The sequence below is a fragment of the Epinephelus moara genome, chromosome 18 (genome assembly GCF_006386435.1).
Source record: "Epinephelus moara isolate mb chromosome 18, YSFRI_EMoa_1.0, whole genome shotgun sequence".
In the NCBI taxonomy this organism is placed as follows: Eukaryota; Metazoa; Chordata; class Actinopteri; order Perciformes; family Serranidae; genus Epinephelus; species Epinephelus moara.
This window is the reverse complement of record NC_065523.1, coordinates 27,627,703-27,699,791: the sequence shown is the minus strand read 5'-3', so window position 1 is coordinate 27,699,791 and position 72,089 is coordinate 27,627,703. Positions and strand designations below refer to the sequence as shown.

Sequence of the window (72,089 nt, the reverse complement as noted above, 5' to 3'; positions counted from 1 at the left end):
GAGGGGGTGCATTTGGTAGAGGGATGGAAAAAACGAAATAAAGGGATGAAGATGGGGGAGATAGAAATAACAAAGGCAGGAGAGAGCTCTATCTGCTCCCACCTGTAAAACATGAACCAGTGTCACCCAGATTGATAGCCACGGCATCTCACAAACACACTATCATTTTATCCTGTGTGTTCCCGAGCAAGACTGTGCACGTGTGAGTGTTCTGATGCCCCGACGTTACACATACACACTCACTGTGTGGGTGTATGGAGCTCTACGGCACACTGATCTAAATTGACAGCAGGCATATCATTTGAGCAGAGCAGAGACCGGCCACATACACATGCACAAGCACACACACACATGCATGTGTATGTGTATGCGTGCACTGATAGGATGGTGACCACAGCACAGCCGGTGTGGGAGCAAGAGCCAGACAAGATATGAAAACCCATATCTGAATGAGAAACCTGGGGAATGTGTGTTATATGGTATAGAGATTGGATTTGTTTGTGTGTGTGTGAGATGTTTAACCCAAGCAGTTCTTGACCAGAGATGTGGTCACACCTGACTCACCCTGCCTGAGGGATGAATGTGAGTAAACCTGAAGAAAAAAGAGAGAGATTATAAGGGACATTTCTTCAGAGACGCCGGTAGATGGAGGGTGAGGGGAGAGAGAAAGGTGACGGCGTGAAGCAACAGAGCGGATAAAGGAAGAGATGAGTTCGGAGAGGGGTGTGAAGGAGTCGAGGTGACGGGAGGGCGTGGAGGAGGGAGACGTACAATCAGGGACATACAAAAATATGACACAGAAAATTCATCACTGCCACCTGGATTTAAAATAAGTATCAGGTTTGTATGTTTATTCTGTCAGAAATAAAACGCAAAGACAGCTCCTGACCAAATATAGGCTCAGTGACCACAAACGACTGAAAGAGAAAGATATAAAAAAGCACATGGCGACCAGAGAGAGGACTGAACATGTGATCTGAGTATGAAGAATACACTGATTCGTTTAGATTATCATGCTTTAAACTAGGAACCAAGAATGTCAACTGTTAAGGCCAAAACACACTGGTGGCGTCATATGACGGCGGCGTCATATGACGCGAGTCAAGTGCCGCCCCCAACACACACAAAAAGCGTCGCGCTGCGGGGCGTCAACCGGATTTCTATTGCACACTCCAGTCCGCAGGAGCTGGGAAGTACAAAATAGCGCTTTTTCAAGGGCGGCGACGCTGGAAAAATAGGACAATAGTGTAAAGTGCCGCGGCGGGGCACATCGACGCGCGTCGAGCCGCCACCGGTGTGGGTTTGTAAATAGAAAATAATGGGGGCGGCTGTTTTGATGCGCGTCGTACGGCACCGGTGTGTTTTGGCCTTAAGCCGTTAATCGATTAACCACAGAGAATATTTTTGACAGTTTACACATGTCGGTCTAAAGGTTAAGGCCCTGATCACTCAGAAAGTGTTTTGCAGGTTGCAAAACGCGAGGTGCGCCACACTGACTTTTTTTTTTAACTGAATGCCACTAGTGAAAAAAAAAACGCTTGCTGCACATTTTTATTGTTGCCAGGCAACTGCTACGACCAGTTTCTCCTCCATCGTTTACCAACTGTAAACTTGTTGTCATGACCACCACAGAAGGCCCGCCTCTCAAATTATCTGATTGGACAATGGGAAAAAGGAGATGACGTGGGCATTTTTCTACGCTGAGTTGAAATTTTTTCAACTCGAGGAGTTCAGAGTGCTCCAGCAAAAACGTAAGGTGCCTGGAGTGCAGAAACGCGAGGTGTGTCGCAACGCAAAAACAGTGAGCAAAAAGCTTCATTCTCATTAAAAACAATTACAAAAAGCCACCTCAAGCTGCTAAAATGCTTTCTGTGTGAGCGGGGCCTAAAGCCCAAAACACATCGGTGGTGTCACATGACGGCGGCGTCATTGACGCGAGTCAAGTGCCGCCCCCAACACACTCCGAAAGCATTGCGCTGCGGGGCATCAACCGGAATTCTACTGCACGCTCTACTCTGCTAGGTGGCGGTAATGTGACTAGCTGGTTGCCAACCGCCAATTAGAACAAAAGACGAGGAAGAAGTTTCAGGAAGAGAAAGAAAACACACAACGCAGGACGACCACGACAACCAGACAACGACGGTACCAATGTGAGTTGCTTATTATAGTTGTCTATATGTTAATTATTAACGACTAATAATTAAATAATGACTAACAAACCATAGATGGCGCCTAAGTTCTTCTTCTCTGCTCTTCAACAGAGCTGCTACTACGGGAGCTGGGAAGTACAAAATAGGCTTTTCTCTGAAAAAGAAGTGCTTTTTCAAGGGTGGTGACACTGGAAAATAGGACAATAGCGAGAAGTGCTGCAGCGCATCACGTCGACACACCGCTGGTGTGGGTTTGTAAATAAAGAATAATGGGGGCGTCTGTTTTGACGCGCGTCATACAGTGCCGGTGTGTTTTGGCCTTTAGTCTGCTACTCTCCAGTTCACTGTACTGAGCACCAACCAGGTCTGGTGGGCTACTCATTCTTAAAAATTACCCGGTTAGTTAGAGGTTTATGGGTGTCAGGCTATCAAAAGCAAGTTAACTGAAACTGACGTCCCTAAGTAAAACCTCAATTTCCTAAAGAAAAGTCTCACCACAGGAGACTGTCACACACATGCATGCATACACTTAACCCATTTAATCCTACCAGTAACAATAGTGACCACAAAAAAAGCTCTCAGATATAAGGCTCTAAAAATGTTACCAAATGATGTATCAATGCATTTCCAGCAAGTACTGAAATAATAAAGGGTCTCAATAATATGTGCAGTGTCACATGTTTAGTGTAAATTGTCACATGACCAGAGCTGTTTACTTCCTGGTGATAGAGCATTCTAGTGGCAATGCTCTGCCTGTGACAGAGTTTAAATGTTTTATATGTAAGTATTTTGATGACTGCATAGGAGATTATGTTAATTTGGTCAATAAATGGTAGATACAACACATTATCCCACAGTTGTAACCAACCATGAAACACACATTTTTCACCTACTTTTCCATGAAAACTTTTAAAGGGTTATCAGTGACAGATGATTTGGATAGTTTTACATCTGGGAAAAATTTAGGATTAAACAGGTTAAACACCCAAATGCTTTTGAATGTAGCTCACTGTAATACAAGAGGATGGAAGAGACTTTAAATGAAAGCAACTGGGAGACAATAAGGAAGACATGTGCATGCAAGCTGCCAGACAAAGCAAGCCAACATTGGACTAAACAGACAGATGGGGAAGAGGATGTCAGAGAACATTCAGTTTGAAACTCTCTCGCTGTGTTTGCAGTCGACAACAAGCAAACTAACGAGGGTGCGATCTGGATTAACACCACCGCGCAGCTTAGGGTTCCTTATGCTTTATTTTATCACTGACGCACACCCACAATCACAATGTGTTTCTTTGTCAGCTCCGTCAGTGTAGTTTTGTCATTTTGAACAATGTTTGGTTTGACAGCTCTGCTCTCACAACGTCTCAAGACAACAACAAAAAGTTTATGAGGCATCTTCTTTTATCCCTGAACTGTTAGAATGAGGAGAACCTGGACGAGGAGTATATTGTTTGTCCTTACAGACGCATCTCAAATATGAATCATCCAACTCCCACAATTTTAGCCCACAGTTTATTTAATGCTAAGAGTACATCAAAATTCCCCAGAATATTTGGTGACTGTGAGTACTAGCCTTAAATAAGCACTTAGGAAATGTAATTTTCTGTTCAGCATCAATAGTTGCCTGATGGACCATATAATAGATCAGTAGTTTAATTCACTGGAATCAAGAGGTGGTCACATAGAAAATATTGCAGCATCGTGACTGGGCTGTCCAGGTTTATGGGGACATTAAATGCAAATTCTCTTTTAGGGTGGACTTGGCATTTATATTACCAAGACATGGCCCGTGTGACTCATTACATGCTTAGCAGAGGTAAATTTATGATCCCATTGGATTGCACATGAATGTAGATCAATGCATTGTAATGGAAGCTTGACTTACAAAACCATTATTTCTGTTCTGCGGTCTCTGGCCCAAATTCAATTTAGAATTTAGGGATTTAGCGGACGCATTTCTCCAAAGTGACTTTGTAAAATGAATGAATGCGCCTCAGGCATAAACAGGGGACACTGGCTGATAACTCTAAGTGCTGTGAGAAACTGGTACACTTACAGAGAAGAGTTAATCATCAGTGGTGAGAGAACAAATGATAAATGTTCAGTGTTGCATACGAGTCTGTAGCTGCATTTACAATATACGCCTGCAGTGATTTGGCTGAGCGGCCAAGTCAGAGCTTCTTGCACACACAGCCTGAGGGTGAGGAGCAAGAGCAAACATTCACCTTCACCTACAATGTCAGGCGAGAATGAAACTTTAGAATTCAAGATCAGGTCTTACGGATTGGTTTTCAGACACTGATATTAAAGGTCAATCTCAGTTTATCCTGCAGCATTATAGCTGTGGCCTTGATGTTTGTGTGCTTTAGATTGGGATTTACTGTAAAAGTCTCTGAAATCACACCGGCCAGAATGTCACTCCACGTCTGTTAGCGTTACTACGGTGATGAGCTTTTCCAACCCAGGAGACAACTCAAGTAAATAAGGTGAGTGACTTTGGTGCAACGTGTGTGAGGTGCATTACAAATCTGGTTGGAGATTATAGGGGATTGATCCTGCATCATAGGAGTATAGTCTCTCTCTCTCAGTCTGTCACACACACACACACACACACACACACACACACACAGTGTACAGTATATATACACTCACTGGCCACTTTAGGTACACCTGTAATCCTACTGGGATTTTCACACACAACCATCTCTAGGGTTTACAGAGGATGGTCCCACATAGAGAAAATATCCAGTGAGCTGCAGGTCTCTGGGTTAAAAAGGCCTTGTTGATGCCAGAGGTCAGAGAATGGCCAGACTGGTTCAAGATGATAGAAAGGCAACAGTAACTCAAATAACCACTGGTTACAACCAAGGTCTGCAGAAGACCATCTCTGAACCAACAACACGTCCAACCTTGAAGCAGATGGGCTACAGCAGCAGAAGACCACACCAGGTGCCACTCCTGTCAGCTAACAACAGGAAACTGAGGCTACAGTTCACACAGGCTCACCAAAACTGGACAATAGAAGATTGGAAAAACGTTGCCTGGTCTGATGAGTCTGGATTTCTGCTGCCACATTCAGATGGTAGGGTCAGAATTTGGTGTAAACAACATGAAAGCATGGATCCATCCTGCCTTGTATCAACGGTTCAGGCTGCTGGTGGTGGTGTAATGGTGTGGGGGAGATTTTCTTGGCACACTTTGGGCCCCTTAGTACCAACTGAGCATGGTTTAAACACCACAGCCTACCTGAGTATTGTTGCTGACCGTGTCCATCCCTTTATGACCACAGTGTACCCATCACCTGATGGCTACTTCGAGCAGGGTAACGCACCATGTCACAAAGCTCAAATCATCTCAACCTGACAATGAGTTCACTGTTCTCCAGTGGCCTCCACAGTCACCTGATCTCAGTCCAATAGAGCACCTTTGGGATGTGGTGGAAAGGGAGATTCACATCACAGATGTGTTGCAGACAAATCTGCAACTGTGTGATGTCATCATGTCAATATGGACCAAAGTCTCTGAGGAATGTTTCCAGCACCTTGTTGAATCTATGACACAAAGCCAAAAGGGGGTTCAACCCGGTACTAGCACGGTGTACCTAATAAAGTGGCTACTGAATGTATGTTTTTAGGAATGCAGGCAGAGATTGCACTTTTTTTTCTTTAATAAAATGAGATACATATATCATGCTGTCTCTGCTTCACCTATTTCACTCAGCTGCTTCTGCAGGCAGTAACAGCCGCTTTGATACCATTAGCTTTCAAATATAACCCAGATATGTGCAGTGCGGCTGAGAAGTGATACTAGATGTTTGAAAGGGCTTGCTCTGTGTAAAAGGTCACCTGTGCTGCTGTGCATACACATCTACACCTACACACACACACACACACACACACACACAGACACGCACTGTCACTCCAGGGCAGGTCAATGACAGCGTACTCTCCAAGCTGTCAGAGCTGTTCTGTGGTTTGCCCGGGACAAAATGGAAAGTTCCCTCGGGTTTCCACCTCTGCGGATCGACTGGTACATTGCATTCCTAAAAAATACAGTAGCCAATCAGACACAAACAAGCTTTTCTTTTTCTTTTCTGGACGTTCACATTTGCCCAAAACCAAAGGAGCATCATTTTAAGGTAAAACGCAGCAGCAATCCAGTGCTGGATCCCAGTGAAGCCCTTTAATGTCACCAAATGGAGATAAGTGTACAATGGCACTCTCTCCGTCTGACAGATATTTATAGATAGACATTTTATATGGTACTTGTCTGAGAATCAAGCTGTGTGTCCGGGTCACAGCTCAGCTCAGGTTTTATCAGCCACAGTGCACAAGCAAAGAATATCAATGTCAGTCATACCAGTTTGAATATCAAGTTGCAGGTGGAGAACTACAAAATTGCTGAACAGAAAACGCTTTATCACACACACTAATATTCATACACAGGACATATTCTAATCATGATAGCAAGCACATAACATCTGCAGCTTGTGCATACAAATGATCAGCTTTAAATAAACAGCCAGTTCTCTCAACCAGAGTAAAGGACAAAACTCAGAAAATCAAACCACAGTGTCCAACAATAAACACAGAGCTTTGGACAGCAGGGTGAATGCACTGTTAATTAAACACCCTGCCACTTTCTCAGCAGCAAACACAAAGATGTAACATCAAAGACAACATCAAGTCGACAGCAGCCGCAGCTCACAGACTCACACATTAAAGTGTAAAGACAGAAACACACACAACGCCATGACCACTGGATATGCAGCTCTGCACAGTGAGTTAGTTATTAGGAAGCTGTTTTACTCACCTGGATGAACGTCATTCTGTGGATATGGAGCACCATCATCATCATCATCATCATCATCATCTGCTCCAGGTTCAACTTTAGCTCATTGCTTCTCGCACCATAGTGTAACCAGTCCACTCAGCCTCTCTGCGTCCCTCAAACATTTTGAGCTGAGTGAGATTTTTGTCACACACAGCAGAAGGTCCTCGAACACCTCACAGCAGGTAAAAGCTCCTCAGTGAACGCAGCAGACGTCACCTGAATCCACCACCATGAGCTTTGAAGCATTTAATAGCCTGTTTTAACTAATCCCAGCATGCATCTTCATGGGTGTGTTTGATTTGGGTCACCTAGCCTGCTGGCCGGGTGGAGCAAATATCAGTGATCAACCTAGATGCGCATTTAAAAAAAAGTGAATGTGTGCTGCGTTCAGGTGCTCCTCGGATAGCCTTATTTCCCCACTTTGGAAGTGGCACTACTGACTTTGTAGTGTTTAGTGCTTTAGAATACATAATCAGCCAAATACATGATATTACTTTAACAACAACTACACACACACACACACACGCACTGCAACAATGACCTCCTCCTCATCATTCCTCATTGGGTCACTCTGACATTGCTCAAGGGTTTTGGCAGACAGTGTGTAAAGGTTGGAATCTGATACTTGAGTGTGTACTGTGATGCTTGATTCGACCACCGAATGTTTCCTTATTAGGAAACAATGTCCCAACTGAAGACAGTAGGTAGGAGATCGAATTGGCAAATAAGAGACACAGGCGGAAACTGGTCGAGTCTTCTCCTCATCTACTCATCTAACTCTATTGTTTGAACCTGCAAGTATATGTACTTTGTTCCAACTATTGTAATATCATTGAATACATAATAAATATACTATTGAACCGTATTGATTGGTCTGTCATCATTATTTGCCACCACAGTGTGCATGAGTGTTTAAGGAGAACTAAACTCATTTATTCTTATGGTCCAAAAAACAGTCCAGAAAATATGAATAAATTAATAAACATGAGCAAATCTCTCCCAAATCCAAAAACTAGAGTGCTAAAACTCAAATTTGTGATGGTGGTGGATCATGGTCCAAAAGTGGGTCGCGGGTCCATTCTTAATGGACCGCAAGTGACAAGCACATATGTCAAGTTTGTCAAAAAACACATTTAATTTTTAAGTACAGTGAATTTTCGGCACAGAGCTTTTAGTTTGGAGTGCTGTTTTCTGTTGTAGAGTGAGTGACTACTGGACAGCTGCTTGGCGACAACGTCAACCACAAGTGTGACACTGAATTAAACTGTGTGGACCTTGACCCAGTGAAATCTGGACCCCGTGACTGGACCAGTTGGGGACCACTGTTATAGACAACACTGTGAGCACCCAGAGAACGTTCTGAGTATGAAGGTACATTTCATATTTCCGAACTGAGAACAGTACAATGGAATAAAGCTCATTTGGGTCCACAAAATCAGGTGACCATTTATTGTCTATGGAGCAGCTCAGACCCAATGACATCACAAAGGTGAGACTTTTTTCTTTTGTTTATGGTTTGGAGAGAGTAGCCCATGTTAACAAATACTGATTGGACTTTCCGAGGCTATGGAAATAACATATTGGAAATTTCAATCTAGGTGGTGTTCCCCTTTAAATTGTAATGTAGAAACACCACTGACGCCACAGAGAAATATGTTGTATTTCATTGTTCAGAGCATTTAAACAACAGTGTGGATCTTTATATTACAACTTGATTTTGTCCAAGACTTTCATTTCATTTCATTTATTAGGCTACTAAAATATTGCTTTATTTGACTAATGCTAATAGATTACTTTTCTAACTAATGTAAGTCACTCTACATGGACAGCAACTAACCATGACAACATAATACCATATTACAGATGACATGAGAGCAGAGCGTTGATGACAAAAAAAATGACAGGCAACATGTGAATTAAGAAAAAGTTTATTACCCACAACTGAACATTTACTTTTGTCTGCCATGTGTCTGCGTGTAGCCAGCCTGTTCGCCTGACACGGAAATGAGAAAATGCAAATGGCCCTATCTAAAGCCAGTGTTTGGTTTGTCCGTTCTGGGCTACTGTAGAAACATGGCGGTGCAACATGGTGGGCTACATGGACGAGGACATGCTTCCAATGTAGATATAAATGGCTCACTCATTTGCAGATGATTACACACTGAAGCAAAAAATACTTCCATTTCTGCCAAAATCTCCCCCTGAGTCCTGCACACTGGACCTTTAATTAATGATGAGTCAACTCTATGCATCGGTATATTAACAGATGGAAAGATGTCCTTGACAGACTGCACAAGCTTTCAACTGATTTGTAGAGAATGACAAAACTGATTTAGATAATCCAAAAAATGTCTGTTTGTTCTGTTTCTCTGGTGTCTGCATTTAAAATCTTTTTTTGTTGCATAATATAATCATCAACCACACTCCTTATTCTAATCTCCATAAACCAACATCTCTGCAGACAAGTGTCTGAGGATGTTTCGTGTCCTTATCATACACATCTTACCCTCAGTTGCCTTCCCTCCACACACAGGGAACTCACATTTATTTGTCTTTTGTTGTTTTTTATTGTTTTTTTGCTGCTTGCCTCTCTGTGTGGGACTTGATTTTCACCGCTCTTCGGGGACAGCTCTTACAAGCCCACCCGTGTTTCTGTCTTCTTCTGCACAGCTGCTGTGTTTTCTTTCTTTGTTTTCATTTGAAGCTTTCTGTACAAATAAATAATCTCCAATCTTTATCCAAACTCCCGAAGGTAACACCAACACGATGCTGTAACCCAACAGGTTCTCTTGAGTTTATGTATTACCATGTTGCCGAGATGAAGAAAAAACCAGAGCCTGAGGTGAGGCAGGCACGCAGAACATGAAGCCAGGACCGCAGTCAGCTCAGGGCGGGCCCACGCACATCTCAATGTGTGGCTGATAGCTTCTGGTGCAGAATTCTGGAGTCATGCTGGCGCTAAATATAGACAAAGGTTTTATGTAAGCTGAGGTGAATCATTCCATTCCACAACATTTCAGTGCATTTATTCACACACACTGAATAAGTGACATGGCACAGGTGAAGGAAACAAGGGATGTGTTAAACATCCGCAGTGCTCATCGCATGAGATAGATTCAGAGTGCTGACAGCATGGCATATGCCTGCTGTCTGCCTGCTGAAATCACACACATTTATACGAATCAGTTTGTGTGTGTGTTTTCCTCCAGGGCCTACTATAAACAAGGTGATTTGAATGTGTTAATCAAAGCCCTAACGTGATTGATTGGATGCGTGTGGAAGGGCTGGAGGGTTGTCCTTCACACACAGTGTCTAAACAGCACACACTCACCTGTCTCTTGACATATACTGGTCAATCAGGTACACACACACACACACAGACCTTCTTATTTGTTATCAGTATGCGTAACATTGAACAAAAGGAGTCAGGGGTAGAGGTGAGTCTCGAGTCTTGCTCAAATTATCTAAGTGGATGCAGAACAAACACAAACACACCGGTACACTAACAACACAGCCCCGGGTATCGATCTCAGCTGCCACAAAATAATGAAGGGGGGAAGTGTTAAAATGAGTTATTTCCAATTAAGAGTGCGGGAAGAGGGATGGGTTACAGCTGAGGGATGAGTGAGAGAGACGAGGATGGGAGAGAAAAGGGAAAGATGTGGGTAAAAAGGGAGATTCAAAGAGAGAGAAGAAGGTGAAAAGAACATGAGCGAGATGGAAAGAGATGTGGGGATGGAAATAGAAGAGAGGGACTGAATTGTGGTCATCATGGCAACTGAATCTCCCCCTCCAGAGAGCACCTTTGACACCGCCAGGTAGCTTCAGAGTACTGATTACCTCATACTTACACTCCTTCACACAAACACGCACTTGTACACTCGGCATCAAAGCCGCAGACACTCTCACGTTGTGCTGCCGTTAATGAGTCCTGACAAACGAGAGAAAGGAAAGGTCATCCCGCATGATACCATCAGTCTTTGTCTTGAAGGATCAGAGCAGTGGGAACCTGTTCTCACACACAAACTCTGTTCTTCACCTTCTCTTCGCTATCCATCACTCCCAAAATCAGCCTCGCACACATTGCCTTCTGTTACATCAGATTAGATTATAATAATACTCACGAGTCTCTCAAACACACACACACACACACACACACACACACATATATGAAAATGGTGTCTGGTTAAAACCTCTGCAGAGATTTATGCCTTGTTCGGATTTTCCATTCCATCACTGTGTCATCACATCCACGTTGAACGCATTATGCTGGTCAGCAGGAGATCAATAGAGCTGTCAGATTATAGGATTTTTCTCTGAGATATCACTTCACTATCTTCTTCACGGCCGTGTGTCGAACCATCTTCTGCACAATTACAGGAAGTCTTTAGGTTCTCCTAATTGTTGTACATCTATATCATTTCACGACTGTCAAGAAATGGATGAAATATGTTTAATCAATACAGAATCATACGTTCTGACACAATGGCGGAAAAAAAGGTCAGACAGTTTCTGCACACACAAACAGTTCCACAGGCTGGATTTCACAGAGAACACTGACATAGGTTCAAGAGTCACTTAGATGTTGTAACCAGTGTGTGCTCTGGAACATTTACCCCACAGTCCTTAAGTTAATTGCATTACTTTAGCAATGGTGACATCTACTGGCTGAAATTGTTAACTGATTTTTATTTATTTTTTGACTTGAGGTACATGAGCAGAAACTATTTACAGAACAAGAAAGGGGACTAAAATTAAGCCCTGTTGATTCATCAAGGTTTTTCAAGCCAAACTGTCTTGAAATTAGGTTCGTCGCATGAGGATTCATGTCTTGTTCACTGAGAACACCTGCTGGTCAAATGAATTCATAGCAGGGAAATAAGAGCTCAGCTTTAGTTGTTGCAGTTAGGTAGGATGTAAGGTAATATAGTAAATAGTGGTGCATGTTTCACTACAGTGATCTTAAAGGGACAGTTCACCCCAAAATCAAAAATACATATTTCTACTCTTACCCGTAGTGCTGTTTAACAATCTAGATTGTTTCGGTGTGAGCTGTTGAGTGTTGGAGATACCGGCCACAGAGATGTCTGCCTTCTCTCGAATATAATGGAACTAGATGGCACTCGACTTGTGGTGCTAAAAGAATCAAAAACATACATTTGAAAAACCCAACAGCAATGTCTCCTTGCAGAAATTACAACCTAGTTACTCAAGATAATCCACAGACCTTGTTGTCAGCAGTTTCATGTAGGAACTATTTTCTGTCTACTGAGCTACACTTACAATGTCACCACGCAGACAGGCATGTGCATCTACTGCTAGCTCACCTAGCACCACAAAGCTAGCTAACATTACAGTTCAGCTGAGGAGGACGCTATTAATGTTTACATCTTGCACTATCACAAGTGTCTCGTCTATGAGTCGATGCATGCTTCCTTCTGCGCAGTGACACACTTGGCGGGTGTAGTTCGGTAGAAGAAAAAATAGTTCCTACATGAAACTGCTCACAATAAGGTCTGTGGATTATCTTGAGTAACTGCATCATGATTTCAGGAAAGAGACATTGCTGTTGAGTCTTTTAATGTATTTTTTGGCACTTTAAGCACCACAAACCAAGTGCCATCTAGTTCCATTATATTTGAGAGAAGGCAGACATCTCTACAGCTGATATCTCTAATACTTGGCAACTCACGCCAAAACAATCTACATCAATAGATAGCACTAAAGGTATGAGAAAAAATACGTATTTTTGATTCTGTGGTGAACTGTCCCTTTAAATTATAGAGCACCAATGTCTGTGTTGCACAAATAGAGTGTCTTTGCTGAGCAGGGAAGAGGCTTTTTGATAGATACTATGCTTGTTTAACAAGTGTAATAAGTCACCAAAGACCATGTTTATCAAGGACTTGCTTTAATACTGTAAAGGCAAGCATTGTATTCAGTCATACATCTGGAATGTCTGGGAGGGAAAACATGAGAGCATGCAGCATTTCAAGGCACCTTAAAGAACAATGGATCACATTTTATCTGGTACTTTTCACCTAAAAGCTGCAAACTGCAGAGCAAATAACAGTCAGATAACACGGGCTTTGGACTACTTCATGTTTGGTTTGCTTGTCAGTCGGTAGGTCTGTCAAGTGTGCAGGGAGGACGTGCAGCTATAATATACTGTATGTGTTTCTTGTGTAAATCTGACTGTTATGACTTTGCATATGCTTATCTTCTTTATCCATGTTGTGTCAACTACATTCTTGCATAACAGTAAACATGTAAGGCACTACTGCTACGTGGCGTTCAGGAACCTAAAAGCTGGGGCTATATGCGATCTGATGCTAGACAAAGTGAAAAAGAAAAACTGAATTTGCCGGAAGGGTGGAGGTTTATTTGATCTCAAGGCTTATGATGCGAACTTCCCCATCGAAGCTGATGTGAGAATACTTCTCGGCACCCATGCGGTTGGGGAAGGTGATCGTAGAGCCATCCGACAAAATCACCAGGAACTCTGAAGGGGTGAATTCAATGACGATCTAGACGGTAGAAAGAATAAAGAATTCAAAGATGCAGCTCTTACAGATCTCTGTAGTGACATCAAATGGTGCTGAGATGATTGTTATCAAAGGTACAGTGACACACATTTTCCAACAGAGGTCACTAACAGACAGAACGAGGCATGGGACATAACTGCAGACACACACACACACAACCTCTCACCTTGAACTCCTCTCCCTGGTGGAAAGGAAAGACTGTCTCACGCTGCTCCTCACACCAGTTGCCTCCCTGGTAAGAGTTGCAGACCACCGTATTCTCATCTCCGTGGGCGTTAAAACGAGGGTTGATATGCATAGTAATCTCCTGCTCATCGGGCCCAATGTTCACCGCAAAACTGCGACACAAAGAAACAAAAAGATATCATTACATTTTAATGTAGGTGCTTACATTTGAAACAGGCGAGAGGACACAAAGTGCACAAACTATTGAGACAACCACAGCGGTTGTGTGGTTGCTCTTTTCACCTGGTAACCATCAGCTTCATCACCCCCACATTACTGAGGGGAAGTTAATAGGTGGTCACTGACTGTAACCGATATACAGATTCCACCTCCATCTCTGTGTTTATAAAGAGTGGCCTACGTGATGAGTTCAGTCATGGTGTTCCACATGGGGAAATTGAATGAGTGCAGAAAGTAGTAGAGGAGTAGTGCAGATTTTGGGGGGATTTTCGCCTCAACATTTAGAGTGTGTGTTTGTCGTTGCTTGATTTTGATGAAATTCAATTTACAACATTTATTTATGCAGAAAATGCAAAAACTGATGCATCAAAACTTCACCAGAATGCAGGAAATTAAAAGTTGGACGCTGCAAGAACTTTGTGGGGGAGGACGCCTAAATCCCCAGTTTCAATTGTGCCCCCCAAATGTTGAAACCAAGCAAACGCTCTTACAGACCACCATGTTTTATTAGCCTCAGCCACCCTCTCTTACTTCTCTGATTACTACTTACTTTGTAGCGTCAGGCTTGGGGACTCCAACTATGGTCATTTTCTGTCCGACCTTGAAGGACATATTCTTGACGATCATACCCTGTAAAGAGAAAGAGGGGTGGGATGGTGATACAGTGCGTTATTGTGTGGATGTGTGGAAACAGCATGGGATTTTACTAGATCTAACTATTATTGCAGCTCCGGGCAAAAAGCAGCACCAGCAGCAGCCTCAGTGAACTCCCCAATCCTCACTTTATCCTTTGAAATTACCCAACATGTGTTTTCAATTACACTCCCATCGGCCAACTGGTCAGAGATTCCAGCGCTTTCCTGTCTCACCGTTGCCACGACCCTTTTTTTCTCTGCGCAGATTTTGGCAGAGGCTAAAAATGTTGTAAAATGATGAGGGACGAATGTTCAACTGAGTAATATTTTCCTAAGTGCAATGCTGGATGTCAAGTACATGGTGGAGAAAGAAAAAAAAAAGGCTGAGCGCGGCAGAAATCCTCGGCTCGGTTGTTACTGTACATGTGGCAGGGGAATACTGAGCTGTGCCACGATTAGGAAATTATACTTGAGCAATCTATTATAGGGTTGTGAAACACAGATCACCTCTGTTTTAACATCCTGTCACTTTGTCAAATGATGTATCTGGGGAACTGCGACTGTCACCAAGGCAACGAGTACAAATATAGCAGCCCTGTGAGGGTTTACATTTTTTCACCATATAGTTAAACATGTGAGGAAGTAGAGGGTTATGAGACACTGAAAAAACTCGGTTCTAAGACGTCTAAAATACGAGATACAAGCATGTGACAAGGGAACAGGAAATGATTTGACGCAAATACAGCTTTCTGTGATTTGTCTTTCTGTAAGTGTTTTATCATTTGCACCTACCTTTGAGGAAAATATGACAAACAACACCTGGGATTTTTACTTGCCTTTCAGAGGTTGATTTTAGCTAACGTGTCAGGGGACAGTAGCAAGAATTTTAATGACCTGTGTGAGTTTTATGCACTGCAGCTGTTGGAGAGAGTCCTCGCTAATCTCAATGTTAGATACAGTCAGTGGCAGTGTAGTGAGGGAAAAGTGGGTCTCAAGGGGGGCCCTCGAGAAACCTGGTAATTTCCAAGTAATCAGTGCCATAACCAAATTAAAATTGGCGGAATAAATCAGCTGAAAAAGTGAACTTTGTATTAAAAAAATAATGGAAGTTCTCTGAGGCCCCTCTCACCCCTTAAAAAGCAGAAAATGGTTTAGTCCACCCCTGCACTATAGGATCCGTCTCTAAACACAGCTAAAGCAGAGTGAGTGACTGCTTATGCTGCTGCAGCACCAGTGTAAACTGTCATGTCATGTTTTGCCCCAAGAAAGGGAAGTTGCAGTTCCAAATTGGCTTTGTGAAAAAAAATAATTCAAAAGGTGCGTGAGAGAGACACAGATCAACGGAGGAAGGGCGGGGGGGGACTGCTAATGCATAGGGCTCAGAATGCGATGCTACGGCCCGGTGGTACAGTGGTTGGCATTGTCGCATCACAGCAAGAGGGTCGCTAATTCAAAGCCCGGGATGGAGGGTTTGAAGCCCAGGGTGGGAGAGCCCTTCTGTGTGGAGTTCTCCCCGTGGCAGTGTGGGTTTTCTCCAGGTACTCCAGCTTCCTCCGTGGCAGTGTGGGTTTTCTCCAGGTACTCCAGCTTCCTCCCACAGTCCAAAGACATGCAGGTTAACTGGAGACTCTAAATTGCCTGTAGGTGTGAATGTGAGTGTGAATGGTTGTTTGTCTCTATGTGTCAGCCCTGTGATAGTCTGGCGACCTGTCCAGGGTGTACCCCGCCTCTCCTCAAATGTCAGCTGGGATAGGCTCCAGCCCCCCCGCGACCCCCAACAGAATAATCGGTTACAGAAAATGAATGATTTAAAAAAAAGAGTGGAAGAGAAACATGGATTAAACGAGGAAGGGCGGGGGGCCCACAGAGACTGCTTATTCATATGGCCCAGAATTTGCTGCTACGGCCCTGGACAGTCAACAAGAGGGCAAACTTCCGCACCAAAAATAACTAAAGGGAGTTTATTTAGCTGATAAAGTTCAGGGTCAGAATGATTAACATGGCCAGGCAGCACACTTGCACAGGAATTGGAGTAGAATGGAGATTCCCAGTGACTTAAAGTAATATTGTTCATCTGAACACCTCTATAAATAGTCCTCAGGCGGATATAGTGCCATGTTGATGATGGTTAGTTGATTCTGGCACAACCTGAGATGATACATCTGGAGTAAAACCCACCCAAGAAAAATTGTATTTGAATCTTCAACCAGACAAGAAAGGCATGCTAAAGGGATAGAATGACAAGGGTACGAAATTCTTTCCATGTTAGAGTCCAACTGTAAATTGCCCGGATAACACATGGCACTGGGGCTTGAGCTGTGCGGGGCTGGGCTGAGGGCAAAGCTGGCAGTCACCCTGCATCTCTCCCATACACCGCTGTCTAAAGGAATCTGCCTACTGTACTGTGGAAGGGATGCCACTTCACCACACCTCTCACTGACTGAGGGACAGAATCTGGCATCCAGCTAACTACAAATACTTAAAGGTATGAGTTATTTAATCTAAAATAAATGTCATCTTGCTGGAATATCTGAGTGATATCAACACAAAATTGAGCGTTTACAGTGTTAGAGACATTCCCTGATAGAATTACATGTGCCACTGCTGACTTCTTCACTCCAAGAGGAAAACTTGGGACTTACAGCAGAGCCAGCATCTATCCCAGCCTCCACATGATGCCTTTATTTCATTTTAGCTTTAAATGTGATTTAAACCCGCTGCCCCGACCTGGCTGTGCCCTTTCTGAACACGTGTTACCCCTGTAGCCAACAAAAAGCCAGAATGATACAGGGCCTTTATTGTAATCTACTCAGTTTATGAGTCCAAAGAGACCAGAATGCATTTCTGCCAGCGTTTGGCTCTGAATATCGAGACTGAGAATGAATGAAATAGACAAATGTTAACAAGCATTTCTGTTCCAGTGTAATACAATTACTGCTGGAAGAATGTAATAACCTAAGCAGCTGAGTAATCTTTTGTGCATTTGCAGCTCTTGAAAAAAACGTGTATTAGGTGACTGATGAGCATGTACGTCTGCTCTGTGGTGAATACTTTGACCATAAAAGGCAATCTAGGAAGGCAAGACCTCTTAAAAGCAAAATACAGTTAAACTTAAAAGCTGGTTTAGGTAAAGCAGAGTTCAGCTGTTCAGGTTCATCAGCATGGCAGAGTGAGCTGACACTCAACCAGCTGTTAGTGCCACTTTTAAATATATGACCTGACACTGCTCGTCCATCTGAGGCACAAAATACAGACAGTAAAAGCAACACAAGCACAATATTGTTGTAAAAAACGCACTTACTTTCATCATCTTTGCAGATGTAGTCAGTCAGGTCCAGCTGAGGAGAAGTGAGAGTGCTGCAGGGCCTCGCCTCACTGCACCCTGCCAGATATATGCAGTGTGGGAGGGTCCTGCAGCCTGAGTGACACTGTAAGCAGCAAATGCAATCAGGCCACCAGAGAGCAGCGACCAATGAAGTCAAAGTGTTGTTACAGACTGTAAATAACTAATTTAGTGCTTAACAAGTGTTTGCAGACCTTAGTGAAGTGAGGATAATTAGTGATTTGTTGACATGAGGCTGTTACATTGTAACCTGTTGCTGTGGAGTCTGTCTGCGAGAGGGGACACAGGCCAGAGGGCCGGACAGAAATAGCAATGTTTTTGTTGCCAGGGAGACAACTAAATATTTGGCACAGCCAATAGCCTTAATGCGCACTTACTGTATATAGCTTACAGTAGGATCAAGTGGCAGCATTTGAGAGCAGACTGTCTGCCTCAGTTAGGGGAGAAAGAGGCTAAAGTGAAATGTTGAAACTGAGTCAAATCCTCAAAATGATCTGAATGTCTGACTCCCAGCCAGCAACAGCAACTTTCATCTGCTGACATACAGCTGACAGCTGCTGTGACTCAATGAGGGGATGAGCCACACACTTACTGTGTAACACAGTCTAATGTAATTTAGATTAGAATCACGAGGAGCAACTGTCAAGGATATGTGTTCTTTCTTTTTCTACACTATTTTCCAATTTGTGTGGTTGGATTTGATAGAGATCTGATTGGGTTACATCTCTCTTGGGATGTGTGCAATAAAATCTGTCTTGCAATCATTCTGTGTTAATAATAGCCTTTATATGTTAATGGTGCCTGCGAGCAAATGTTTGCATACGTGGCTCGTTTTTTGAAAGTAACTGAAACCATTCACTTTTGAGTAAAAAAAACAACCCATAATATCCTCCTGAGACCTAAGCCTCTGTCTGGTATGTCTCCTAGCTATTTGGGAGCAGTAGGACTTGATAAGTATAAAAAACTGAACAGTGTCTTTGAACAAGACAAAAGATGTCCTCATATGGGGATGATGGGTTTATCTTAATAGTCACAAATGTGTGAGCAAGTATAAAACTGATCACCTGAACATTGTTCTGCAAAAATTGAATTAAAAATATTGTAACAAATCTAAAAATCGTGTGATTCATTCATTTAGAAATTCTGCATGAATTTTCCTTGACCCCTACTCCAAGCTAGGAATATCCATTTATCTGTAGGAACAGTCTGTCACACCTTATTGGTCCCAACATCCTCAGATAAGACGATACGAAGTCCCAATATCCTCAAACGAGATGATTATAAAAGCTTGTTACTGTTGCTAAAATTGGTCAAATTTGTTGGCATATCAAACTACAAACATTATTAATCATGAATACACGTATCAGCCATAAAGTGTGATCAGGTTTTAGACCTATTCCACTTTTGTGTCCGGATTGGCTGCAGACTAGTCTCGCTCACCAGACCTTTCTCAAGAAAAGAAAGGTCTGGCTGGGCCGACTCTCACTTTAAGATTGGAGAAAAAAAACACCCCAGCTGCTTGTATTTCTTTCAACCAATCACAATCGTTCTGGGTGGTGCCACAGCAACGGTGCGCTTGCAAAAATATTGCCGGGGGGGAACAGGTTTTGGTGTAACATGCCCACAAAAATATCGCCTACAGGACGCGAACCATGGCAGAAACATGGCTACATCCCCGCAAGATCAAACACCGCAAAAGTTAGTAAAGGACGTTTGTCGATTATGACAATCGGAGGTGGTAGGGCGGGACTTCAGCGGGTGGCTCGTTCCGCCCAATGAAAGGCTGATCTATGCAGCGAACTTCCGCCCACTCAGACTAGCTGCAGACTGACTTGGCAGAGAGGCCACCATCTTGTTTTTACATGGATTAGTGTATTGTGCTCTTACTACTAGGGTCTCAGGAGGATATGCTCACTGTAGATGTTTGACTGGAGCTAAAAGGAAAACCTGGGGTGGTTTGACAGAGAAAGGCCATCTGCAAGTCTACATACTGGCAGCATAAAATATGTTTGCATACCTACAGTATGTTTAGTCCTCAAGGTGTGGTTCTTGTGGGTGGATCTTAGATGGGGATCTTACAGCGTTATGAAGGGTAAGGTTTGGGGGACACAAGCACTATCTTGTTAAACTTAACAAGCTAGGACAGGGGTGTCACACTCATTTTAGTTCATGGGCCACATACAGCCCAGTTTGATCTCAGTTGGGCCGGACCAGTAAAACCACTGCATAATAACCTATAAATAATTTTTTACCCTTTTGTTAGTTAGTACATTCTGAAAACATTAATCCATTGAAGAAGCAAATGATGAACAGCCCACGATATCCTAAGAAAATATGTGTGAATCCAAGAGTATGTCTCAGTTTTTCCACTTCACACTACTACTCACTTTCATTGCATGTGCATTTTTTTCAGAATGTTTCACTCCCACTGAAGTGGAAGCTGTTGAAGAAGCAGGATAAGTCATCCCTTGACTTTCAACCCATTTACAAATCTGAAGTTTTGTCAGTGCTTAAGCAACAGGATCCCACTCCCACCCACATTGTTTTAAGACAGAGGTCTGATTCAGATTCATTTGTACTGACGCTGCTGGTTTACAATACATTGCACAATGTTCAATATATTTAAATATGGCCACAGTAAGTAAGTAAGCCTCTGAGGCAGCATTTTAAATTAAGTATCCACTCACTGTTTAACTTGCTCCTGAAACCTGACACCTCTTAGCCTTCACAAGTGCATCAATATCAGGTGTGCAAAGTCATCTCATGGGCCCGGATTGGACCCTTTGATGGGCCAGTTCTGGCCCCTGGGTCGTATGTTTGACACCCCTGATCTAGGGCATCCAGCCTCCAACCATGTTGGTATAGTTTTCAGGAAGGGGGATTAATAACGCTGCAAAGTTAGACTCAATTTTCGTGAGGTAACAACTTGCATGGCTGTTTTCAAAGGGCTCTGTTGAACTCTCAGCTCAAGATACCTGCATGATAATGGGTTCTACAATTACCCACGAGTCTCCCCTAAACTTGAGAAGGCTTGCCCCCAATAAATGTTTGTTCCCTTGCAATCAATGTGCTCCTTCAAATTAAAGCTGTGTATTTGTCTTTTTAACAAAAAGGACAACCAGCCTATTTGAAGAACAATGAATCGCCAAACATACACAGATACAAAACACATTTAAAACCTGATAATTAGTCATGAATTTTGTGACCCCCATCTGGCCATGCCTATGTAAAAAATGTGGGGGCACCACTGTTGGTCACCACAAGGATTTGCTACTTGTTGAAAAAAAAAAAGTATCTCTCTCTTCCTCTTTCTCTCACACACACTCACACCCACAAAGATTACATAATGTATGTGGCTGCAGTTGCCTTTGGTTGCCCTGTGTGCCTGCTGATTACCAACATCACATCTGCTGAGACAAGCACACATTCACAATCACACTCCAGTTTGCAAGTGTACATCTGTGAAATTTCATTCGGCTGTTCTCGCTGAATGTTCGCTCACAAACACTGTGTGGTTTGTTCTCATGTCCAACAACTGGCATTTATAAACAAACCAAGGAACTGGCAGTGTCCGAGCCAAAGCTTTAACTACATTTACCTCCTCCGCAATAGACAGGTGCATTCCTCATCATATCATTACCACATAATGACTCAATTGAATGGTTGATGTCTTTAGGTACATGATGTTTCTGGGAAGCTATGTTTATATGAGTTGTCACCAGGAGATGTGGTTGTTGCATCAGAAGTACGGTGCAGCACAGAGATCTTATGTTCCCTCTTACCCCCAAGAGCCAGTCTTAAGACAGTCAGCAGATCTAATCACACAGAGATCTTTCACATAAACAGAGGAGGAACAAACATCACCCCCGACCCCCCCCCCCAAACACACACACACACACACTTCACATCTTCTTTGGTGGTAAAGGCAGAGCTAACAGTTGACCTGAGTGTATTTAGAAACACGAGTGTTCACTGCCCTCCAGTGGTCACAGTGAGGAGCTGCAACACCACAAGACTTCAGTGGCTGTCAGATGGCTGGTATTTTGCAACTTCACTTTTAACAGCATTTTCAGTCCTCAGGCTAATGGGAAGGCACCACAAATCTTGAGTGGAATCTTGAACTGGATGTAGAATAAAGCGCACCAATGTTTTTAATATTCTCATGGGTCTCCCACATATGAATGGATTCTTGTATATAAATATTTTTCTGCAAAAGTTGTAAGAGAAGAGAAGAATAAATTAATCGATCAATTAATTAATCAATACAGATTGATATTATTAAAACAGATAGCTACTACTTATAGGCTATATTAAAAAGATATGTTTTGGGTCGTCGTTTTAAAACTGTCCACTGAGCCATATCGTCTGATATTCAAAGGCAGGTAGTTCCATGTTTTTGGGGCGTAGTAGCTAAAGGAAACATCCCCAAAGGTTTTTGTAGTGACATTAAGGACAGTTTGAGCAGCTGTGGAGGATCTCAGGGTTCGTGGAGGGACAAATTGTGACAGGGAGTCTGTTATATAGGAGGGGCCATGCCATTAAGAGCCTTATAAACCAATAGAAGGATTTTAAAATCAATTCTAGAAGATAGTGGAAGCCAGAGTAGGATACATAAAATGATAGTTATATGGTCTCTCTTTTTAGCTTTTTAAATACAGTGCTACAGAGTATATTTTGATCTCATACTTTTGCACTTTGATTAAATTAAAATTTTGAATGCAGGACTTTTATTAGGTTATTTACACACTTCTTCTTCCTCTGCAACTGGCCAATGAACAATGCCCAGTCTGGAGCCGTGCTGCTACTGCGGTAAAAACACAGAGTCTTTAACATGAGCACTTTCATTCACATTTCAGTCAGATACCTGAAGAGCCTGCTCCACCAGCCTCCATTCCCCGATCTGCCCTTTTTAAAGTGTACTACATGTCTAACCTGCAGGGTGTTTGTTGTTTATTGTCAGAGAAATGCTCTCACTACTTACAAGCAAGTCCAGACCTTCGTAAACAACAGGCAGCTGTTATGACACGATGGCTTTTGACAGCTTCACTGTTTTATTGTCATTTAATATGATCCCATAGAGCACTTGTGTAGTGCTGCTGTCTGTTGAGGATATCCTCCATATCTTACAGATGAAATAAAGCATCACTGTGTTTTTGTGTGTCAGCAGAGAGGGCCTGTGGGCAACAGTTTAAAACTTTTAATTTGAATTCTTTCTGTCTCTATGGCAAACAAAACTTCTTAAGACTATTGAGTTTGTACTATCGAATATTTCACTTATGTTGTACTCACTGAACAGATCTGGGTCCTTCGTGTAAATATTTGGTTGAAAAGTGGAATTTTCAGACAACCCCTTCTCACTTACTTAGCACTGGGAATAACTAGAAGAAGAAAAAAAATCAACACTCTAAACTTTAGTTAGTGGTGTTGGGGGTAACTTGTTGGGTTAGATGGGTGATTTACAACCTGTCTGGCTGATCACAACCAGTACAGGTCAAATAGAACGTGTTCCCCTAGTTTTGGACACCATAAGGTCCCAGACAGGAGAGGCAATAATCAACACGTGTGCATTGTTTTTCCCTCACACAAAATAGCTCAACCTGTAGAGCAATGTTAGTGAAGAAGGATGATGAAATGACACTGACTGAGAAGCAAACCATTTGGGAATTCCCACTCTGTCATTGGCACTGTTTTTTTCACCTATTGTGGAGAACTGGTTTAACTTCTCTGCATTACTCATGAGATTAGATTATGGTTTCTTTTCATACTAGTGTCACAGTTAAAAATCCTGGCAGCATGACAACATCAGAAGGAAGTACTATACTAGGATTATGTTAAAATACAACCAGCAGTATTGCTGATGCCACTTGACCAACTACTGTGAGGGCTTTTTATGCTGTTTTTAGCATGCGTTACAAATCAAGCAAAAAAATTGAATTGGTTTTGGCAGTATGACCTTTAAATGGTGCAAATGTATCCTCCTATTGTGGAGGTGTGGTTTAAGTTTTGCTAACCACTCATGGTATTAGAGTATGGCTACAATGAAGGAAACTACTTTACATGTGACCTTTATATTTCACTGTATGATAAATGGTACAGAGGTGTCCTTGGAAAACCTGGTTATGATGGTGGTATTACTATAAAAGCATGCTATAATGGTGCGGCAGTAGTTCAGTTGGTTAGGGAACTGAAGGGTTGCTGGTCCAAGTCCCCGGACCAAATATGGAGCGTGGACTGGTAGGTGGAGAGGTGCCAGTTTGCCTCCTGAGCACTGCCGAGATGCCCTTGAGCAAGGTACTAAACCCCCAACTGCCCGGGGCACCTGTCCAAAGCAGCTTTCTCACTCTGACATCTCTCTGTTTAATGCATGCTTAGGTTCTGTTTGTGCATGTATGTGTATTTCGGGCCTGTGTGTACATGGCAACAGTGTGAAAAACATTGAATTTCCCCTCGGGGATTAGTAAAGTATGTCTTCTTCTTCTAAAACTGCATTTAGTCCAGTCAGTCTGACTCAAAAATGAGTCCCAACCTTGGAGAAATTGCAATAGTAATGTTTCATAGGTTGCATTGGTTCTGATAGCCTCCTGCATTGTGTATTAAAGGTATACCCTCATGGATCAAAGTCAAAAGCAAAGTTTTAACATTTTACAGTTACATGGTCTTGGTGAAATCATGTTAATATTGGAGGGTCTATGTACACCTACCCAACACATTTGGTGTCTTATCCTAAGTGTTTGGGGTCAATCTTTTTAATAAAACACATTTTAAGAGGATATTCTGACGTATTATACCTATATTTCGGGTACTACTACCCATTTTTTTGCCAAATGTCCCACTGACAGTTTGTGCCATACTGCTGCTATGGGTGTATCTGCACCTAAACTGGGTATAAATCATTCCATATATATATTTCGTATCTATAGCGTCATCATTCCTTGTAAGTTTGAGAGTAATGTAGGGGACTGTAGTGCGGGGCAGGTGAAGGGTTGGACTGACATGGAGATACAAAGTGTGTGCGAGCTGACTGGTTTTATTAGCATCTTTACTCTTATTGTCATCGTCTCATTATTTTTTCAGTCACTTAAAATAAATAATTTAAATTTACATAAACTGCAAAAGCAATATGAAATGCTGTTCCCCATAATGATGTACCAGAAAAAGACATCCTCCACATCTTAGGTGGGATGGGATAGGAAACACATATGGTGCAATAGTGGAACTTGTATTTGTAATGCTCGAATGCATCATGGGAAATTGGATGGTTGGTATCTGACGGTAATATGTGAAGGAACATCCTTGAAAACTACTGTTTAGGCATAAATTATATGAAAATATCATGTTCAGAAGCAGAGATATGCACTTCTTTGTGTGATGCTGAGTTTATCTTGATCCACTAAGTATCTAATGGTATAGTTTTAATGTAATTTGGATGTCCCAATAGATTTCAAAAAACCTTGAATGACTACTATTGCAATTTTCCCTGGGTCAAGCCACAGATTGACTGCTCTGTTTGGAAATAAATTGATGGCGCTGCTGAGGCTTATCATGGCTCGGTATCATTGTGCTAAAAGGCACACAGTGATGTCACATCAAGTAAATCAAAGCAGCTATACAACACAACTTATCAGGGGTGGACACTAACTGAGGAAATTGATGGGATCCAAAGGTGAAAAAGGAGCTGTCTCCCTGACGCAACCCTGTGTAATCTGTTTACGTCTGCATTATGTGTAATTTGACCCTTCCAAACACAAGACGGATTGCTGTAACTCATGCAGGTTTACATCATTGTTAATTTTTAGTCTTTTGACATGTCTTAATGATAATTTGGGTAAATCAAACCAGGTGTGCGGCCTGTTGTCACTGATTTTAATTAAAAAAACATTACAAGTTTTAGATATAAACTTATGTCCAACTATTTTAAGGCCAGGGGAGTGATTATTTCACATGCAAAGATGTGTTTCAGGTACAGGGAAATGTATTTAGGCATAAAATATGATAACTAACTTTACCAAAACAGCATCACTCTTATTCTTTTCTAATTTATTACCATGATCATTACATCAACAACAACAGGAGTATTGCACAGTGCTTTCACCATTGCACAGACACCATCCCTGCTGCTGTGTGAGGGCCTGTCCCACCTTTTAATCATATGAACAGCCCCCTCTCTGGTATTGGTCCTCTGTCAACATATTCATATTGACTCAGTGCTATTGGTGAGCTGGAGGTAAAAAGGCAGGTACACCAGCTCAGCCACGCCTTCCTTATTAATATTAATAAAGTGGTGGCAATTTTATTTTTAAATGGCTTGAATGCAAGCTGAGTGCATATAAATAAGCAGCACCTTCATGTGATGTTAACCAAAGTGAGGTGAAGCAGTTGAACTTATATTGTCTGTGTTGTAGCTGACGGAGGTGAGTGTGTAGGGCTTGTGGTGCACAGGCGAGCGTGTATGCGTGTTTGGTCGCCAGCCGTCTTCACAACAATTGGGGCAGCTTGAAATTTATTACTGTAAGGCTGGCATAGACATGGCATCAATAGCAGCCTCGCATGAGCCAGGTATAACCCCGGGCTCCATACCGCTGGCTGATGCTTTAGTCCCCGCTAGCATCTTCGCTCCGGACCGGGGAGGATGCGGGGACGATGCCGGGGACGAGTGCTTCGATGACGGGGACATGATCAACGGCGAGCCCGAGGACCGCGGGGTTGACTTCACCAACAAGGTAGGCCTCTGTTATAATGGCGCTGCTAAGCTAACGCTAGCTGGGAATGAATGAATGAAACTAACGTGTGTACTGCGTGTATTATAACGATGTTATTACCAAACATTGCCTGCTGCGCCATTTTGTAACTACTGAGTAAGTTACCCTTCGTACCGGACTGACTTTGCGGACGTTGAATATAATAGCTAGCTGTTGCTAATGCTAACTCCAGCTGATGCTCGAGCGCGTCGCTAACATTATTTGCTTATCAGCCACTGCACATTGCACCATATGCTACCATAACATGTCTCTGGCTAACCATATCTGGTGATACTGGGAGTGTGCAGCTTTCCACTATTGGATACTGGTGTTGTGTGAAGCAGGACAGAGCAACATGGAAGACTGTTGTCAAAGAAACCACAACATTGACATGGCATGGTGCGTTAACCCCAACACAAGCACTCACAGGCTGATGAAATGCAGAGCAAATGGTCATGAGAGCTATAGGAAAGAAAGGAGGATCAGGCTGCAGAGCTATTTTGAATTATTAAAGCCAGCTATTAGATATGCAGAGCTGCCAAATTAGTTTTACAGTGACATAAACTCTGTGGTTTGTGTCTGGAGGGGTCAAATTACACAGTACAATGGTACAGTATTATTCCCATTGACAGGTTGCATATGGTTGGATCAGGGAGGCAGTCCTTATCACCTGTGGCTCCTGTCAGTATCATATGTTTGTGTCCATCCCATGAAACTTTGATTTACTTATGCAGATAATGTTTATGCAACATCACAATTTTGACTGATTTAGGCTGTATATCGTCTTACATGTTGGATATCGTATCTTCATATGGCATAAATGTTATTTTCCCCTTGTTTTACAGTCTGAATTACGGTAAAGTGATATACATTTATCAACTTTACACACGTTTCATTTGTTTTAACACTTGCCCTAACCCACTTAGTTGTTACATCCATATTATTGATGATTATTGAAGAAGCTTGTTGTGTTAATATTTTATGAAAGAAGAAATAGTCATCCCTACAACTTATTTGCATCAGAGAGAGTATTTTGTCACAAATATTACGTTTGCTTTTGTCTCCAAGTCCTAGCACCAATTAAGTACTTTTGAGGAGATTTAAAAATATCGAGATATATATTGTGTATCGAGATAGAGCCTAAAAATATCGAGATATTGTGTATCGAGATAGAGCCTAAAAATATTGTGATATATATTGTGTATCGAGAGAGAGCCTAAAAATATTGAGATATATATTGTGTATCGAGAGAGAGCCTAAAAATATTGAGATATATATTGTGTATCGAGATGGAGCCTAAAAATATCGTGATATATATTGTGTATCGAGAGAGAGCCTAAAAATATTGAGATATATATATAGTGTATCGAGATAGAGCCTAAAAACATTGAGATATATATTGTGTATCGAGATAGAGCCTAAAAACATTGAGATATATATTGTGTATCGAGATAGAGCCTAAAAATATCGTGATATAAATGCCAGGACATATCGCCCAGTCCTGAATATTTATAACACAATCATAACCAGGTTTTCCATGGACATTTCTGTACAATTTATGTTAAAAGTGAAATAGAAGTTACCACATGCACCATTCTCATGTAAATAGTTGTCTTAATTGCAGCCATAATAAAATATCATGAGTAGGGATGCACAGTAATATTGGCAAGACATTGGTATCTGCAAATATCGGCTTTCAAATGAGCTCTCACAATGGGCCAACGCGCTTTTTCTTATTTTGCACAATGAAGGAATAGTGCATACATTGAAAAGCATTGTATTTCATGTCTCCATCTGCTGGTGGGCCATCACGAGAAGAGCATGCATGTGTTATATGATGTTTATTCCACTATAGAAGAGAGTTGATAATCACTAAAATTAGATGGGGAATAAAGTTGACATGTCTATATATGCATTGGTTATTGGCTTAATGAGTTATATATGTAGGCATTGGCGAAAAATTCGATATAGTGCATCCCTAGTTAGAAGTGGTTAACAAAACCACACTTCCACAATAGAAGGGTATCTTTGTCCAGTTTAAAGCCATACTGCCAAAATCAGTTTGCAATAAAGATTAAGACAGAAACAGTATGCACCATTTGAGGATGACACATTTGCCATTTTGTTATGCGTGCATAATGACAGTTAAGTTCTTGAAATTTGTCCCATTTAAATGTCATACAGCCAGAAGCAATTTAAAACATGTTTTAGCAAAGTGAAAAACAATATGTAATGTAAAGCTCTGCAGCTTTTATGATTAAAATTAAAACTGGTCTTAAAGAAAACAAAACAAAACAAATATATGCCTTGTACCCAGTCTCGCTCCAAGGCAGCAGATCCCACTATCTCAACATAAGAATGTATGTGCATAGCAGAGTCACTTCCTACAAATATTTGGGCATGTGATTCGAAAAGCTGACTTTTAATGTGCATTTTGAAAATCTATTAAAAAGCTTACAACCAAAACTGAGCTTTTTTCCCATTTAAAGAAATGCTTTCCATTAAAGGCCAGAGAGAAATCTGTACAATGCTCATTTTTGTCTGTCTGTCTGTCTGTATTCGACCATTGCGATGGGATTTACATACATTAAGCCTCATCCCTACTTAAAAATTGGACTTTCTTATCAAGCCGCATTACGTTTTGTTACAAACGTAGGCTCATGTGCTTTCTCTCTGTATCAGAGGAGGAAAATGCACATGTTGCAGTTTATTGCTAAGGCATTACTAGGTTAACTACCTACTTATATCTCCAGGCTTTTATGCTTCCATACCAGCAACTGTAGCACTTGTTCTGAACAACGGATTCTTTTAAATGTCCCCAGGCTGCCCTTGGAGCTTTGTAAAACAGCTTGCGCAAAAACTGCCATTAAGGAAACACGTCACTGCTTTAAACAACCTTTAATCTAGGTGGAATGTGTATGGATGTGACTGGTATGGCCTGTCTACCACTGTTCTTTTTCCGTCCTGTCTTGACCAGGATCTCCTGGAAATAAAATAATGCATGGTGACAACAGCATAAAATGCAGTTGTACTGAATTAAGTGGTGTGAGCAGTGCTGTTGGTTATATTTTACTTAGTCAGTCAATAGCGCTGCATTCACATGTAACCTTGAGGTCTTTCATGGGAAGACCAGCAGCTGTGACTGTGTGTGAAGAGCAGCTTTCAAACTTCCCTCTAGGTTTGCTTTCAACTGTGGCTTACATTTTGAATATGAGAGTCATCTGAGCTGAGGGAAAAATGGACCAAAGTGATGCTTACTTTGAAGTCCAGTCGCTGTCTCTTATGAAAGCAACCACACCTTGGGCAATCGCTACCCAACTTTTGAACAGTTAATGACTGTCACTGATTACAATTATTAAAAGAATTGGTTTTGGTTCTAAATTTATTGTAGAAAAACATCCAGCCAGGGTCAGAACTCCAACAAAAGACAAATTTCTGTTTCCTTCTTCTTTCTTGCATGCAAACCCAATAGCTGGCACTTGTTAGCCCAAACGGAGAGCAGTATGACTCGTTACTTCGCCAGTTACGGGACAGGATGGAAGAGGGGTGCGGAGAGACCATCTACGTGGTTGGGATGGGCTCAGGTGAGAAAAACACATGCACCTTTTCACACTATTTTTCAGACTGTGTCCAAGCAGTTTATTAAACCTGGACAAACTGTAAGGTGATTGTTGTTGTGTTCTTACCTCTTGTTCTTCTCCCTCCTCCGTCTCTCTGTCGTAGATGGTGGTGACTGGGGTCTGGATGAGAAGGACATGGAGGCCTCAGTCGCCACGGTGCGCTCCATGTGTGAGCAAGTGGATGCTGACCTTATTACGCTCCGGGAGCGCAATGAGGCTGCTGGTTTGGTACGCGACTATCTGATCCGCAGACGTGTGGGTGAGCTGGACTTCCTGGAGGTCAGGTGAGTGGTCAGAGATCAGGATAAAAAGAGATCATTGTTACAATACAGTAATAGATCCCACTCACAGTACCTGCTGCTATGATGATAGATCCTTCCTTATTCATTACATTGGTTCCATTTTCTTCAATGAGTCAAAGTTATACCTACGTTTTACAGTTTAATTAATATCTTGGTGCTTGTCTGTCCCTCAGGGTTGCAGTTGTGGGTAACGTGGATGCCGGTAAGAGCACTCTGCTGGGAGTGTTAACACACGGAGAATTGGACAATGGCAGGGGCTTTGCCCGCCAGAAGCTCTTCAGACACAAACACGAGATGGAGAGTGGGAGGACCAGCAGCGTGGGCAACGATATCCTGGGGTTCGACCAGGAGGGACAGGTGAGAAGAGGTGGCAGAGCAGAGAGGCTTCTGAAAGACAGGGTTCCTTTGAAAGTTCATGAATTTAAAGCTGGATTTATACTTGTGTGTCAGCTCTTTACAGAGCCTACGCCGTAACCTACTCAAGTGGCCTATGTGTGTGAGCATTTTTACTTTTGCGGTGGTGTGGCTGTCACTCTGCAGTTACACCTCCAAAACAATAGTCGGTGTCGGGAAGTGCTGTGAAGTTTAGTTGATTCAAAACTCACCTAAAACACACATTAAACATGGCTTAATAAAGACAGCTTCAAACACAAGTACACAAATCAGCTTAACTATAACTCGCAGCATTCACAGACTCAACATTTGTCTTTATCTGGACACATTTTCCCCACAAATATAAAATGCCAAAGTTTTAGCACGAGCCTATGGCATTTTACATTGTATAAATTAGCCTTGCGATTGAGACTTAAAATGCTATTCTGTGGAGGCTTTACTGTCTTCACAATTTATTGTTTCTTATCTGTGAAATTAAAGTAAATAAAAGCTGCATTTCCACTGAGGGAAATGGTTTCAGCTTTCAAAATAGACAAGAGGTCTGTGTCTCTGCGAAGTGTAGTTACATTTCTGGAGAGATGCACATCAGGCTACGGCGTTGATTCGACACAAAAATATAAGTCCTTGAATTCAATGTTAAGAAGTGTTGTAAGAATAGAATTAATACAGTTTATCTGATTGAATTTTGTGCCACACAATGAGGTTCTCAAATGCATTGACATTCTAAATGAAATATTGACAGTAACTAGGGAAGCGAAGCAGGTTAATCCATACAAGAGATGAAAGAGCAAAGGTCACAGGAAGGCAGAGAATGGCATCTAAAACAAAGAGAAGTAATTGTAGGGTGATCCAATTGCACCAGCATGTAGTAGCACCATAAATACATTTAGAGCTTTGGGAAGCAACAGCTTACTTACTGACCTTATTATGAAGCAGCACATAGAGGTGGAGACAGATTGGATCATGCGGACATAATGCCATTTCCGATCATCTTTCCATAGGTGGTGAACAAACCAGATAGTCATGGAGGAAGCCTGGACTGGACCAAAATCTGTGAGAAGTCCTCCAAGGTCATTACCTTCATAGACCTGGCTGGACATGAGAAATACCTCAAGACCACTGTGTTTGGGATGACTGGACACCTGCCTGACTTCTGCATGCTCATGGTGAGAATGGGGGGTATTAGGGAAGAAACATGCCTGCATGTATTGTTTTTATCTATGTCTATTCGCTAGTATATCTGTACACATGCAGTGAAACATTTCAACAATGAATTTCTGTCTCTGCCTTTCCAGGTGGGCAGTAATGCTGGTATCGTAGGGATGACCAAAGAGCACCTGGGCCTGGCCTTAGCCTTGAATGTGCCTGTGTTTGTAGTGGTAACCAAGATAGACATGTGTCCAGCCAACATCCTGCAAGGTCAGTCCTCTAGAATCCCTTTTATAAACCTTTCTACTGTATTTCTCTCTTACATGTATAAACACGATATGACAGTAGAGCTAAGTTAGTATGTGAAAAAGCTTCTGTCAAAAAGTTATGTTCTGACTGCACTTGCTAACAAAACCTGACATTAATAACGTAATATCCAGGATCGGGCTTTATGCTATAATTCTTGTGGTCTTGCTTTGCTCATAACAGAGACATTAAAGCTGCTCCAGAGGTTACTGAAGTCCCCTGGCTGTAGGAAGATCCCTGTCCTGGTACAGAACAAGGACGACGTCATAGTCACGGCTTCAAACTTCAGTTCAGAGAGGTATGAAGTCCGTTCCAGTCAGATTCAGAATAAAGAAGCATTTACACCAAACACTTTCGATATGGTACCTTTAGAATCGGCACATAACCTGGAAGGTCATCTTCCCTTGCCTTTGATCTGTTTGATCATTTCCACAATAGACAGTACTCTTAAATGCAGGCGGGGTTTTTACTACTCCGTCTAGCACTCACTGTATTTCCTCTTAGCATTAGTGAAGCAAGAGTGACTGTTCTCTATTGATCAATCAACGGATTGCAGTGTTTCTTGCTCCACCTTTTAGTATTGTATCAGTGTGTTTAGTACAATGGCAACACAGAAATAGCTGTTCTAATGTGTAACGAACTGAACCGAACTGGACTGCTGGGTGAAAATGAGGCTTAAGAGTAAAACATTTCCTTGGTAACCTTTGTGTGTTTGTTGTCTCCCTCCAGGATGTGTCCCATCTTTCAGATCTCCAATGTGACTGGAGAGAACATGGACCTGCTCAAGATGTTTCTCAACCTGCTCTCCTCCAGGACCTCCTATAGAGACGACCAGCCCGCTGAGTTTCAGATAGACGACACCTACTCTGTACCGGTACTCTGACAAGTGACAAACTCTAAGTTAGGAACAACAGATGCAAACCTCACACATCATACAGAACAGCACAAGTGCTATCTAAAGCACTGGTTGTTTTTTTGTTTATGTCTCAGGGAGTTGGAACAGTTGTATCAGGGACTACTTTACGTGGACTCATACGTCTGAATGATACAATGCTGCTGGGGCCGGACCCCTTGGGCAGCTTCATCCCCATCGCTGTCAAATCAATCCATCGCAAAAGAATGCCTGTGAAGGAGGTTAGAGGCGGCCAGACTGCATCATTTGCTCTCAAAAAGGTAGGAGGGGAAAAATCTCCCACAGCAGCATCTGGGGGGAAAAGTTTAGGACTGGGACTTTTGTCAGTGATGAATTAATTAACCGTTTGCTCAAACTGTATGATTAATTCCCTCGTTTCCTCCATTTTTCTTATCACGCTCTACTGATCTAATACATCTAATCTCAAGAAATGATCCATGATAGTACAAAAAAGCAGGAAGTCTGCCTGATGAAGGTCTAGTTACCGAAACCTGGCAATAAATGTTTTGTTGGCAAGTTAAACGGTATGCAAGAGTTTGTCTGCGAATTGAGTACGACTTTGTTGAAACGTTTCTTTGTTCCTCTGCCTGTGTCTTTGTATAGATCAAGCGCTCGTCCATAAGGAAAGGCATGGTGATGGTTTCTCCAAGGTTGTGCCCACAGGCCACTTGGGAGTTTGAGGCTGAGATCCTGGTTCTGCATCATCCCACTACGATATCCCCCAGATACCAGGCCATGGGTGGGTGACAGTGACACAGAAAAGTGTCAGGGAGTTCGAACAACAATTAATGTTCTGTGGGTTTTTGCAGTAGCTTTACGTTATTGACTGAGCGCCTTGAAGATTTGTGGGCAACTTTCCAAATACCATTTAATATTTCTTAAGTGTCGTTTGGTTTAAATGATTAGATGTCACTCAGAAAACATTTTGTTGACTCACCGTTGCCTCTGCAGTACGCATAAACCCATTTTTCCCTCATCTCTTTTTTCATTTCCTCTCTCCATTCACCCATCAGTCCACTGTGGCAGCATAAGGCAGACAGCCACCATCTTGTCTATGAACAGAGACTGCTTACGGACAGGGGACAAGGCTTCAGTCCACTTCCGCTTCATCAAAACCCCCGAGTACCTGCACTGTGACCAGAGGCTGGTGTTCAGGGAGGGACGCACCAAGGCTGTGGGCACCATCACTAAGGTAACACAGCCTTGTGGAAGATCAAGGTGTCAATTTACTCTTGGAAGTGACTAACATAAGTGGTGAGGGCAAAGTACTGTCCAACAGACGTAAAGATATGTATCATTTTTACTTGGCCAGCATCTACTTCTATTAAATGGAGTAACTTCCAGGACAATATCTGTAAAGCTGATGACCAACACTCAGAGAGTAAGAATAGAAATTGGCGTATAAGATCAAAAAGTTTCTAGACTTACTTATACTTGTGGGAAAGAATTTAAATTAAGGGCACAATTTGGTAATTACATTACCTACTCCCTTGTGAAACATATCAGGCTGATATCTGTAGAATTTGCTGCTGTAATGAGCTTTTAAATCTTGAGTAGGTGATTTTTTTGTAATCTTATCAAATATTGACTCCCATTCTTTTCAGCTGTTGCAATCCACCAACAATTTGCCGTCAAACTCGAAACCTCCACAAATCAAAATGCAGTCCACAAAGAAGGCACCGCTGCGAAAAGAGGACGGCACAACAGCAGCCGGCGATGACGCAGCAACGATAGCACAGACAGCGGGCCCGAACGCGACACAACCGGTGAGACCCAGAAAGATGTTATTTTATAAAATGCTATATAGTGTGGTAAAGACTGTCTTTAGATTTCGTGATTCTGTCCCGTCACTAGCTGTGTTCACATGAACATATTTACTTGTGCATTTTGAAGTATCGCATTAGAAGAGTTGGATGGAAATAGCAAAATTTACACTCGCTTGGTGGTTTTTGCCTTTGTCGAAAAAGAGTTATTGGGATAAATGGGTTATGGAAACGTCTTTGTTGAATAAGTTCTGATGTACAAAACATTTAACGCAGAACTGATGAGCTGTTTCTACTGCGTCCTCCTGTGCGTTAGAATTGTAGCCAAAGTTTATAATAAGCTGCACCTATACTTACAGAGATGGTAAAACAAAAACACAGACACTCCATAGTCTGAACCGGTGTGAACCACGACGGTAGTATAACTTAAATTTAAGAATAAATATCTTACAGAATCATTAATAGCCATACTGGTACTAGCTGACATGAAAGAACAAGAACAAGGCAGCTTGTTTTGTTTACGGTTGTCAACAATTACTTCTTCTACTGTTTAGTGGCGACGGCCATGTGTAAAATGTAGCCTCTACTGCCAGCTACGCTTTGTGAAGCCTGGTTTATTTGCTCCAAAGCAGCTGATGGAATGCATCTAAAGCCCTGTTTCCACCGAGCTGTAAGGTACAGTTCGGTATGCATTTTCTTCGTTTACACTGTGAAGAGTTGTGGATGGTACCAATGGAACCGTTCCGTACCGTCCCCAGTTTTGGTCCCCCCTCTGTTGGGGTACCTATCACACAGACCTGGTACCAAAAGGTCTGACTGGTCAATAGCAGACGGTCACTCTGCTCAGGGCAAAACTTAACTCACCGGGCAGACTGCTGGCGACTTTTAAGGTGGATCGTTAACTTGTAATGTTACTCAATGTACGAGTTGATGACGTGAATCCATCAACACACCTTATATTTCAACAACTTTGGGGCTTAATTTGCATTTCTTTTGTCAAATTTCAAAAGTTCACATAATATTCACTTGATGCTTTAATGGAAACACAGTTACTGTGTGCTTGCCCTAACGTTGCTGCTCTTTTCTAACTTGTTAACTGCTCTGTGTCGTCCTCCCTTTTGTTTCTTCTCTTGCCATATCTTACCTACCACTCACTACATCCTGCTTTGATTTTGTCTCATTTCATCCTATACTTTTGTCATGCCACATCACTCCTTCACACTCTTTCTCCCCCCCTTGCTTGCGTGGCTGGCCTCCTAAAGGGAGAGGGAGAGGAAGACCCTCAGATAAAGGAGGGCAACAAAGAGAACAAGGTAAAATGGGTCAATTGAAAATAAACACAAACTCGAAAAGGAGATATTGTGCTTTACTAAGCGAGACGGTTGAGTTCATAGCCTGGCGATCTTGATAAATTTTAAGTAAATAATATTTTCTGGTCATGGAGGTGCCTTATCGAGTGTTTTTGTTATCTCCCCCTCGCAGCCAAAGTCTGGGGGAGGTGGACGGAGAAGGGGTGGCCAGAGGCACAAAGGAAAAGGCCAGAACAGCAGCACCAACTCCACAGCAGCTCCCTCCTCAGCAGGAATAGGAGGCTGCTGAACTGCCCCCTCTCGTCCCTTGTGAACCTCCCTCTCTGCTATCACTCCACCAAGTGTCTTCATTCCATTAACCATGAAGGATACAGACGTTCGGAGCAAGACACTCTCCTCAGTCTTATTACTCCTTGCCTTTCTACACCAGGTCCTATAGTTTTTATTTTTAAAGGGAACACAAAGGGGTATGCCTGAACCTAAAGGCGTACACCCTTCATGCATTTTAACGTCAGCTGCCTTTACTGTCTTGAATGGTTTGGGTGATGGAGAGCAGTGTGGTTTTTGAGGTTAGCCTCACTCAGGATGATGATTTATTTAATTTTATCCATATTTTATGTCTGTATAATACACAGTTCAGTCCTCTGGCTGGATGTCAGTGGCAGGGAGGGAGGCTTAAACTGAAAACAAGGGTCCATTACCAATACGAGCAGCTATATGTGAAACTCCCCCTCCCCATGCATTCCCTGTGTATTTGCAATGAAAAACAGTTCATGTACTATTTATACTGCATATGTAAATTAGCTGGTAGTTGTGCTCTGATTGGACTGATGCCATTGTACAAAAATGTATGCAAATCATAAATGAATGTAGCAGAAGGCACATAGTGATTTCAAATTCTACATATGGAAAATATAAGCTGTTGCATTTCTTTTTTATAATTGTCAGTTATTTATTTGGCATACATGCAGAAGGTTCACTCTTGGATGTCTTTTAACCTACTCTCACCTGCACTCTTAGACTCTAGTATCTATCATGCTTCCACCGTCAGTCAGCCATGTTACAAACCTTATACAAATAGTGGTAGTACAAACAAATACAGCACATCATCTCGTCACTCCAATAGTTGCTCATGATTATAAAGACATGCAGTACTTGCAGTGCTACTTGTAACTCTAGTACCCCATGCGTTATGGCCTGTCGCTGTTAACATGTTGTGACATTTTGAACACACTTTGCCGCTGAAAAACTGACCATTAATAAACAGGCTTTACTGAACTTTTCAACAGTGTCTCTTTGTCTATGTGTGCATTTTTCTGAAATTATATATTAAACATCTTAAAGGAATACTTCACTGGCATAATGACCATTTCTATATCAGTTTCCATGAGTTACCTTTGGATTGAATGGGACTGTGTTTAACAGCAAAACTATATAAAAACATCCATTTACAAACTCACACAACTCGTGCAGTATAATCCAAGTCTCATTCATCCAGTCGTACGCTCAAAGGTTCCCAAACATGTGTTTTCAACAGAAGATTATGATTTAAAACACATCAGTACAGACAGTGTCATGCACAGCCAAGTAGCGTGCTCAGGTATGCTCAGGGCGTGCAACTCGTATGTGGGAGTGTTTCAAATTGTGAGGTTTTAGCAGAAATGTATGTCTTTGGGAAGTACTGAGCATATGACTGGATAGATGAGATTTTGATAACACTGCACGAGGTGTACCAGGGTTTGTAAATGAATGTTTTGATATAGTTTTTTCTGTTGTTAAACTTGGTCCCCAATGACTTAGATTCACAAAGAATGCTTTACTTTTTTTGGATTCTCAGTTCAAGGTGGAGGCATGCGTTCACTTCACAAATTGAAATGAACAAGCAAATGTAATTGATACACAAATGGTAATTTTATGGGTGAAATACTTGTAAAAATTATAAAAAAAATACTATTTATACTAAATACTATACTATGTATTTTATTTGTTAGGAGTGAAGAAAATATCTTAAAATAATTTAACAAGAGAGTGGATGGTTTGTATTTTGTTTAGTGTTCTTTTTCTCCAATATACTGTAACTCACTTAAGCTTAAAGAGTGTTGTTGAGTAGTCTTTGTCTCATCAGTGTCACGTTACAGATGCAAAGCAGCAACTATTAACCTGATTGTCTTTGAGTAGACAGCAGAATATACTTGTGTATTTCAATTGTGATTTTTTACAATCATTACAAAGTGATTTACACAGACTACACCAGCTACCATCATGTAAGACCAACTTGATTGCGTTTCCTGCACATGGGGAAGTTACAGTTAACAATGGAAGTCCAACAAGATTCTCAGCTGAAATTACAGGACAGTTTGAAGTGTAGCACCTGCAAGATCTGTTTAGCTTGGCAGTCATATCCTATACAACGAAATATTTGCCATCAGAAAAGTATATTTTGTGATGCGCAGGAAAATATTTCACAACTTAAATTAGCATATTAACCTTCTCAAGTTACAGTTACCATTACAGTCTACCATTATCAAGAATGATCAACAGTTTGAATAAATAAACAGACAATGCTGTGTTTTCTCATGTATTTGCAGCTTAAAGTCAGAACTAAAGGTCAGTTTGGAAATCAGTTACAGGTCAGAATATGTTGAATCGTTTTAACTCTCCAGGGCACATTTAGTCACAAGCAAAGTGTTTACTTTATATACAAAAACATTACAAATATGTAACATTTATTTACTATAGATTGTAACACAAAAAGTATTTATCTGCGTCATTTACATTATGTCATACAAGTGCAGACTGTTTACTACCAGTGTTTAGGTAGCACACAAAGCCATGGTCTTGTATCACAATTTGAAAAGGCTTTACTCGGCATGTGCAACATCAGTGTTTAATGAAATATCTTGTGGAGTTCATGATATTGAGGTAAGAAGCATTCCTCTCAAAAAATAATTTGTAACTCTACAGCTCCGTTTTCAGGAATGTTCTGTTTTGGTCTTGATATTTGGGAATATACAGGGTAGTGTGGCGTTTAGGACCGTGTTAAACGCCCAGTGTTTGTCGTGGTGATGACCTGCTGCTGTGTTTTACACACACACACAGTCGGTGTGAAACAAACGGACTGTACGTCTCACTCCTGCACAACACATGCACTCAGTGGCCAGAGCAGTAAGTACTGAAGAAATAATTACTGTTAGGACACAGTGAGTGCTCCAGTCCCATGGGTACAGACGACNTATATATATATATATATATATATATATATATATATATATCCATGTAGTGCAGCCTCCTACACTGGGGCTGAGTTAAAATAAAGTATGCACCTTAATGCACACATGCCTCAGCACATACAACCTCGTCAACCTTAGTCCAATGCTGAACGGTGACGTGACAGATGGAGTCTGTGAAGTAGTCACTTACTGTAGCAGACAACAGTGTCTAATTTATAACTGACAGTCTGTAAGAAACAGGTAGAGACATCAAATATACACAGACACGCGGGACAGGGAGGGATTCAGCCATGTTGTGCTTGGGTCTATCCATCAATGTCCCAGCTGAAGAGGTGATGTTTCACCAACATATCCTGCACTCCCTCTTTCAGCGGCCTCTGCTCCTTTTCCTGGAAGAGAAAGGAAATGTTAAAAGCTTTTACCTGAATACAAAGTAAACACTACACCAGAGAGGGCAGTTTAATTATATTAGACATGTGACCAAACAGCAATTGGCAGCTTTAAAGAGTGCACTTTGAGTGCTGCTAACAACGTGACTGAAGTCTGGCCAGAAGGGATTTACAGATCGAGCTGATCCATGGAGATTAATAACTGTAACAGCAGAGAATCTAAGGCAGTGAGAAGTACTGGAGGGACATAAGCAACATGAAGCGATCATTAGAAATGTTACTTCACTTTTTCAAAAGCTCAAATAAAAAAAAAGGTACATTAGGGTAAGGAAGGGAACTACAGAGTGAGTTGATTTGTGTGGTAGGGTAGCAGTCTCACACCAGCAGATAAGTAAACTAGTCCCTAATGGCTACACTAAAGCATGTACAGTCTCACATGTGACATGTTACCTAGAGGTCCCAACTAAAGAGGTGATGCTGAACCAGCACATCCATAACTTCTGCTTTCAGAATTGCAGATTTCTGAAACAGCATAAAGTCATACAGTTTTTCTCCCCTGAATACTAATACATTGTCTTTGAATAGTAAGACTTGCTTACTACTGCTCTATATGAGGAGGCTGTGGTTTATCTCCTTGACTCACCTCTTTCTTGTCAGGTAGCTCACAGTCTTGGGAGAGGCTGAAGGCAAACTTTGATAGGACCCTGAGGAGACGACAAACATACAACAGTCATTATTTGTTTGATTAGTCAGATTATCTGTCTATATTGATTCGCAGGGTTAATATTGCCAGCCAACATCAGGAAGTCAGCACCAAGGCAGCAGCTTATTCAATTTAGTCTCTCTTTGGTCAAAGTTTCCACAGTTCTTTTTTTTTATTTTTTTTTTAGATCTTTTGTTTTGGAGTGGCTTTGTCCCTTTAATGGCAAGACAGTTTGAAACATGAAACAGGTAGAGAGAGCTATGGACTGGATTCGAACTCAAAGCCACTGCAGCAAGGACAGTGCCTGCTCTAACTACTGAGCTACAGGGCACCCCAAAGTTCCCACAGTTAACCACTTTCAATGTGCTGTCTGAGATTTTAATGATCTCTAAATGTAAGATAAAGTCAAAACTGGCTGCAGTTTTTCAGTGTTTCATACCTGAGCTCACACTTGATCTGTACCCATCCAGGACTGCGAAGGAACGACCATGGATGATACCATTTCTCTACAGCAGCCATGCTGGAACACAACACCTCCAACCACAGGTGCAGCACCTGCTCACTGGAGGGGCAGACACACATTAAGAATCAAGCAGCCTGAGGGTGTGTGTGTGTGTGTGTGTGTGTGTGTGTGTAAAATCATAATGAGCACATATTTAAGCCTTTGCTGTTTGATAACATGTTCAGAGTAACTGTGACGATTTATTTTCTGCTTGTGTATGTGTGTGTGTGTGTGTGTGTGTGTGTGTATCGCTCTTGAAAACTCACTTTAGTCCGACGCAGACAAGAGATCTAAACTTGACATCCATCTGTGCGTGTGCTGTGTCGTGGCTCATGTTGACTGACTGCACCGCCTAGGAAGAGCAGACAGAGGGCGCTCACACACTTCTACTAACATTCATTCCTGCAGGCTGATTTTAAAGACATGGCTAGGCCTCACCACACAACACTACTTTCAAGAATTATTATGGTTTCTTATTGTTGAAAGCTAGAACAAACTTCTCATGTCCAAACTATAATCTAAAATGTTTTACTTAAGTCCTCTGAGTAAATGCTTACTCACTCTGTACAGCAGCTCCTCTGGCGTTAGAACTTTCCCATCTTCATCTAACCTGGTAAATATCAGAGAGGGAGGACTTGTTACCTTAAAATGTTGCAGGCGTATACCTTAAAAGTGGATCCTCACTTCACTGCCAAAACACATTTCAGTTCTTACTGAGTAAATATCTCATTTGTTTCAGATCCCAAGTTTGTTTGTGTTTTAAACCAGACGTGTCTCAAAGCCTCATCACACTTTCTTGCTGATGAAAGTGTCTGGATGATCCAGTCCTCAAAAACACTTCCATGTGAATATAATCCCTCAAAGCCATATTAAAAGGATCACATGAGCAGACATTTTAACAAACAACATAAGGACAGTTTTACCTGTAAGTTTTACACAGCACCAGTCTGGAATAGACGGAGTTAAAGTCCCTCTCTACTTCTCTACTGGCCGCCTGAGAGAAAACAAGAAGACAAAGAATGATAAAAGCTATGGTGAATCTGATACAACGGCTTCGTGCAATGAGGTGCCATTCAAAGAAAAACTCTCCTACCTCTTCTATGAATAACCAAGGATGACAAGGCCCTCCCAGTATAGATGGTTTCTTGAGACCGTGCTGAAAGATGGCCTTTAGGGCCGGACACAGCGTGCCCCTGGCCAGGTCTGTGACTGCCTCTGTCACTGAGTCATCACCTGCTAATGAGTACTGGGGACAGACACACAAACAAAAAACATTGGTAAGGACACCATTAATTAATATCCAAGATACTGAAAGGGGAAGAAAACAAACATATAAACTGACAAATGTTACATGAATTAAATATTTAAAGGTTCATCTGCTGTAAAATCAAAGTCAGCACAGACACTTAATCCTAATTATGATGATATTATACTGCTTCCATACCTCTTTGCTTCTCTCATCTAGGATCTCCACAAACTTTGCTGGAAACCATCCTGTTACAAAGAGCCGCAGAGAATGTATGTTAAATGAGCTGTCAGACAGATTATAGCATAATCAATTATTCAGAGGGCAACAGTGGGTGTTGATGAGACAAGGGACACACCTCTAAGGCCGTTGAGCTCTCCGACCCAACAGTGTTCATCTTTCTGTGAGATGATCTGAAAGAGAAAAAGAAAAATACAGCTGTTAGATTGAGAGGTAAGGGGGTATGTAAAGAGTAAGTACAGTGTGGGTACATGGTTGGAAACAAGAAGCCGAGTGTTGTCTGTGCACTTCTGTGCAAGTCATGACTCACAGTGATGATGTCATTCTTCCTGAAGCCTAATTCATCATCATCATGTCGCTCAAAGTCCAGTAAAGCCTTCGCCCGCCTCCGTCGGTTGCGAGACACCACAAGAAAGTTTTCATGATCTCGCTGGTGGCTCTCCATGGAGTAGTCGGGAGTCAGGTCCTAGAGACAAGATGGGAGGGGACAGAGTGAATGAAAAGGATTGAGGAATCTATACTGAATGCTACAATATGATGGTATTACAATATTAAATTCTGACATGCCAGGAAATTAAGGAGGTTGATTCATAATCCACAACAAGGGCATAAATGACACTTTACCTGTGCTGCAGTGTGTGAACTCACAGTGCTGGAATGACGTGGGTCCAGACAGTGAAAGTGCTCTGCAGTGCGGGCGATGGCCTCCCGCAAGGCTGCCACCAGCTCTGTCTGCTTAATGTTCTTGGATTTCAGGGCCTCTGCCTCATCCTCCCCAAACAGCAGGGAGCTCAGGGTGGACTTCCTGCGCAGGGATTGTCTCCTCACCACCTGAACACATTCAAACACATGATAAATTATTATTATTTTTTACATTTCTAAAGTAAAAACATATATATGTAATATAGTAATATATGTTATATTTCAGCACACTGACTTTGAAAAAGCTACAACGACTGACCTTGTTGAGATTGGTGTTGAGTGTTGTGTTGTTTCCATTGTTGAGCTGCGCCTGTTCATTTAGGATGTAGGCTAGGTGCTTGTGCCGGTGGGCTTCCAGTGTTTCCTGGGATAGCGTCCCTGCTAGCCTCATAGCCTCCCCGAGAACTGCAGGCCCATCTCTCAGCTGACTTGGCAAGTCTGATAGAGTATTAAAAATAGACGCAGAGTTCTCTGATGATACGAGCTCCTCCTCCTGGGGTCGGGGAGTAAATTTCACAAGGATTAATACAGTTTTTGTAAATAGTAGGAGTAGGCAGTGAATAGTTGGCATGGCATGGTTTCTGGCTGTGGTAGTGTGTAATTGTTGGCATAGTCGCTGTAACATGACCTTTGGATAAACAGAAACTATCATCATCTTCTAACGTAGAAAACACATGGAGTGACTAAACTAATAAAATAACTGAATAGTGAATATACCTTGATCTTGAGCATGCCCAGTGTGACCTGGAAGAGCACCAATGAGCCCTGGTAGAAGAGCAGGTCCCAGATCCTGAGGAGCAGACGGATGTCCACCACACTGGCAAATGAAGTCAGGAACCAATGCAGTGTGATCAGCGACAACTCTGGATGTAGAACAGGGAGGGGATTACATGCTGTATGCTACATACAGGTTATAAATACTTTCACATTAACTGTATCAGAGGATGATTTGTCACCAACAACATTTGCTAGTTTCATCGAACAGTTCTATTTGTTTGTTTATAAACTGCACAACAGAAGGCTGAAATGTATTAACTGAAAGCCCCTGTTGCCTCTCTGATGCCACACACCACACTCGCACCATCTTTCCTAGTAACACCCATCCTTACCTATGTCATGCTCCTGCAGAAGACGGTCGAGGGCTGGCAGGTACTGAACAATGAGCTGGCGGAGAACCCTCTGGTCAGTTTGGACGCCCAGCAGAGTGGAGGAGAAGTAGGATGGAGGAAGGAGGTCTTCGATCAGGGCACACATCATCCACATCACATCCTCTTCCTCGAGAAAGAGCAGCAGACAGGAAACCACCTGGAGGGATCAAGGCAGGTGTGAGGGCAGTGAAACAGTAAGCAGTGAAGATGGAAAAGGTGAGAAGAAAGACAAAGCAAAACACAAGGATGTGTATGGATGTACATGTATTCAGCTGGCTGGTGTAATGTAGTTGTTTGTGGCAACATGAGGTACTGTATGTGCGTGTTCTCACCATGCCAGTGCCCTGACAGTACCCAATGTCTGGGTAGAGCCAGGCCAGGCCTCTCAGTACACGTCTTAGCCTCGGCACTCCAACGCTGGTCAGACTGCAGAAACATGCATTGGTTGGCATGGTCCGTAACAAGTCCTTCTCTATCTGAGGGACAAAGAATGATCGCATCATGATTACAAAACATAGTAGCAGGAAAAAAGGCAATAAAGACCTCACAATCACTTCTGTTAATGCCTTGTTAAATTATTCAGAAATGTACCAGTGACACGATCAACAAAGGTATTATGTGAAAGGTTATTCTCTCAGTTTGTAACCACAAACACAAACAACTGAAAGAAGGTTCATGCGACCAGGGGTCCGTTTCACAAAGCAGGTTCAACAAACTCTGAGTCTAATCCTGAACTCTGAGTTGATCTACTCTGAGATAGGAAACTCTTGAGTTTCTGGTTCCAGAACAGCTGATTTGAATCAGTTTAATCAACTCGGAGTAGTTTCACCTGGAGTTAAGCGCGTGCACCACAACTATAAAAAGCCAGCATCAATGGAGCCCCGATTCGACGAGTCACCGGGGCAACGGGGAAGAGGAGGGCTGCGTTTTTCACCCCACTAGAATTAGAAATCTTAATGCGCTCATATGTAGTCCTTCGCAATCACAATAATATTACAGGGGAAGACTGCTTGAATGGTAGCCTATTAATTTATTTCATTTAGGTGCAATCCCGCAGGGGAGAAGCGCACTTGGCAGCAGCTTATGATGAAATATAAAAACATTGTTCAAACAGGTAAGACCTCGGCATAATCTCATGGGGGTACCTCATTTTGATCACACTATACTTTTTCTTTGTTTTGCACTATGCTTTTGCACCTTGTTGTTTTATATTGTCCTTGTCTTCTGTTTATGTCTTTGCACTTACATGTATGTACTTCTTTTCTTTGGTTTTAAATGTAAAGCGTCTTTGAGAGCTGTAAAAGCGCTGTATAAATAAAATGTATTATTATTATTATTATTATTATACATTGTAAAGTAAATATTAAGTGGCTGTTATTATTATTATTATTATTATACATTGTAAAGTAAATATTAAGTGGCTGTTTCACTGTGCAGTTGTTTTACTCCCAACATAATGCTGTTTTCACACACATAAATGTCTTCTCATCTATATCATGTTCTGTTAAATAATTAAGCCTATTTAAACTAACACAGACTTCTACTCAGCCAACAGAAAGAAGGCAGATGCCCGTAAAACGAGCACACTTTTCTGACCGCCCTGCATACAGTTGCCTTACTCAAGTGCTCAGCATCTCCGACATTGTACAAAAAACTTCCATTTGCAAAGAAACGCAGCGCAACACACAATATCTGCTGGGATGTGAGAGCATGACTACGATTGGTAATGTTGCAAATGTAAGGACGGATTAGGTTGTGTATGTAGATGATGGACTGTGACGTGAAACGGTACAGCTCAAAAAGATAATTGTGTGGAAATGCTAGAACATCTATGCGCGGTCTGATAACCATCTCCCGACGAATATTTAATTCTCTGCGCAGTAATGCTGCACCTTCATCCACGGGATCGTTATCAAAAGGACTTGCCATGTTAGTGAAAAAAGTCGCCACCTACTGTGCCTAATGGACTTCTAATATACTGACTCTGATTTTTTAAATGATTTTTTTAAAAGACAGACGGCAGAACTAGGCTACGCCAAAACTCGCCTGCTGACTGAATGAATGAGGAAATCAAATGGAGTGTGTGGCTCTGAAAGAGGGCGGAGACAGAGAGAAACTCGAGGTTCGTTGAGAAAAACCTGGTCCCGACCAGGTTAGGTTCATAGAGTCTGTTACTACGGTAACTGACCGAGAGCTTAAGTTACCTCTCTCTCTGAAACAGGTTAGAGTTACACCTCTTTCTCTGGTTTGAGTTACCTCCCTTTTTGAAACGGAAAACTCAGAGTTTCCCTCATTTCAGGGTTAACAGACTCTGAGTTTTCACTAAACCTGCTTTGTGAAACGGACCCCTGAAGCAAGAAAAAGTATGATAGAGAAAACTGTTGTGTACACAGCCACAGTAAAGTGAAATTCATTTCTGGTGCATAGTGTTTTAGAGAACATTAAATATGCATTCAAAACTTTGCAAAAACACTATCTCCAAACATTTCAGGAACCATAATTGAATTGTGTGTGTAAACTATGAAAAAGGTGTAAGGAATAAAAAAGTACACCAAGGTGAAAGGGAAATTCCCCTGGGTAGATAATGAGAAATGCATTTTAGTTCCCTATTTTCTCGGAATTAAATGTGTGAAAGCACAGAATGTCATTCAGACAAGAATTTATGTTTATTAGGAATTGATATTTGTTTGAAAGAAGAAGCAGAGAAAAAGGAGCTGTGACTGACTTATAATTCTGTGTTTGGTTTAATGTGTTTGTCTGTTTGTGGTTATAGTGTGTGTGACTGTATGTGTGTGGATCCCAGGCAGAATAGAGAAAGCTTATGCTGGTGCTAATGGAGATCGGAATAAAGAAAGAAGGAAAAAGAAATGTGCTAACCTGTTATCTAAGATTGAATCTCTAGGGTATTTTTATTTCAATTAACTGGGTCTTAAAATCATCCTCGACTTTATAGTATTAACTGTATAACACCATGGTAGCGCCTGATCCATCACCTTCCTCATCTGTCTATTTGTATCTTAGTGAGGGACAAAAATAACTATAAAGTTGCACCACTATCACCTTCATGTGACAGCACAGCTGGCTGCCAAAACAAACACAACTTACACCTAAATTCTTACTAGACCTGACTGTGCAGTCAACTGCAGGATAGACGTGAATGCAACATGGTAAAAGCTGACTGTTTCATCTTCCCTGAACTGTGGCACCATGTGTATACCCCTCTATAGGTCTACAGCAGATTAATAGCTGCTTCATTCATGTATTTTGGGGCTGTGCAACATTTAATGAATCAAAATGCACAGGTGTATAATACATACATATGCCAGGAAAGATTCTTTGATTCCATTTAATAGCTGTTTCTAATTATTAATTGATTAATCAACCAATTATGGATGCATGTTCTCAAGAAGTACAATGCTTGGTTGGAATTCTGCTATGGGACTGTGTTTGGTTATGTGTACAGCAGTGTGGGATTTTTACCTGTTTAGCTGTGCTGGTGTCGTCATTGGAGCTGTTCTTAATGATTTCTCTGTAAGTGATCTCCGAGGTCCTCTTCTTCTGCAGAGCTCCAGCCAGACGCATCCATAGCTAACAAACAAAATAAGTGCTATTCTGTGACTTTGTAGATAACAAAAAAATGTAAATATGAAATGCAAGCGTAGCCACAAATTTAACTTTTATTTTTTAACTTATTTATTTATAAAAAGAAACTGACTAGCTATCATGGGCAGTATTTCAGCCCAATGTGTACCACTCCTACTCAATGACACAAAATGTTCCCTCATGCTGAGCGGGTCTGCTTACCTGTGGCCTCATGCTGTGAGGTATGCCACCGAGCACCAGGGAACGCAGGCGCTCAGAGCGTGGGAGGACGGGATCAATGAGCTCCCAGGTCAAATCGCCCACCGTGTGGTTGTGGGTGAACTCCAGGTGGGCTTGCCAGCGCAATCGCTGCTGGGGGTCTTCACGCTGGGGTGAGCCTTCGGAGCCCAGCCAGGACGTGGGCTTCCCATCGTCTGAGTGAGAAGAGAGTAATATGTCAAGATACGTGGTTCGTGTTCTTTGTTTACAAAATATTAACCTAAGTAAACCCCAATTTCACCTCTCGAGGGGAGGTGTTATAAAATGTAATGGAATCATGCATGACAGTGACGTGGTAGGAAAGGGGAAGGAGGGGAGTGCGGGGAAATGTGTCTGAATAAGAGACAAGTGGTTAAATAACAAAGCCAAAAATAGAACTCCCTTAATGGGAGACACACTGTACTCCAGCTGATTGTTTATTACGTGCATGATTACTATTAGGCAAAAACAACAACCAACATGAATACATCAACAACCAGCTGAATGCGGAGAATATACTGCTGCTACACAATATTTAAGATAATTTAAAGGACAGGAAACAGCCTTCTGAACCACTACACTAGAACAGACCTTTAATAATGTACAAAACACTGTGGTACAAAAGTGGCACAAAATATTTTCCCAGCCTAAAGCAAGAAAAATAAAGTCATAACTCTGAGATCACATGCCCTTAGTCTGTGTGCATAATGCAGCTACTGTCCAAAGATATGGAGATTTCCATTTCTGCTTCATAACTGGGATGAAGGAACTTTACCAGTGTGGAAAAAATAGAGTGAATCAAGAAGAAGTGGGCATGTTTGCATGTGTCAACGTGAGTGAACACATTACCTTCAGTGTCCACTCTGAAGCCAAACTCGTCATATTGGAGTTCAGGCTGTTCTGAGGGCTCCTTCTACAGAGACACAACATGCATGTCATTAGCAGAGGAAAGGAGACTGTGACAGGCCCTGCCGACGATGGCCACAGCAGCTTTTCTTAGCGTCTTAAACACCAGTTAACACAACACATCAGGTGTCAGTGTCACATGGAGCTCCTGAGGCATTCTGGTCTCTTATATTCTGTCACGCAATTCAGATGAGTCATCGTAGCTTGTTATTTTATTTTCTCCCCTCGCTCCAGAATAGTCGCTGTCTTCAGTCTCTATTTAATGTCACAGATTCTTAGGGTTTGCACATAAACACCACATGAAGTCATATCTTACCTGATGGTACTTGGCCAAAATGTCCTGAGGCCACATGCTTGGGGTGAGAGCAGAGAACGGCCCACCAGGGGCTGGTGTGTAAGTACCTAAAACAGAGACGGATACAGAAATCAGAAAAACTGGTCCTTAAACAGAAAATATGATGCGTGGAGTTTCGAGAATAACCAAGACGGTTAAACCCACAAATGAGATATCAAGATGTATCCAAAGTAAAGAGTAATGAGTAATGCCATGACTCATGTAATTTCAGCACTCCAACGTCAGCGTGTATTTGTGGACGTGAATACGTTTCTCTGATAACCAGAAACAAATGTACAAAGATCCCCTTAAATTGAGAGCCTTTTGCATAAAATGTATACAAGTCTTTTACCTGACATTTTGTTGGTATTAGAGTGAATGGCTTCTATACGCAAACACCACAGTCACTCTGGAGGAAGGAGGTCAGCAGATAGCACCCACTCTGTAAAAAGGACAAACAGAGGAAGAGAAAAGGTTGGTGGTTCAATCCCGTCATTGATTTCAACTTATAACAGTTAATTTTCTCTAAACCTGCCCCTGTGCTGTAACCATCATTACTATTTTTCAAAAATTATGCAAGTACCTCCACAATAGTCCAAGCTCAAGTCCAATTATTCCATAACACAGCAGTGTTTCCTCTTCAAGCATTACTAATGGGAGAGATTCAGAGGCTTGACACAATTATCGCAAGTGAGAGAGAGAAGGGAGGACATTCTTGTGTCTCTTGTCATGGCCATATGACTGCTGCACTTACCAGAGGCTAATTGCTTTATTTAACTTTGTGTGTTGCTGCTCTGTTTTTAAACAGTTAAAAGGTCCAGAGGCTAAATTAACAGACATTCTGTGAGAATTCAGCTTTTTCTCTTTGAGGATGTTATCCTACTTTTACTTGGGAAGGTCTTATGCATCACATATGTGGTAGTTTTCTTAGATAACTACTCAGCCCAACTGTGGAGCAGCTCTGAAAATGGCTGTAAACTTACAAGGGCTCTGACAACTTTGCATGCTGTTCTACTGGCTAGTTTATTAATAGATAATCATGAAAATAGGTAGGTAGTTATTTTAATTTGCTAGGCTCTGTATTGGATAGCCTGCTTCTATTGTGTGTATGTTTTTATTGTATCACATCTACTTTAAAAACTAGTTTTCTTGTAGACAAAGCTGACAGAAAAGTGTCTCCTAGTATTCCAATGACTCATTTGGAAAACACTCTGTAACTAATTAGAACTGCAATTACATAATGGGGCTGCAACTAACGATTATTTTCATTGTCGACTAATCTGTCGATTATTTCTTCAATAAGTTGACTAATCATTTTATTGAAAAATGTGTTAAAATGTTGAAAAATGTCGGTCTGTCTCTCCCAGACCCCAAAAGCTGCCAATATTTGACCGTAAGAAGCTGTAATAAGAGTGTTTTGGGGTACTTTAATAGTACTTTTCTATGAAAAATGACCCAAACCGATTAGTCAACTACTAAAATAGTCACTGATTATTTTAATAGTCGATTAGTCATCGATTAGTCGACTAATCGTTGCAGCTCTATTACATAAATAATGAAGCGAACAAACAGGAAGTAGGAAATATAACCATTTACAGCACTGCCGAGCCAATCACCATATCTCTTCTGATGGTGACATCAAAGCTCTGGCTATTGTTCAGCCATCCAGAGTGCTCGCAATTTTTGTTCCAGTTATGTCACCTTTAAAAAAACGAGTATCTCAAGTGCATCAGTCAGCCAATGCTTGGAGAATATCTGAAACGGATGACTAAAAATAAAACACACCGGCGACAGCAGATTCGTACTCTTCATCTTTTTTCTTCTGTGTGCAAAAGTTCAGCAGATATGCCACCGACAGTTTTTTCAACATAATAATAAAATTGAAAAACTAGAGTGTCACTGGATTTTCTTTTTGTTCAATTTCAGCTCAGCCTATTGGTCTACAGGCTATTATACACTCCAATCACCATTTCATGCTGCATATAAACACATTAAAACTGGAAGTCCAAGCCAAATAATCCAGATCTGATATACATACAACAAATATGCTGCTGTCCAAATATGTTTTGAGCACACAGAATAATCACAAATCCCCTGATTATTGGATAGTCACTTCCAATTATTTGCACAAAACTCAGATTCTGAGTCAATAAAGCAGTAAAGTAAGGGAAGAGGAATTTGGATGCTACTAAGGTCATGACATCGTGCTATCAGGCTCATATGAAGTATCCTAAGAGGAGACACCATTTGGAACGTGAGCACCGATACACCACACACAATCATACACGGGCAGACACAACAGCCCAACAACCGTAACCTGCAAAAGAGGCTCACCAGCATGCAAACACCCTGCCAAAATGATTTATTCCAGCAGCAGGCTTGCAGCATCTGAAGAGGGATTTAGGACTTAAGAGAGATGAGAAATCAATTTGAGGTTTGGAGGATGGCCAAGTACTTTCAGGCTAGCTCTGTGTGTAGCTCAGGGGAGTACTGGGATTTTGGAGCGACTCCCTTACAAGAACACAAACAGTTTAATCACCTGCCAAGAAAACCAACACGACTGAGCCCCTTCTGCAAACTGTTGCACATATTGACGAACCTAACTGCAAATTTCTGCTGCAGAAGGAAGCAAAAGTTTGACCAGACACGATTGGTTGATTCATTAATCAGTTAATAACATAAATATAATCAGCAACTATTTTGATGGTCAATTGTTTAAATATTTTTTTTTTAAAAAAGGCTACAAACGCTGGTTTCAGTGTGTCAAATGTGGCGATGTGCTACTTGTCTTGTTTACATTGTAAAGACCAAGTGATTTCTAGAAAAACTTTAATTTTGAATCCTTATTTTCAGAGTTAAACTAAGATATGATCCTTACTGCAAACTTGTATACAACTAGGTTGTTTACAATGTAATAGTAAGTAGCTAGCTGTAGGCATTAGCTGTTACTGTGGTTGAGGTTAACCTGGAGTAAACAGAGTCGCCCATTAACAACTTAATGTCAAGAATAGAGGCCAACCAATATTAATTGCAGCCACTGGGCTACCACAGATACTTCATATTGGCTATATTTAGGCATTCATTCATTTTGGAGCGTATCCCAGCTGACATTGAGCGAGAGGTGGGGTCACCAGACTATCACAGGGCTGACACATAGAGACAAACAACCATTCACACTCACATTCACACCTACGGACAATTTAGAGTCCCCAACCTAACCTGCATGTCTTTGGACTGTGGGAGGAAGCTGGAGTACCCGGAGAAAACCCATGCTGACACGGGAAGAACATGCAAACTCTGCAAGGAGGGACTCCCCCACCCTGGGGTTTGAACCCCGCACCTTAGGTGCGAACCAAGAATGCCCTTGCTGTGAAACGACAATGCTAACCACTGCACCATCATGCTAGCTATATAAAGGCCTATATAGGAAATTGCAGCACATTCCTACTGGTTGTGTTTTTATAATTACATATTTTTTATTATATTATATTTACCATGTTAAATTTTTACTAATGTTCAACTGTAAAGTTAACTGTCTCAGTGCATCCTGAGTCACATTTTTTTTTGTAAGAAATTTTGAGGGGTCCTTAGCAAAACTGTTTCTGTAAAATAAAATATTACATGATGTATTATTATCCTCACTATCAAAGTTCAATATTAGTTTTACCTCAAAAATCCACTTATCAGTTGGGGTGTTGTCAAAAAGAATAAATGGATATACTGTAAATCAAAATGTGTAAATTTTTCAACACCAATATCAAGATCTTTTTATATGAATAATATGAGATATATATAGTATATTGCAATAGTAAACTTTGTAGAAAGTCAATTGAGAACATGTTTATGGATTAACAAAATGACCAGACAGGACTGTCTGTACATTATCACATTGACTCAAAAATCCAATATTGCTATAAAGCAGGCCTAATTGTTTATTTACAACACTCCACAATTGCCAACACAATCAGAAATACTGCAGAGACAGCAACCTGGATTTGGACTAACATGTTACAAATTTATATGATCTTACAATACACATCATCCAACCCAATACTGATTATAGAACTACTTGAAACACCCATGAAAAAAAACACTAAAATCACTTTTGGCTGTGTCTATATAATGGGATGTTTCTCTTTCTTACTCTGACACAAGATCTTTTCCATTGTTTAGGTGCGGCTGTGCTCACCTGTGTTTGCACAAACCGGTCAACTCCCTGCCGCAGGTAAAGCAAAGAGTAACATCCTGCTGCGCAGACACAGCACGTGTGTGCCTGTGTACACACAGCAAGACCCTTCCTTTTACATCAGTAGAGTAAGTTCTCAACTCTACTTTGATAATTGAGTTTGTGTTGCCATGTTAGGCCCACCAACACCCCCCCCTTCCTTCCCAAACACCTCCTTCAGTTGTTCTCACAGTAGCCACAACAATGGTGACTCATGTTCCCCTCTCGTGAAGACGCCCACCTACACGGCCATGTATGTCAGAGAATTACAGGACCGGCTCGTGCCTTGCCAAGTTCGCTTTGGCTGAATTATGATAGACAGTTCTTTGTACTCTTTGGCAGACTGTGTCTTTCCGTCTGTCTCTCTTTCACACACACAGCCACACGTCACATCTATCAATTCACACTCTCGGTTACACACAGAGGCATGTGCCACCGTGGTGAACAGGAATGTGGCTTCGACAAGAGCAGGGGAATAAGAAGATATTGTAAAACCCCTTCTAAATCAATGCTTTCCAGGAAGTTAAGGGAACAATATTCTGCAGGGGGAAGTACTTAAAACAATGTACAGCTCTTCATAATTTTAGTTTATTCCAGCTGACGACCCTGCAGCTAACCCAGAAGGCACTAAAGGAGGTGCGGCAGGCAAAGCCTAGCAGGTACAACATCACCTGTATTCCTAATCAATGCCAAGCTGTCTAATTTACAGAACCACAGCTTTATTTGTAACTAAAGGTGGGGGGGGGGGAATTCATACACCATAGTATCATGATATTTTTTAAGTGGCAATATTGTGTCAGTGCATGGACAAGTATTGATTTTTTTACTTAAAGAAATGATTAATATTGCAAATAAAAATTAAACTTTTGATAGCCTATGAGAATTATAAAATGGATTGCTTTTTTTGACCCACTAGATACATTTTGCTGCAGTAAAAATGACTGAAGTGAGATGAACAGACTGAAAACCTAATCTTGTTGGATAATACAGATGTTGACAAAGATTTCCTTGCAGCTGTGGTGAATCACAATATATTTGATCACAACACTAAGCATGCCACAATATGTTTAAAATTACAATAATATAGTGTGGCTTAAGCATCATGATAATATCATGTCATTGGGCCTCTGGTGATTCCCACCCCTATTTGTAACAAGCCAAAGGACATTAGATTACAGAAAGCAACAAGTGACTCATCTGGATTTGTGGTTACACACACACCACATAGTAATGCATGTTAAGGTGTACCACAAACATGTTTTTAATGTGCACCATCTGTATGCTGAAAAGCTCCTGTTGTGCACGTTTCTCATTAGACCAGTGGAGGGTGTGGGCAGGTCTACAGGGTATGACCCACCTCTTTTTCTGGCCGTTTACAGTGTCCCAACCTATCAGCAGAAAAGCAACTGGAATTTTTTGGAGAGTATGTCCACTTCCTCCTCAGTAGCCTACCCATTTACCTTAGTGCACCCACTTCATCACCTATGACTACATCACTGCATTAGACCCAAAGCAAAATATCACATGAGCTGCTATGAAAAGTATACTGCGTACTTGTATGCAAGTGTGTGTGCATTACGTCAGAATAATAAATCACAACGTGATTTTCAGTATGAAGCTAGCTGAATTGTGGTTACGTCAAACCCCAGCTGACGTCAAATGCAGTCAAAAGACTGTAAAATGAGCAATACTTTCAATGACACCTTCCAAAGGCAACACATTTGGCCGACTATATTCTCTTTAAGTTATAAACTACACCAAACGTGCACTATAAAAATAAGCTGTGCCTATAAATTGATAAAACTCACCCGTCTCAGAGACCTTAATGATTCCACTGTGAGTTGTCAGCTGTTAACGTTAGCCAAACACGCTACCTCTCGCTTTAAGCTAACAGTTACACACAATGGTGGCCAACAGCCTGCTAGCATAACTTACCGTGACATTATTCTACCGAAAGCACAAGGTTACGTGTTGTGTCGGACGTGTCTTCTGTCGTTGGAAAGAGTCAAACGCCATATGCTATGCCATCTTTCGTCTCGTATTTGTGATTTCCCCTGCGTTATGCACCTGCTAGCGACGTGTAGCTCCGTGGTATCCTTACACCCTTTAAAAGGGCTTTCCTGACCATCCTGAGAAGTAGTTCCACATCCCGGAACTACACGTCTCGCTGAAAGATATCCTTCCGCGGAGGACTGGATGACGTAGGCACACGACGTTTGCTTGTTCCATTCATTCATTAGTTTCCTCGTCCTTTTTGCTCATTCACTCCTGCAGGAAAATGAAACTCTCGCGATTTAAAATTGTGCTCATGATGATGTCAGATGAAATTAGGAACACTTTATTGCGAACACAACACATTTTAATGGAAATCTGGCTCCATCTATCTGGTTGTTGAGTGTGTTTGCTGTTTTGAATGACACGTTTAACCCCTTAAATCATGCTTTTTTTGTAAAGGACGTGTCCCTAATGAACTGGCAATAAGAGGAAACAGCTGTTAACCATTAAATCTGTGTTTTTTAATGATCTTAAACATTTCCTGGAAAGATTTCCACTTGAAATGTATTATTATTACATAGGCCTATTATTTCTAAAACAATAAGATCATGAAAGTGGCATACTTTCTTTTCTTATCCTTGATTTTGAGCATTAGTAGACCATCCATACAAATTCAATTACCCTATTAAATTACTAAAAAAAAAGAGGAAAATATGTTGTTTTTAAAAAACAATTTACAAAAGTGGAAAAAGGTGCTATGTAATCTTTAGTCAAGACATGAAGATCAGTTGTATCTCCTTTAATTAGTTTGAGACAAACCTCAAATTTCCTCTGAAATGGTTCCACTGATGGTTAAAACATAATGCTTTTACACAATTACTCCACAAGATGTCTCTGGTGCAATAAGTGCACAAGCCTTTTCACACTGGCATACTCATCATGGCTCAGCCACTGAAAGTAAGACCTCACAGCACACAGTATGTTTCTTATCACAGCACCCACAAGCCTCAATCTTCCACCTCCACACAACCACCAACCCTCTCACCCACAAACACACCTAAGATAAGATATTTTAATTGAGGTCTGGTGTGCTCCTGCAGTCCAGACTGACCTTAGGGGACAGTGCCCTGTGTTATCTCACGTTAGTTAGCAGAAGTCAGGCTAAATGGGCATTAGAACCATGTGATCAGCTATTCTTTAAAGTATGAGATGATTCATGCGTGACAGGAGCCGGCACTTTGATGCTGGGCCTGCAAATTTTGCACAGTGAGAGAGTGCATTTTAATTTCTTCTGAAAAAATTAGATAGTGTGTCTTTGTGTGTGTGTGTGTGTGTGTGTGTGTGTGTGTGCATGAAAACACATGTTGCAGAGCTCCTGACTGAGGAGTCAATAATCCTTTAGAATGCAAATCACTTAGTGTGTTGCTCTGTTTAAACCTATTACACCTTATCCCTCAGTTCCTGCAGTCTTCTTCACCTTCTTCTTGCTCCTTTGCCACTGACTCACAGACATATGGTGAAAAGTTAGTATGTCCTTTGTTGAAAATCTCTTTCGCCTCACATACCCTTCCCTCAGTCTCTCTCCTCCTCTGCCCTGTGACACATCAGCATGACGCTCCTCTGTTCACTCTAACCCTCTTGCATTGCTTGCATGCTCAGTTTGCTGCACCATGCCAGAGTGAGTCACATCATTAAAAATGCTGCAGCCTAAAGCCGACCTTGCCCGCAGCTTGCCGGCCAAATAGCCCCACTAGTGCATTCGCCCTACATGTCACAGTGATGTGGGTGTGGTTCAGTCCCTTTTCTGCCACCTCTTTCCCCCTCTGCTCCACCTCCTCTAGTGCTCATCTGTCTGGCTGTCTTCGTCAGTTTTGATAGAATGATGGGCACTGTCAAGCAAGCCCTGGATCTTACACTGCAGTTGCTATGACGTCAGACAGAGGCAGAGGGAGGAGGAGGGAGATGCCAGGGGAGGAATGAGGAGACAGACAGAGATCGAGAAACAAAGAGGGAGGGAGGGGAGAGGAATAAAGCTGCGATAAGGGTGAGCAAAAAAATATAGGAGAATGAGCAAGAGACTCAACGCAGGGGTGTGTGTGTGTGTGCGTGTGTGTGTGTGTGTGTGTGAGTGTGGCTGAAGCACAAGAAAATTAAGGGCAAGCGTAAGGTGAGGAATAAAGAGAAAGCAGTGGGAAACAGAGTGGAAAAGTAGAGGGAGAGGGAGGAGAGAAGACGTGGGCTGAAAGAGGCATTTTTCTGCTATATTGTTCGTATGAGGCAAGAGAAACCTCAGGCTCACAGTCTTGGTGTATATGTGGGTGGTTTTTTAGTCAGCTCAAAAGCTCGCAAGCACACAGATACGAGCACACATGCACAAGTGCTATTGACATGTTCATTGGATCAGATGAAAAGGATTATTGATCCAGATGAATCAGCAGCTTGCCATCAGATAGATGAGAGATGGAACGAAAGACAGAGAGAGGACCACTTGTTCACATTGAGCCAATTTGCTGCAGTGCTGCAGTGTTCCATCAGGACAGGAGATAGCGCTGTTGCATCACACCAGTCAGTTTACAATTAACCCTCTATGTGGGCCATATTTGAGTAGATTATATTATAAATGTAAATGTGTGCCCACATGTGCGCATGCATGCAGGCGTGCACTGATGTGTACTAAAACAGGCCTGTGTGCCCACATGTATCAGTGCTGTTCATGCGTATTAGTTTATGCATGCATATTTATCTGTACTATGTCATATGTACGTGCTATGTTTTCCCAGCATGCATAATAAAATCACAATGAGGTGCAAATCGAGTGAGCCCTCCTTCTAATACTTCCATGGGCCCAATTTGAGCTAAATTGAAATCATTGAGCCGCACATGATTAAGTCTGCACGTCTCCAGTGTCATACAGAGACGCATAGGGGCACCCTTTAAGCAACACGGAGCACACAGGTTTATGTAACCTGCATGATGTGGACTCTGCCGTTGGGATCATTTATGCATATAAGGCCAGGGTAGGCTAAGCCAGGCTGGGTCTCTCGGGCTGGATCACGGGGCTTTCACGCAGCTGTTCCCCCCCAGTCTCAGAGGATCTCTCCTGTGATGAGGAGGATTGAAGGTAAAGGGCAGGGGCTCTGAGGCTACGCATCGCAATGGCAAGTGATTTCTCTTGGGTGCTGTGATGGGAGTGGCTGCTCTTTTTTATTTATGATTCTGTGTTAAATCTATAGTGTGTGGGGCCGAGAGAGAAAAAGGAGGGCAAACATGTTTACCTGTGTTACCAGTTTGACAAAATGGGGCAAAGTCAAAGATATTTGAATACCTTTGTAACTTACTTCTGGGTCGTGGCAAGGGCAAGGAGGAAAAGAGAGGGATAAAAAGAATCTCAAGAGTCTCAAGAGTATCATGACATCTTTAATGCACTTGTATACAAATCCTACATTCTCTCAGTCTGAGCTTGTTTTATCATTTTCTGAGGTCAAGTCATTTGGGAAATGATGCACCGAGCATCCAAGCAAACACACACACTCCGGAGGTTGATGTAAAGGAGGTGAGTGCGATGATGATGGCGAAGGTCAAGAGGGACCAATGTAGTGAATGCTGGAATGAAGGAGAGGGGAGCAGGGGAGCATGGATTTACAATGTGAAGTATAAAATGCGGAGCCAAAGAGGAAGAGATAGTAATCATAAAGCCACAGCAGAATTTGTAGATGCTATTTTCTCTGGAGCATATAAAAGAGCTGCATTAATGCATCACTGTAATAAAACATTTGTATTTCTACTTTAACAAAGTGCTACAAGAAACCACAAACACTGGGCTGTTGCTACACCAGGAAATCTGTGTTTTGCAGTGTAACAGCAGAACTACAGTGTGGTTTCTATTATAGCAATCACTTGTTTAGCAATTTGTAAAACTTCAAAGTTTTGTAACCAGTGTTTACAACTACAGCAGACACTGCCACCAACCCTCAGATATTCTTCTAGTAATATGTTGTTTGCACAGCAATTATGCCACTTCATTCTGTCCATCTGCTGCGGCCATTTGTTGGGTGGGAGGCCAGTCATTATTTGTCTTAGTGATAGACACAGACGGATGGATGTTATGGCTTCATAAATCCCTCTAACCTCGGCCCTCCCCTCTTGTATTTATGACCATGGGTGTAATGCTTGTTAACCCTAGGACCCCTTGCTCAGTGTGTTACAGTGTCTGTGTGTGTGACCTGCTCAGATTATCTCAGACAGCCATGTCTAAAAATAGTATGGATCACAATCCATCATAAACTAGCAGATTAGTGTTTCAATCTATGTCAGAATGCAGCGAGAGCTAGGAATATGTATATAGATATTAGAAAACCTTAACCTATTAATATATTTTCACTCAATTCAATTCAGTAGAACTTTATTTATCCCGAAGGAAATTCTTGCACCAGAGAATGCTCCAAATTACAGTAACACTAAGTACAGCACCCACAATTTTAACAATTCACAACCAGAACAACCAGTGGGTTCCCCGGGTCAGAGTCACTTACCGGGCCCAGTTTTAGAACAATAGACCCTCTCACACATAGTTCTCATGACAGGACACAGTTATTTAAAAGCCATTTTATTGTGTATGCATGGGTTTTGATGCTGTAGTTGCCACTACAGTGGATAAACTGGACATCATGCAGCACTGGCTATATTTTAACTACAATTAATACCATTACTGCAACAAAGTACCTCATCTGCAGTGACTTTATGGGCTCTAAATAAATTAATTTATATTACCAGAATGCAACATGCAATGTTTATGTGACAAAAACAATATTTTGACAAGATTTGGTAGTTTAATGGAGGAGGTGTGTGGGGGGTTGAGGAGTCAAGAGGAAGGAGCTGAATGAGGGAGGGGGAGGTGCAGAAAGAGAGAGAGAGAGGCTGAGGAGTCAGAGGCAAGGTTCAGCGCTTTTGCTCAGGCATTGAACAGTATTGGATTTTATCAGAATAAATACAAAATATACACTCTAGTTTAACAGCATTGAAAAAACATTTTTATAGTTTCACATAATACATTTTGTTTATTAGTTTATATTTCTTTTGTTGAAAACTTAAATGCATGCTGTCCACCCAAATGCACATGTGAAAAAAAATGAAATTCAAATTTTTGTTTCTCATGCCTAAAGAGGAATAAAAATCCTGACCGAAGTAGTCATAATTCATGCATGAAAATATCATGCGAAATATACAAATATACAGGATAGAGGTGTTCTCAAGGAGCAAAAGCATAAACCAGTGCCTAATAGAGTAACAACAGGAGTATGGTAAGTACAAGAGGTACTAAAAATAAACTAAAATGGTGGAAAAACAGAACAAAACTGCGCCCGATAATGTTATATTGGATATAATATAACAATGAGAAGTAGTATTGCACATGATTGAGAGAATGATATGCACTACACAAGTGATCATGATATTGAATAATAATATTGCACATGATGTTGAAAAGTACTAATGTACATCATGTGGAGTAACAGTGCACCTCCTGTATTCACATGTTGTGGCTGAGCTTGTCTGCTGCTCTCTGGATATTAAATTTCAATGCATTCATGCTGCTCATTTATGTAGTGTTGAAATGAGAATGCAGTAAGAGCTCATGTCTGAGTATTAAGAGTGTTATAGGCTGAGCTGGGTTTGTAGCATACCTCCCTGCAAGCTGCAGTTGTTTTGGGGTGGGGACGCCTCCCTTCCCTTAATGTAAACCATGATTCTAGCAGAGGATAATATTGTACATTGGCTTCAGGGATTTGTGTTGCACACAGCCCACAATTATTACCCTGTGATATTGGCATCCTGGGAAACTTTTGTCTTATAGGATAGGTCATCAAATTTCCATTTTCTCCGCAGACTTCATATTCAGCTAAGCATTAAATACAGTGGGTTTATGTGACAGCGTGCTTTACTATTTTTCATTTCACAAACTGCTGAGCTCCTGCTCTGCTGTTTACGCTGCTGCCACACTCAGCCACACTTAATAAGAAAAGATTTTAGTAAAAAAAAAAAAAAGGTCCTCTGGTTATGCTAAAGTTACTAATTTTCTGCTGTGTAGCAGCATGTCTTAGGTTTAGATTTATCCACCTCAGTTCACTGGATGGTGTATTATGGACGGAGATGTGCAGCATGGCAAAGGCCACACAGAGGCTGTTATTATCACTCCAAGTTCAACCTAATCTTTGTGCTGAGGTTGGTGTATGCATGTTGAATACTAACACCAGGTTTGGACCTGGTGACACTGTTTCTTTGTCTTTTCTGCTCTTTTCTTTTCCATAATTCAGAAACAATGCAAAATAATTCATTGTTTAGATTTTTTAAAGCTATTTTAAACATGATTTTTTTGGGGCATATTTTGTCTTTATTTATACAACAGCTGGAGATAGACAGCAAAGTAGGGAGGGAATGGGACAGCCCCCTCTAAAGTAGCGGAAAAAGACATGTATGCTAATTACATCATTTACTGAGACACATTGAAAGGGCCCCTCTGTAGGTTGTCTTTATCTCCCCCATTAGTCTCTGTTAAAGAAAGGAAAAAAGGAAGCAAGAGTAACAGACTCAGGGGACAGCAAAGGTCTCTGGGAAAAAAATAAGGGTGGAATAGAGAGCATGACTTATGTCTCCACATCTCTGTGAGTGTGTATGTGTGTGTGCGCACATCTATGTGGTTTATATTTGTCACTAAGTGCTGGCTAAGAGGATAAAAGAACAGTGTGCCCTTGATCCATATGCTGACTTATATCCCAGTTATAATAATAATGAGTACACACGGGCTCCTCTGCCTTGACAATACACTCACTTTGCAAAGAGAGCTCGATACAAAGCGCTAATGGGTAAAAAGCATGACGATCATGAAAATGTAAAAGAAAGACTATCAGTCAATTAAGTGGTTATATGTTAAACTGCTAAATGCATATCTTTGTGTGTGTGTGTGTGTGTGTGTGTGTGTGTGTGAGTGGTAATGCAGTTGTAAACAACAGATGGTCTTTTGTCACAGTGTTCTTGCTGCTGATGTCTCAGCGAAAACAATTTACATTCAGGTTTTTGGTTCATGTCAGTTCTGAATATTATGTACTGTAAATAAGAGTATACTTATATAATACACTGATATATATAGAGACCCTTTCTCTGTACGTATACCTACCATACACACAAACACCTCTCCCGCTGTTTCTTTTTTATATCTACATTTTCTCATTTTTTTATTTGTTGCCGAGCCTTTTTTCTCTTTATCACACTCCGCCAGGGATAATCACTGTGTCAGTCTGCCTAATCTACCTGATCCCCTCTGAGATGGCTCTGAATGATGTCTGATGTTGCCAATTGTTGCGTCAAACAAAATAATATTTATTGACTTGAGACGAGTAAGAACCTGATTAAATCGTTCATGCATAAAAACCAAAACAATTCCGCGTTTGCCAGGATATGTGCAAACTCTGTCTATTGATCTATTTATATATATATATATATATATATATATACATATATGCAATATTGTGATTGGAGGAAGCATTGAACTGACAGGCATGAATATCTGTCTCTTTCTCATTTATGGTCCTAAAGGTCAGCAGTCAAGCTTCTGCCTTAAGTACCTGCATGTTCAGTGTACACACCACTAATGCTTGTGCTTGATAGATTAATTTGCAATAAAACATCCATCCATCCATTTTCATCCGCTTATCCGTTGCTGAGCCGCAGGGGCAGCAGGCCAAGCAAAGCACCCCAGACGTCCCTCTCCCCAGCAACATTCCAGCTCCTCCTGGGGGACCCTTAGGGGTACCCAGGCCAGATGAGATATGTAATCCCTCCAGCGTGTTCTGGGTCTGCCCCAGGGCCTCCTACCAGTGGGACATGCCAGGCACACCTCTAACTGGGGGCACCCCGGGAGGCATCCCGATCAGATGCCTGAACCACCTCAACTGACGCCTTTCAACATGAAGGAGCAGTGGCTCTACTCCGAGCTCCCTCCGGATGTCCGAGCTCCTTACCCTATCTCTAAGGCTGAGCCCAGCCACCCAACAAAGGAAACTCATTTCGGCTGCTTGTATCCGCGATCTCATTCTTTTGGTCACTACCCAGAGCTCATGACCATAGGTGAGGGTTGGGACGTAGATGGAACAGCAAATCAAAAGCTCCCTCTTAATCAGGAAGGTCCAGCACAGTGCCCGCATCACTGCAGAAGCTGCAACAAACCAAGCCCAGCCACCCTTCTGAGGAAACTCATTTCGGCCGGTTGTATCCACGATCTTATTCTTTTGGTCACTACCCAGAGCTCATGACCACAGGTGAGGGTTGGGATGTAGATGGACCAGTAAATTGAAAGCTTTGCCTTCCGGCTCAGCTCCTTCTTCACCACAACGTTTCGGCACAGTGCCCGCATCACTGCAGAAGCCGCAACAAACCAATCGCAGCCACCCCTCTGAGGAAACTCATTTTGGTAGCTTGTATCCACGATCTCATTCTTTCAGTCACTACCCAGAGCTCAGGAACGTAGGTGAGGGTTGGGACATAGATGGACCAGTAAATCGAAACCTTTGCCTTCTGGCTCAGCTCCCTCTTCACCACGATGGTCCGGCATAGCACCCGCATCACTGCAGAAGCCGCACCAAATCGCCGATCCATCTCACGCTCCATTCTACTCTCACTCATGAACAAGACCCCGAGATACTTGAACTCCCTCGCTTGGGGCAGTAACTCTCTCCCAACCCAGAGAAGGCAATCCACCGGTTTCTGGCAGAGAACCATGGCCTCAGATGTGGAGGCCATAAAATATTCTGTCTAATATTTTTTCATGAATGTATTTAAACTGTGAACTAATTCAGACACTAATGGGAACAACACATGCAAAATTGAATATATTTTTTAAGCAAGTTCTCACAAGGACAATAATATCCCAATTCAATGACATCATCACCCACCCAATTCACCTCATCCTCTTACTGCAACTAATCGTCTAATTAATAGACAATGATAGATGATTGGAAAATAAATGCTCATACTTTTAGTAGTAGTTACTGTAGTGTCTGTGATAGAGATCTTTTGGCCTGCGAGTGCAGATAAAAATCAGGAGCAGGAGGAGCACTCAGTGATGGTAATCACTGATAATAGGAATGAATGGGGTCCCTGTAGCCCTGATACACATCGGCTGATAGAGACAGTGCTGTTTACTTTCTGTCAACACTGGCTGCTGATAAATGCTGTTGGGTCCTTGTGTGTGTGTGTGTGTGTGTGTGTATGAGTGTGTTTGCGTGTATTATATTTCAAAGAATGAAAGAAAGAGTTTGTGTAGCAGAGAGGAAATGGAGGTATTTTAGAGTGTGTGCCAGGAGATGAAGACAATATAAGCGTGTGTCTTCCTGTATACAGTTATGTCTGTGTATAAGAGGTCATGGTCATGCGTATGTGTTAGTGGGAGTGGGAGTGTGTAGGAACAAGGATCACGACCCGCAGTAAAAAGGGTACTTCTTATCTTGCTCCTGGGTAAGAGATCAAGCAAACAGCCTTCAACAGTCCAAGCACTACAAAGCACAGACAGCAGCTCATAGATCACAGGCATGTATTATGGAAACACTAACAGCATAAAGAAACAATACTACATCATCAAAAAGAAACAAAGAGACTCTAAAATTGTGCTACATAAGATTTGGTTGAAATGCTGGGTGCAATTTGGAGGCAACTACAACCTGAAATGTTACCGCTGAGACTTCATTAAAACCTGTTTTGCGTCAACAGAGCCCGGTGGGTACGAGCTAATGCCTCCAAGTTTTCTATAACTCCATCAGTAGTTAAAGAAACACAACCATGCACGAAAACAGATAAACAGACAGATTTAAACTCATGGATTTTGGGGCACACAGAAATATTCACTGACAGGTTACCACAAATATGTGCAAACATATGTATGCTTGAGGGCACGCTCATGAATATGTGCATAGCTGCACATGTGGCCTTCCAAATATCCCTCAGCACACATGCACACACTTCCTGAATCACAGAGTAAAGTCTTAACATCTATTTCTTTGTGTCTTTCTAACTGCATCACAGATGAAGTGTTAATGAATTAATTACTCTCCAAATTAATGGCAAGTGGAAAAACAATCGTGCAAATTGAGATTTCTGCTGAAATAGCTGTTTCATTTCCTGAGTCAACACTTTGTTTTGGCACATTTGGCAGTGTTGTAGCTTCCAATCTTGTTGGATATGTCTGTAACAGCTGGGCTCATCAGAATCTTGGGATTCAGATTTGCCAATTTTTCTTGGTAGATTTGCTCAATTGGTCAAAGTGAGCTGGGGCGATCTGTGAGCAGCTACGTTCAATTCCCATGCAAATCACAGGAAGACGAGGAGGCAGGAGAAGAGGAAGAAGAGGGTTGAGATCAAGCAGAAGGACACAAATATAAAATAATACTCATTCATCATGTATTCATGATGTTATGCAATGACTGAAGCCACCAAGCATAACATGAAAACAGACCTTTTCAAGCCCCATTTTAGTGGCATTGGCTCAATTCTGCGGTAGGCGACAACATCTTCCTCATTCTTCAGCTTCTTACAAAACCATCCTTCCTCTTCAGAATCTGTTGGTGTGTGTGTGTCCATTTGTATTTGTGCATGTGTGGGAAAGAGACATGGCAATGAGCTTTGAGCAAATGGTTTATTTATTGCTGTGAAATGGCCCTACAAGCTCTGCAACTCTCCATCAGTGTCTCCCTGAGTGGTTGCAAATTATATAATATCAACACAAAGTCCCGACACTGCAGACAAGCCCTGATTTTAAAGGTAAATATAGAGTTACAGTATGTGTCTTCACATACAGTACATGTGTCAGTGTGTGTGCATTTGTTTATGTGATGATGGTGATGATGATGTAATGCCATAATTTGTACACCCTGGGAGCCAAGGTCTGAAGTGTCCACTCAGTGAAAATGACTGGTATGTTACCATATGTAACCCTAGTTCTATTAGTACAGACAGAGCCCTCTACTGGACTCTATGGGTATGAGTCCAGTAGAGGGCATTTGCACACTAAAATTTACATAAACGTACAGTAGCTTGCCAATCAAGACATGCCTTCCTGAACACATATAGATCCCACCGTATATTACCGTAGGGTTTTTTTTGGGGAGTTTTTCCTTATCCGCTGCGAGGGTCATAAGGACAGAGGGATGTCGTATGCTGTAAAGCCCTGTGAGGCAAATTGTGATTTGTGATATTGGGCTTTATAAATAAAATTGATTGATTGATTGATTGATATTAAAATCAAATCACACAATCAAAATAACTACTAATCCAGTAGGAACTTCATCTGTGTAGAAACATCAGTGCATACACAACATATGCTATTGGAAAAATGACAAAACGTAATTTGACATACAGTGCAGAGTGCAGCCTTAAACATTTTAAAGGATAACTTCGGTATTTTTCAACCTGGGCTCTATTTCCCCATGTGTATGTGTGCGTATGATTCATAGGTACAACTCGTTCTAAAATTGGTTCAGTTTTGAGGGAGGCGGATGCAACCGGGAGCATTAATGAGTCTGACATAAGGCAGCACATGACGCTGTCCACCATCTTACACCCTCCTCAGCGAGCACCATAGGAGCGACAGGGCCCCTAGGTAGAGAACTCCACCTGTCCTAATAGAACTAGGGTTAAAATATTGTAACATTTTGTTCTTTCTCACACAGGGTGCGCCCTCTACTGGACTCTGTGGGTACAGTGGGTGAAGTCCAAGGAATGAACGTTGGTTGCGATATATCAACGACCCATCAACGACTGATTCTGACTAGCTAAAGGTTGGTCCCCTAGCCTGTTAACTTCTTTATTACCTAGGCTGCCACTGTGAAGAATTAGGAGGTGCCAGCAGTCCAAGGTAGTATGCAGCCAAACTGGGTGGAGCTATGGCGTAATCTTGTGGGGGTCGAAAGACAAGCAATTGATACCTTGCAAACCACATTCCCCGAGTTATTATGGAGCACAGGAATATGTCCAGAGGGGAGTCAGGTGCAACACAGCTGAACAGTGGGCAAATCACAGGGTGTGTTTCAGATCACATACTTTCTCTGTTTACTTTTCGCAGGCACTGCAGCTGCCCTCAAAAAGTAGGTACTGTTGCATGCAGCATGCACACGATCAGGACATACTACTTTCTCATAACATTATGCCCCCAACTCTGAACCTCTTGCTTTTATATCTGTTACCTTGGAGATAAGCAAACACCACTTACCAGTTTCGCCAGAGACGGAGATCAACCTGGAGATCTGCTGTTGTTACTTAGCAATGATTGTAGACTCTAACATATTATATTAGCGACAATTAAATTACATCTGCAGTTCTATGTCTATGTTTGTTATATTGATGATTATTTTGTTCACGTTAACTATTATTACTGTTCAACTGGTTATCATTTATTTGAATGCGCTGTCATCCATCATTTTTGCTGTCAATCAGCTGTCAAACAGTGGCAATGAGCTGTCAAGTTTGGGGCTCAGTTGATGTGAAGTATCGTCTACTGTGCAGAGGATTGTGGGTCAGAATAGCCAGAGAAGCATGCTTACCTGCATACTGCAAAATCGGACCGGATGTAGTAGAACATTCTGGTATTTTTGGCATACTGCATTTGACATACTATGTATTGGGACATACTTAATATTTATCTGGCATGCTATATAGTATGGTTGTATGGGTATTGAATTACATGGATTGTCACTGAGGAGAACAGGATGACTGATAGTGTTATGTGTTGCCTTATATGCTGTGGGGTCCTCATGTATTCAGGTAGGCATGTCCTGATTGTGCTCCTGATTGGAGGAGAGTATTACCCATAGAATCCCGTAGAGGGCGGAGCCTGTGTGAGACTATTTATCTTGTCTGCATTGTTTCACTGCGGTCTCTTGTTAAGACTTTCAATTGTGTTACACCTGTAATCACCCCTATCAGTGATGCCACGGTGTTCTGACATGCCATAGTATACACCTAGACATCACCGCAGCAAAGTCTGAAGTCAAGACACTTCAACTGGAGTTAAATTCCATTTCTAGATTAATACTTTTCTCCCTCAGCCACCTCGAATCAAGAAGAATGACACATCTCCGCTTCATGAGCTGAGATTTTCTCTCCATTCAGAAAGCAGATTTGCACAAGCTCTACATGCTAACTAATGAATGCTGAAGGGTTTTATTTATTCATTCTCCAGATGCGACCTGCCTCTCAGGAATATGATTAAGTGCATATTGCCGTGCGCATGTCGTTAGGCCTGTCATGTGTACCACTGAGTACATACTGGTCATCAGCTGGTCATCAACTTGAGAAAACACGTGTGTAAAGTCACTTTTATTTTAAAATCTTTCACAGCGTCAACGTTTGCGATGAGCTTTATGAGCATAGGGTTTATTTTACTTTATTTTTTCATTGCATACTCAGTTGGTGAACTCTTGGCACTGAAGTGCGCTGCACATCAAATCACTGAGGCTGGCTCAAATAGCTTTCCATAACCTGCATTACATTGGGGTGGATATGATTAGTTTACCAACTCAAGAGCTTACAGTGGTTGCTAGTGCTCATGTAGTGAATGTAATCATTGCACTGCATTTTCTCTTGAGATGGTCACCTCTGCATTTGTCTGTATATTCAATTTAAAGTTTGGCAGGGTGCTGAGATGATTTAAGAACACATTTTAAAGTGTATAGTGTGAAGTGTGGAAATGTTTTTGTCACACTGCCACTGAAATATGGATAAAAATACACTCCTATTATCTGGTGGAATGTGGATAATGTGACAATTAACAAAATGTACAGTAATGTCAATAAATGCAAGAAGCCAAGTTGAAAATAAGGTTTAATGTCTTGACTTCCTAGCTGGTGAAACATTAGGCCATAGCTTTGCTTTTCGAGCAGTGCTTTTTCACAGCAGTATGTGCTACCTGGGTTTGATGAAATATTTAAGGCACTCCTTTCACCTCATTCAGCCTTGGCGCTTCAGCGCAGGAAATCAAATATTGAAAGTCTGTGTTTTAATAAATAAGTTTAGCATGCTGCACACACATGTTACACACGGAAACATGGGCGCAGCCATGCATGCAAAACCTCATTTCTACAACACAAAAATGCACACTCACTCTCTTACACACACCGAATAAAAGACGATGAAAAATGCTTTTGAGATAGCCTACACATTTTTCCTTGTGAGCAGATAGAATGTCCCTTGGCCAATTCTATGACTGTGAAGAATTTGATCAACAAGCGGTCAACTTAAAGTCTTACATGGCACTGATTACATTTGTGGCTCAGCATGTCGCCTTGTTATCCCTTCTCCTCCTAAGCACTGTATAAACATGGAGCCTACAGGGATTAGAACATCAGGGGGATACAACCCCTCTTCTTCTTCCTTTTGATATGTGCTGACATGCGTATGTGTGCGTCTACACTGCATGTGTAAGCGTGTGTGAAAAAGATAGGGAAACATCGTGTATGTATCATATGCAGTCGCAGCACTGGGATGACACATGCACTCTTGGCACTGATGTACATTAAAAGCACATGTGGCATGACTGCAGCTGACTGCTCCTGGACACTGGACAGTAAAGATGGGACACATATTCAGTTTAGCAGTTAAGTATATATACTGTGATACGATTACTGCAGACAGTTGAAGTCTAAACTGTTCTGCTTCCCAGCAGTTCAGCCTTTTGTCTGGAGCAATTTCAGAGCTGTTGGACACTTGAACAACTTGTCCTCTACATGAACCTCACTGAAAATCTTCCGACTTTGTTTAAAGGCGCTGTTAAAGACTGCTGTTAAAGGGAGTTTTTGTGAGATTTATGCATATTTCAGTGCATTTCCCCCTTATATTTACCCTTGTACACAATATTTGTGTTGCCAGATATATGTTCATATGCATTAGGGACTGTTCATTATTTATGAGGGGGGGAGGGAAGTGGTGCAAAATGGGGGGAGGCATGTCAAATAGATTTTAAGCACTGAGGAGGGACTTTAAATGGTTGTATTTTATATATATTTTAAAGACCCACTGGACCCCAAACCCAGCCTGCAGCTTCGTTCAGCATGTTTTCGTTAAAAATCACCAGTCAAGCCAAGTTGCTTTTATTATTTTGGCTGGCTGCTGCTGCCACTGTTGTGTAGGCTATTTGGGAGAGTGTTCGTTATATGCATGTGTTGCTAATCAGGGATGGGTGCCGAAACCTGGTCTAAATGATCAAAAAGCTGTGACGTTATCGGTTCTTTCACACATTTTGGTTTAATTCATCATCATCCTGCAGCCTCTCACCTGCGCTCTGTGCTGGGGCTGACCTCCTCCACATACACACACAAACACACACACCTACATGAGATGGAGTCGTCGGTGAACAATAGAGAGGCCGCAGGGGAAACGCAGTGAAGATAACTAGAAAATTACTCAAGTTGACGGCAACTAAACATGTCACTGTAAAAGCAATTAAACTTTAGCGAGTAAGAAGCCAAAAATGAATCAATACATGTGTTCTGCAAACATGAACATGCACACTTGTAGACAATGATATTCAATATGCTGTGTACGCAGTCTGTCATCCACAGTGCACGCTACACACGCTAGTTCAGCTAATAGCGAATTGTTACTAATAAGCTCAAATGACAGCTGTCTGTATGTAGACTAACTTAGTTTGACACTTATTGTAAAATTGGGCAGATACTTTTAAACTTAGCTGCTGGCTGAGACAAACAGCCCCTCCTCTCTCTACCAGCGCTAATGTTACCTGCACACAGTGAATCACATCAGCAGAGAGGGAGCAGGATAGAGGACAGGAGGACAGGAGGACAGAGGACAGGAGGAATGACTTATAGTTACTAATAAATACTAAACTTCACTCAGTATTGTCATGTTGTTGTAAATTACTGTTGCTGCTCTGGAAACAACAATTTGTTTTACTTAAAATATTCAATAAGCCTGTTCTTAATGATACCCATCCCTACTAATAAGCAGTTTGCTCTTTGTAATGTGTGTATGAGTGTTTGTCTGTGTGTGTGTGTGTGTGATGTGTAGGCTTATTAAATTTGGTTGCTTTTGTGTGGTAGGACAGGTGGAATTAGTTGTTTGTTTTGGTGATAACTCTTGTTTCCTCCATGCTGTTTGCTAGCTGCATTGGCTCCTATTCCTACATTTGGTGTGAATATTAAAACAATATAGTGGAAGGGAGGG

The 72,089-nt window shown here is 41.7% G+C and overlaps 3 protein-coding genes across 5 annotated transcripts; 1 reads left to right on the top strand and 2 right to left on the bottom strand.

Moving 5' to 3' along the window:
• Window positions 1–12,880: 12,880 nt before the first annotated feature.
• lgals2a (lectin, galactoside-binding, soluble, 2a) lies at window positions 12,881–18,022 on the bottom strand. Its single transcript, XM_050068564.1, has 4 exons — window positions 17,873–18,022; window positions 14,487–14,566; window positions 13,698–13,869; window positions 12,881–13,513 (listed from the first exon to the last, which is right to left on the bottom strand). Exons 1-4 carry the CDS (start codon window positions 17,879–17,881, stop codon window positions 13,367–13,369), a joined length of 408 nt encoding a protein of 135 aa, XP_049924521.1. The 5' UTR covers window positions 17,882–18,022; the 3' UTR covers window positions 12,881–13,366.
• Window positions 18,023–26,211: 8,189 nt separating this feature from the next.
• On the top strand, window positions 26,212–37,699 carry gtpbp1 (GTP binding protein 1). Of its 2 annotated transcripts, XM_050068552.1 has the most exons (14): window positions 26,212–26,634; window positions 30,125–30,236; window positions 30,376–30,556; window positions 30,748–30,931; window positions 31,969–32,133; window positions 32,263–32,386; window positions 32,606–32,720; window positions 33,152–33,296; window positions 33,413–33,595; window positions 33,939–34,074; window positions 34,349–34,527; window positions 34,940–35,101; window positions 36,361–36,411; window positions 36,581–37,699. In XM_050068552.1, exons 1-14 carry the CDS (start codon window positions 26,440–26,442, stop codon window positions 36,695–36,697), a joined length of 2,049 nt encoding a protein of 682 aa, XP_049924509.1. In that variant the 5' UTR covers window positions 26,212–26,439; the 3' UTR covers window positions 36,698–37,699. The 2 variants fall into 2 exon arrangements, with proteins under 2 accessions (XP_049924509.1, XP_049924510.1); XM_050068553.1 differs by lacking the exon at window positions 36,361–36,411 and having other exon boundaries at window positions 26,213–26,634.
• Window positions 37,700–39,644: 1,945 nt separating this feature from the next.
• sgsm3 (small G protein signaling modulator 3) lies at window positions 39,645–55,988 on the bottom strand. Of its 2 annotated transcripts, none has more exons than XM_050068551.1 (21): window positions 55,809–55,988; window positions 50,001–50,090; window positions 49,631–49,716; window positions 49,258–49,321; window positions 48,373–48,584; window positions 48,049–48,156; window positions 44,901–45,044; window positions 44,530–44,725; window positions 44,138–44,283; window positions 43,680–43,913; window positions 43,367–43,549; window positions 43,029–43,184; window positions 42,837–42,891; window positions 42,677–42,726; window positions 42,326–42,478; window positions 42,156–42,226; window positions 41,794–41,842; window positions 41,499–41,584; window positions 41,170–41,292; window positions 40,671–40,731; window positions 39,645–40,027 (listed from the first exon to the last, which is right to left on the bottom strand). In XM_050068551.1, the coding sequence occupies exons 2-21, from the start codon at window positions 50,005–50,007 to the stop codon at window positions 39,944–39,946; spliced, it is 2,268 nt and encodes a 755-aa protein (XP_049924508.1). In that variant the 5' UTR covers window positions 50,008–50,090; window positions 55,809–55,988; the 3' UTR covers window positions 39,645–39,943. The 2 variants fall into 2 exon arrangements, with proteins under 2 accessions (XP_049924508.1, XP_049924507.1); XM_050068550.1 differs by having other exon boundaries at window positions 43,343–43,549; window positions 55,809–55,987.
• Between the last annotated feature and the right edge of the window lie 16,101 nt (window positions 55,989–72,089).

What these genes read in the sequence shown, in the direction of transcription:
- lgals2a (XM_050068564.1), bottom strand. An exon ending in CCCAAGCCTGACGCTACAAA is followed by an intron (nt 13,870 to 14,486) that starts GTAAGTAGTAAT and finishes TTTGTGTCGCAG; the next exon opens with TTTTGCGGTGAACATTGGGC. An exon ending in ACCAGGGAGAGGAGTTCAAG is followed by an intron (nt 13,514 to 13,697) that starts GTGAGAGGTTGT and finishes TCTACCGTCTAG; the next exon opens with ATCGTCATTGAATTCACCCC.
- gtpbp1 (XM_050068552.1), top strand. Translation starts at nt 26,440, where the DNA reads ATGGCATCAATAGCAGCCTCGCATGAGCCAGGTATAACCCCGGGCTCC. An exon ending in ACGACACCTACTCTGTACCG is followed by an intron (nt 33,297 to 33,412) that starts GTACTCTGACAA and finishes TTTATGTCTCAG; the next exon opens with GGAGTTGGAACAGTTGTATC. An exon ending in CTGTGGGCACCATCACTAAG is followed by an intron (nt 34,528 to 34,939) that starts GTAACACAGCCT and finishes CATTCTTTTCAG; the next exon opens with CTGTTGCAATCCACCAACAA.
- sgsm3 (XM_050068550.1), bottom strand. An exon ending in CTCACAGCATGAGGCCACAG is followed by an intron (nt 48,157 to 48,372) that starts GTAAGCAGACCC and finishes TTTGTTTGTTAG; the next exon opens with CTATGGATGCGTCTGGCTGG. An exon ending in TCTGCAGGAGCATGACATAG is followed by an intron (nt 44,284 to 44,529) that starts GTAAGGATGGGT and finishes TTCTACATCCAG; the next exon opens with AGTTGTCGCTGATCACACTG.